General features: G+C 32.9%; 2 protein-coding genes across 2 annotated transcripts; both read left to right on the top strand.

Moving 5' to 3' along the window:
- Positions 1–10,993: 10,993 nt before the first annotated feature.
- On the top strand, positions 10,994–17,618 carry LOC148282533 (uncharacterized). Its single transcript, XM_088224954.1, has 2 exons — positions 10,994–11,094; positions 16,103–17,618. Exons 1-2 carry the CDS (start codon positions 11,083–11,085, stop codon positions 17,054–17,056), a joined length of 966 nt encoding a protein of 321 aa, XP_088081080.1. The 5' UTR covers positions 10,994–11,082; the 3' UTR covers positions 17,057–17,618.
- Positions 17,619–28,090: 10,472 nt separating this feature from the next.
- On the top strand, positions 28,091–54,437 carry LOC148282532 (pickpocket protein 28-like). The gene is made up of 12 exons (XM_088224951.1): positions 28,091–28,167; positions 32,700–32,906; positions 36,828–36,948; positions 38,208–38,356; positions 40,807–40,919; positions 41,301–41,389; positions 41,462–41,646; positions 43,816–43,901; positions 43,983–44,042; positions 47,248–47,428; positions 51,932–52,023; positions 54,276–54,437. Exons 1-12 carry the CDS (start codon positions 28,127–28,129, stop codon positions 54,422–54,424), a joined length of 1,473 nt encoding a protein of 490 aa, XP_088081077.1. The 5' UTR covers positions 28,091–28,126; the 3' UTR covers positions 54,425–54,437.
- The last annotated feature ends 17,652 nt before the right edge of the window (positions 54,438–72,089 follow it).

Below are 72,089 nucleotides of genomic sequence, written 5' to 3'. Positions count from 1 at the left end.
CAGACAAAAGAATAATGCAAAAGAATAAAGTCAAAAGGGTGCCTACCAACTTTTACACTAAAAACCTATAAAAGCGCATTTAATCACCTATCTAAGAGTTGTGTATCAAGTTCTATATTGTAAAGCATTTATTCCACTCAGAAAATACTGTGATACAATTCTCAAAATTAAGCACAAAACATTGATAACTAGCAATTATGCACTGTCAAAAGGATGTCTACATAATCTTACATGAAAAAAACTAAAACAGTAATTCAAGCATTTTAAGAGTTTTGTGCATAGAGTGGAAACCTTGTATTGACAAAATACTGACAGAATAACTTTATTATAATATGAAATACATATAATATGTTAAAATCGGGTGGGATGTTTCGGCTGTGGCCTGTTTAAGGAGCTTCTCCGTATTTGCTCTAGTGACGAGAAAACCACAGGAAACTCGTCAGGAGAAGACGGACTGTTGTCATTCGTCGACAGATCTTCCGATCCACTTGAAGAGTGTTCGGCATTTGGTGTCCTGCTATCATTGATACCTTTTATTGCCTTTACTATATCTTTCATGTATTTATTTATTTATTCATATTTTTTGCTTACAAACTATAATTAATAATAAGAATAATGTGACCTCACTGGGGTTTCCCATGCCGAGGACAATTAACAATATACTTTTTTTCAATTACATTTGAGAATAAACAAAGAAGACTAACTTAACAACAAATCAACAAATATTCAGACAGTTTTAAAAACAAGGTATTTATGTACATCTATATTATTTATATTACAAAACACACAATGAAAATAACAAAAACCTAACATAAGCTATACACTTGTGGAGCAGTTGATTCAATATTGGTATGGGCAAATGAGACAATCTATTTTACTTCTACCTAGCTCCATTATCCATTTTTTAATAGCCTTTTTAAACATTTTCTCGTTACTAATTATTTTAATAGATAGTGGAAGTAGGTTATAGATTTTAATTGAATAATACTCAAAATCCCTTTGTCTGAAAGTGGTTTTAGTTTGTATTTGTTTAAGTTGTCTATGTGTTGAGGATCTAGTGATTATATTATTTGTATGTGATGTATTGTCTTTCATTTGAGTAATAGTAATTTTTGAATCTATTAGCGGGTATTGTTTTAGCGTATAATTGTTTTGGTGTCATAAGTTGTGGTTTATGGAACATTTCTTCGGTAGATGTCTGTATCGGGACTCTTGAGTATGATTTTAATTATGGATTTTTGTGCAACAAATACACTATTTAAAACTGTGTCACTCGCACCACCCCAACCGATTATACCGTACTCCAAAATTGATTGGCACAATGCAAAATAAATTTTAAAAAGTTCCTGTACATTAATTATACTTCGAATTGTTTTGAATATATACGTTAGTCTCTTAAGTTTACCTTAATGTTACCTCTCTCCTTATGACTAATTAAAACATGAACATCGTGTAAATACTCATTCAGACTTCTGCATCGCGCCTCCAGTTGCATTCTCTGCAGACTAAAAAAGGGGCAATGCATCAACAGATGGGAGACATCTTGGAGAGAAACACCATCGCATGGGCAAGTGTTGATCTCAGATATTTTGAATCTGTGCAAATAGCTCAGGAATCCGCCATGTCCTGTCAGGATTTGTGTAAGTTTGTATCCTGCACGCTGCAGTTTCCTGAAATCAAAAGCATTGTAAATAGATGGAAGCGCGAGTGTTACGATGATGAGGAATTGAAGTGACTGCAATTAAACTACATGCTGGAACTGATTTGCTCGACGACTGGGTTGACTTGCTTGGGCTGACTGTGACTGACTGACTGACTGGCACGCCCTGTGGTCTCTTTATAGGCCACGTTCCTTTGTTCTTCATATTTCCATGGCAGGAACGATGTTTATGTACTGCAGGCCATTGCTCTCATCGTTATATGCAATACTGTTAGACTTGCAGAATATGTTGTATTATATCCAATATAAAATGCATTGGTCGTCACTCTATATTTCAGATGAAAAGATTTACCACGTGTGTGTTATCGATCGTGGACTATGATCCCCACAGTACCAACCAAACGTCGAAACATGGTAGGCGCCGAAAAAAATTGCTACTTGGGAAACCGGAAATCTATCACAACAACATAAGAAGGCTATAATAGATTGTCAACAATGTTTTGAGTTTGTCCAAATTTTTGTAGACGAGGGCTGGATTTAACTCCCCAGGGGGCTGTTGATATTAACATAAAACAAAAGAGATGAAGAACCTTTTAGAGAAGGGAATACAAAATTCTAGGCATCCACGGGGCTGTCATTAGCTGGTTCAAGTGGCCACTTTACTGTGTAACATTTACAATTCTGCCTATATTCAAACATCTATATTCCTTCAATTCTTTCAGTTATTTCGGAGTTATTTCACCTACATACTTAGCAACGCCTAAAAATATTTTTTTTAAATATACAAAGTGACCACTTAAACTAGCCAACGACAGGTCATAAGCCTTGTGGATGCCTAGATTTTTATATTCCCTTCTCTAAAATGTTCTTCGTCTCTGTTGTATGGATGTATCTATTTATTTTACAGAAACAAACAGTCGACAATGATATAATAACATAAAAAAGATTCGCTTTAAAGACGGACCAGAGAAGTTTCTTAACATACTTTTTTTATTTGTTTAGTTTTCCATACATATATTACTTACAAAGAAATATAATTACAAAAATACACTTTAGAAAAACACATCTTAAAATTAAGCTATAACATGAATTGGAAAAAATGCCCACAAAGACTACAGCGTCTGAGCGTGGGCCATTCATTTTTTAATTATTCAAAAGTTTATAGCACATATACTCAAATATGGTATGACATGATCATGAAAAGAAAAGAAAAGAAAAGAAAAGAAAAGAAAAGAAAAGAAAAGAAAAGAAAAGAAAAGAAAAGAAAAGAAAAGAAAAGAAAAGAAAAAAAAGAAAAGAAAAGAAAAGAAAAGAAAAGAAAAGAAAAGAAAAGAAAAGAAAAATAAAAGAAAAACCGAATTAACATATGCTGATATTACAAAAATATGATTTATTTGCAGTATACATTTTTTAGTATGTGTCTCAGCTCTTTCCATGCCAATCCAAGACCTCAAACCTTCTTTAAAGTGTTCAAGTGATAATGTTTTGTAGTTCCTTGGTTAGAAGATTGAAAGATCTTGGACCAACATGTAAGGAGTGCCTCTGTGCGAACTTAGTTCTGCATCCTGAAACTGACAGTACACCATCGGATCTATTACTAATACGATTTAAATTATTACTAAACAATTCTCTATTCAAGTGTACATATTTCAGGAACTGAAATAAATATAATTTTCTAAAACTAAGGAGTCTACTCTCTACGTATAATTTATAACTAAGAAATAGTCTATGTTTTTTGTAAATTATTTTAATTATATTTTTCTGTGCAATTTCTATTGAGCGACTATGCGCGTCCAAGACTCCTCCCCACGCCATTATACCATATGTTATCGAAGACTGGATTAAAGCGTAATATACAATTTTTTATCTTTCTTTGGTTAAGATATTTCTCAGTCTTTGGAAAACATAATAAATTGTGGGTACAGCAAAAAGGTGTGTTTATGTGTATTTGTATGAAAATAGTGTAGAGGTGTGTTTGTGTGTATTTATATTAATTATAATGGATTGTTTATTTAAAACACGTGTTCACATGAACCTGTTACGTTTCAAATATATTCAAACCGTTTTTTATTTTTTCATACGTTTTCGAGAAACTTTGCCATACGATTTATTGCTCCAATTTTTACCGCGTGCAAGAAAACATTTATGTTACTACATTCTACTTCCGTTATCCATAAGGGCAATTAGTAAGTTCTCACAATACAAAATTGCCATTAATAAATGGATAGTGGAGGTGGGTTGCACACGGATCGATGAGTGGATCAAGCCAAATAGGTAAAATGTGTGTACAGTTTATGAAATTTGTTGTATTGGTCTGTATAAATTAATTATGTTTTTTATGATTATTTTAGTTTTTTATTGTTTATTATATTAATGGTAATTAGGTTTATTCGATTAATTACGTTTTTTTATTGTTATTATTATGTTAACTTTGTTAAATAGCTAATCTAAGGCATGTTTTACATTCTGTTAAATGTTTCCCTCGGCACGGGACACCCCAGTGAGGGAACATTATTATGTATAAAAAAAAGAATACAAACAATGTAAATGTATAAATAAATAAATATCCAATTTCCCGTGGTACCATAATTCCTCATTGGCCAGTCACATTAAGTCATACTTACATTTCTTTCAAAAATCATCAAATTAGATTTATCGACATTCATCAACAAACGCTTTCTTTACATACATCGTATATTTTTATGTAGTTCGATTATTATCAATTGCATATTACATTTGCCAAATTTTGCGTAAGTAAGCTACATACATGTATGTCTATAAATATAATAAAAAATGTAGGACCAGCATAGTAAAAAAAAATGAGAAAAAGGAGATTTGCATAAATAAAATTACTACCAAACCAGATCTTAAGGTAACGTACATTTTAATATTTAATCATGAAATTAATATTATGACAGTAGTTTTTTCATTTAAGTAAAAGTAAAATAAATTAGATTAAAAATGCCGAAAAGTTTTTTTCAAATGAAGTTAAGTACTTTCCATTGTTAAATACGAGGGTCGTTCGAAAAAACAAAATTTAATTTACTATTTAAAAATATGTTTATTTGCAACATTGCGATTTTGATATCAGTTCAAAAGTGGATGGCTTAGGCGAAACTCTACTTGTTGGGCAGATCCACCACCTAACTTTTTGAAAGAGAGCGCTTTGGGCGAGACGTCTTCTTGCTGGGCAGCTCCACCATCCACCCGTTTGGAAGTGTATACCGCGGGAGAGGCATTTACGCCGTTGGATGCCGCTTCCTGGATGCTGTCAACCACTACTAAAGTAGAATCGCAAAAGATGCAATAAAGTGGTGAACTTGGAAGACATGTCAATTTATAGGCGATATACCTAAGGCTTTGAATCCGTTAACTGTGTTTTCAACAGTAGCAGCGCGGTCATAAGTTTCGTTAAATAATTGTGATGTATTAATGATTTATTAGATAAGGAATATTTTTAAAATCAATAATTAAAAAATAGCGTATTACTCAATTGTACAATCTTTATTACAATATGGTATTGTAGGATGGGGTGGTTCATACGCCAATATATTAAACACTCTTGAAATAGTACAAAGATTAATTATTAAAGTAATTCTAAAGAAACCCTGAACATTCAGTACGGAAAGTCTATTTAAAATATTCAAGGTTTATAAGTAGACACTCTTTATAAAATAAATTCTATTATACAAATACATAAAAAATAAAAAATAAAAGAACTTGAGATGAATAAGTCACTCAGATACCAACATAATATTAAAATTCCTAAATTCCACACAAGTCATGGTCAAAATAACTTTGTCTTCAAAAGTGTAAAAAATTATAGTAATCTTACCAATGAACTAAAAACTGTTTTTAAAATAATATATCAATAAATAAATTTAAAGTAAATCTAAAGAAATTTTTTGAACGCGTGTAAACACTAAATTAAATTTTAATTAGTATGAATGTATCATTGTTTAATGTTTTTTCTTTATATATCTTATGTTTTTATTTTTTCCGCATGTACTCGTATTTAAAATTATATAAACTCTTATAATAAACAACTACAACAGTGTAAGTTACTCTCCAAGCACAAGAATTAATCTCATTTTTGGAGAGTTACAGTGATAACATTTACTAGATGTGTAAAAGTAGACATGTATAGAATTTTAAAAAAACATGTACCTTGTATGAAATTTATTTATAAAAAAAAATTAAAAATAAATGTTTCGGATTGCGTCACCTTTTGTCCGGGGTTTGTTTAAAGTTGGACATGAAATGTCCAAAGGCTTGAAAAGTGAGATATCTAGTGGTTGAAGCCTGTTTGTAGTGTGGCCAGGAAATTACAGAAGAATAACGCCAGCGTAAGCACTTTTTGATTTTTAGTATGCGTGCGAAGTACGAGTTTTTTTTGTGTTGGGCCAACAGTTAGTTGCAATGAAATGCTTTAGCCATTATATATATATATATAGTTGGATAATTTATATAGCGCCATTTTTGTGAAAATCACCTCAAGGGCGCTGTACAATTAATAAATATCCCAGTACGTCTTGCAGGTACAGAGCGCATGGACGGTTGGGATTCTAGTTCCTCGTTTTCAATTAAGATCAATAAAAAATTATAACAGATAGGAGCTAGATTACAGGACGTCTTGCAGCTACAGAGCGCATAGACAGTTAGAAATTTAGCCCCCATTTACACATTTTAAAAATTGACAAATAAATTTAGTGTATTAATGATACTAAAAAAAATAAAAAATAATATGAATAGTAAAAAGGAGTAAGATTACAACACGTCTTGCAGCTACTAAGCGCATAGAAGATTGGAATTCTAGACCCCATGTATAAAATTTAGGTATTTTTAAGTTGGTATATGAAAGCTAGATAACCAATCATCGTGCAGCTACAAAGCGCATGGACGAGTGGAATTCTAGCAAAGTTAGAATGATATCAATAAATTTATAAAAAATAGAGCATAGTAGTAAGTTTGTCAAGTGTTCATGCCAAGAACTAAGCAATAAAAAACTAAATAAATAAAGCACTGTATCAACTCTATGGTTAACAAAGGAAGATAGATGTCCGAAGAGAATCTTTTGTAGACAGTAGGTAGATATCGTCACCATGTGGTCCGTCAGCCATTGGACAAATAAATCAATTTTGATGTTACCAGATTCAAACACTGTCGCAATCTACTGAGAAATGGAATCATGCTCATTATTTTTAATATAATCATGGTGAAATTTACTGTACAGAACTTTGAGTATATACATACATCTATATACTCTAAGGTCCAGAAGCACTAACAACACACACTGCTGTAGTATTAACTCCACGTTCTCTATTTGAAATAGCTCCAATGCGTTTTTTATCTTTTATTGTGACGATCTTCTGGGGCTTCTTTTGAACTTTAGATATTCTCGATTCATCTGCGTTGAAAATTAATCAATGGGTAATCTTCTCAAGCAAATCAAAGGATTGCGTAATAGAGTAGGCCGATGATGTATGAAGTTTTTTTTTTTAGATATCAAAGTGAAAAGGGTCTAAAAAGTTGTCTTTTGGATCGCATTGAAAGTAAAAATTATTTAAAAAAATACTCCATACTACTTTTGGCCCTCAACAGAAGTTGAAGTTTATAACTTTCTAAACATTTTTTAATTATCTATATCGATAAAATTATTTTTTTGTTCGTAAAGATATAACTTAATCACATTACAAATTCGAACACGTTTTAAAACTACCGAAACGCAAAAAAATTACACTCCGCGGAACTGATTCCGTTGAGCGCCTGACTAAAATTGACGAAAACAATGGCACATTAAAACAATGTTACCCATTTATTACAAAACAAAGTGCAACTCACGCCCTTGGATGCTTATATAATAAGATTTAATGCAGATTATACAATTTCATTAGACTGATTTTCTTACTTATATACAAGATGACAGCCGGTTTAGGGCAAAAAATTGACTTTTTCAATTGACAAAACTTCAAGCTCTGGTTGAGGGCCAAAAGAAGTATCAAATATTTTTTTTGCATCCCGAGTAATCTAAAGGGCAACTTTTTAGACCCCTTTTATTTCAAAATTCGGAAAAAATAATTCGCCCCACCCTATTACGTAATGTTTTCTGACAGCATCGATTGTTTTACCTACCGCGATGCAGAACCAACCTGCCAATGGTTATGCCGGTTGGTAGAGCAATCTTGCTACTTAATCGCATCGCCTCGGATGTCGACATATTTCACGACAGTGGGCCTTCCCTTAGGAAAGCACTTTCTAACTTTTAATTTATCTTTTTACATTTTGTTATATTATTTTAATAACATAACTATCTACTGTAATTTGTGATCTCTTATTGTATTTAGAATGAATTGGGTCTTTTTTCTGTAATGTTCTAAATATCTGAATAAATAAATGAAAAATGAAATTCTTTTAGTTCTATCTATTTATGTGACTTCTGGCTGTCTGATGCTCACTTTCGGGTTACGTTTCAATCCATCGTTTACCTGCCATCTTTTTTGTTTGGCTAAAATTATGTTGAATACCATTTCTTTCAACAATATTTTGTGTTTGTCCAAAATTTGTAGAACGTGTCTCACTGTTTAAATTGTCCATTAACTGAAACACAAATAACCATCGACGTGCTTAGTAAGCGACGTGATAACAATTTCTCACAAAAAAAAAACACTCCAATATCTATCAACCATCATTCCAGATTCCACTTGAAATAAGTACGAAAAAAAATAGCTTGGCAACTTTCAGACTGCCCCTCAACTTTTTCCATTGATTCTCATATAAAACTTAATTCAACCTTGTATACGATTTGTAACAAGTAAAACGAGATTATCGTTCCTTGAATTAAATCGTTCGTACTCATAATACATTACATAAAACAATAATTCAGTACAAAACTCTTGACCCAACTATAATTTAATTAACAGTATGTACATACGAGCTATCGATTATAATAATTTACGAGATTCGGTGTATTTATGTATATTCTAATCAAACATACCAGCAGCCGTGAAATTAAAATATGTAAATAGAAAAAGTGCCCAACCCACGTACAATAATTGTAATTTATTAAATAATAATTCACTTTTGCCCAAAAGGCACGGAGAAATTAGAGTTTTATTGAATAAAGTAACACTCATTTTGATTTACTCCAAATTAGAGGTGGTACAAAAATAATTCTTTCGTAACAATTAGAACAGTTTAACAAAAAAAAACAGGTGTTTCTGTATATAAAAACTAGTCAGGATGTTATTAATTCACAAATTAAACCTGCTTCTTAAAACTGCTAAAAAAAAAAACAGATTGGAGCATAGGCGAACAGCCATTCTTTGTACCTTTTTTATGTCCACTCTGCACGCTGCTATCAACTGTTATTTATCCACTTCATAAAACAGTTTGTTTTGTAATACAGTATTTGTTACTGCTACTTTTTATTGAATCAAATAACCGAAACGCCCACCTCAAGTCCAAATGTTTCTAGACAAATTACAACAGAGAATGGAAGAAGATAAGAAAAAGAAGACATTTACTGGGCTTGTAACCTGTCTTTGGCTGGTTTAAGTGGCCACTTTACACACTGTGTAACATTCATCATTTGGTCTATGTTTTAACATTCCTATGTTTTTTTTATTCTTACAATCATAATAAAGAAGCATAAACAATTTTTTTTTAATTCAGGGGTTGCCTAATTGGTGAAATAATTCAGTCGGACGAATCTCAGCTCTTTAATTAAAAAAAACAATATACGGATAAATTGAAGAAATATGAATGTTTTAACATAGGCAAATTGGTGAATGATACACAGTAAAGTGGTAACTCAATGACAGGTCATAAGCCCTGTAAATGCCTAGACTTCCATATTCCATTCTCAAAAATGACATACCTCTCTGTTGCAACAAATTTGTGAGGATATCCAGCCTGTCTACAAACATTTGGACATACTCAAAACGTTGTTTAATAAATTTAGACGCTAGTGCATTATTATTTTATTTATTTATTTTATTTTATTTTATTTTTATTTTATTAGGGAAATCAACAGTTCTACATACATATTTTTAGTAAACAAACAGATATAGTGTATAAACTCAGAACTAATAACAGATTTCCACATAGTATACAAAGTTAGTAAAGAAAATATATATTACATATCAAATAAATACATACAATTTATACATAAAAAAATGTTATTTTCATGTACTCAATAATCAAAGATTTTTTTAATATTAATTTTAAGAACATTAAGTTACTGTAAATTGGGCGGGATAAGGACAAAAATGCTTGAAGAGAGGATAAGGAGGGGGGGGGGAGATATACATATTTATTATTGTAATGTCTACTAAGTTACATAATACATTTTTAGTGTAAATTTTATCATCATACATCTTCCCTTTTCCGCACCCAGCTATGCTTAAGGCACTGCATCAATAAGCAATACACAGCGTAATTCGATCATCTGTAACATGAAGGTAAGATAATCAGTTCTAAACTTCATGAGCTAGTTCAGGAACAGTAAAATATTGCAGTTTACACTACCCATAAAATCTATTCTTCACGTTCACTCAGCCAGAAATCGAACCCACGACCTCAAGAATGATAGGCGAACGCGTTAATCAATACGAACCGAAGCGGACTTATATTCACTCTATTTGCTTATCCAGGATTTTTCCTGAGAGCAGCCATCGAGTCGAAAACACTCGTCCTGGGTCCCGGTTCTGTTTTGCACATAGAACTGTATTATTCATCTGCCTGACGACAAAAACGCTAGTGAATTATAAAATCCATAAATCAGAGTTTCTTTATGATTGAATCCAGTAATTGTTAAAAAAAGATTTGGAAATGTGTAAAGAAAATGTTGTTGATGCAAAATAGTAGCTAAAAAAATATTAAACATTTAAAAGTGTTTACATTGTATGTAAATTAAAGGGGTTTCAGTTCTTTTGCAAAAAAACGTATAATTTTTAGAATTTTCTCAATGATATATTTTTATTACAGGTTACTATTAAAGATTATGCAAATTTTTAAATATATTTTTTTTATATGTTCATTGCATTATGCTTAAGCAATTTATGACGTTTAAGTTTAATAAATATATTTATATTAGCAAATAAAATAAAGTATCTAGCTATTTTTTTTGTTAATTTTCTAGCGGTAGTTTTCGTTCAATTTTTCTTTGGTGATTTCAACGCGTGGAAAGGTATCAAATTTCTAACTTTTTTATTTTCATTCGCTAATCTTTCGTCCTCGGCTCCTGGCCCCGCCCACCGATCCTAGAAGACGGAGGGGGGGTGTCCCGAAGGGTATATAAGCCGACCGTCCTTAAGACAAAGCACATACCACATAGAGCGGTGGCGAGTTCTGTTCGTTCAGCAGCGCTACGGGCTAGTGAAAAGGGATATTTTATTTCAAGAGAGAAGAAACACATAGGAAAAATGAAATTCGCGGTGAGTTACCATTGAAAATTGTGAAAAATCGCGGGTGTCAAGTGCAACGCCATTCATTCATAAAACAAGTGACGTCATACTCGAATACACGGGATTATCAACCTTAAAGCGTTACTACTAAAGGGCTATTGTAACAACTCTGTGTTTTTTTAAATATATTAAATACCGTTCATAAAAAAGTGACGTCATACTTGCACACAAAGGATTTTCCTCTCTAAGACAGACGACGGAAGGGCTTTTTTCGTGTCTTTGTGATTTTTCGATTTTTGACTATTACATTTTTAAATCATGTTACGTCATATTCAAAATTACGCATTTTTTTTTTAATAACGTCATACACAAATGATTTTCTTTCTTGAGGTGTAAAACTAGAAGATGTTTTTATGCCTCGGTGATTTTTTGTTTTTTATTTCATGTCTCTTTAAACTGTTGTTTTTATTATAGTTAATAGTGAAAGCGCTTTGATTTTATTTGTTTTATTCGGTTCATATTCAGCTTAATTTTAATGACGCTACATTTAATGTTTTTATCATGCATTTTCAATTAAATCAAATACTTCATTTGAAGGGCCGCATTTCTTACATAAATTAAAAAAAAAAAAAATATTTTATTTTTATTCGTCTGTTTATTCTAGATTAAAATATATATATTAGGTTGAGTGCATTTCAGCTCTTGTCAGAAGATTTTTAAATAGGATTTTGGTTTTGTTCATCATTGACATAAAAGTTATACCATAGTTAATAAAAACATTTTTGGAGTGAAGTCAGTATGTAACAATGAACGAAACATTTCTTTGTATGAATAATAATTTAACATTAAAAAAATATACAATGAAAATTAATTAAATTAAACTTGAGATACACCTATTAAAATAAATCCTAAAGTATGTTTAATTAAACAGGTTAAAAAAAACATTTAAAAATGCGATTTTAAAGTTGACAGTTCATTTTTTGTAATTTGCAGGTTCTAGTTATAATTTGTTGAATCTCAGTACTACTCAAAATGTATTGAAAAGCATCATAAATAACATTTTAGTCTCTAACATTTTAATTTATTTCCGATTTCCTTTCTTAGGATTTTTACTTGAATGTATCTTTCGAGTGGAAAGCACTCGTCCAGGATTATGTGTATATTTTATACAAACATCGGTATTTTTTTGCCACTTATGCTTACTTACAGAACATCTTGGTACTTGCCCAAAGAAAATATTTGTGGTGTTTTCTCAAAGATATCTGTGGTATTTTTGTCAAAGAAAATATTGGTGGTGTTTTCCTAATGATATCTGTGGTATTTTTTCCAAAGTACATATTTGTAGTATTTTACCAAAAAAGGTACTTAAGGTATTTTCTCAAAGTAGACATTTCTGATATTTTTCTAAAGTAGGCATATGTAATATTTTTCCCAAAGTAGATTTTCTTAATACTATACTTTAGTAAATTATCAATTATCCCAGAGTTCATATGTAATTTTCCCCAAGTGAATATTTGCGGTATTTTCTTGGTTTTTCCAAAAGCAGATTTTCATGATTTTATCAAGTTTAAAAAAAAATTAATGTGTTTTTCCGTAATTCGTAATACGTATTTCCCCAAATTTTCCCAAAGCCGATTTTCGTTGTACTTTCGTAAAGTAAATTATTACAATATTTTCTCTAGTATGTTATATTTGTGGTGTTTTCCCAAAGTAGATCTTTCCAGTGTTTTCCTGTAAAATAAAGAAACAAAGTAATGAATAAAATACAGCCCTAAATTGAATTAAAAAAATGTTTGAAAGACAAACTTTAATTTTAATTGTTTAAATGCACGTTTATCAATTTTCATGATTTGTAAGATTCCCACTAATTAGTTGGATCATAATCGCCGTTAAAACGGCATCATAACTTGACATTTAAAATTAATTACATGCGTCAAATTTGATTATCACCCGTACAATAAAATGAAAATCTGTTCACTTAGTTATTTTATAAGGTTCCAAAAATACTAAACGCATCACTTGCAAAGATATTATGACGACACAAGAACTTAAATTCAGCTATTTTATAAAAATGCAAAATACCCAAGCTTAAAAAATCATCATAACCTCACAGGGATTCGAGTCAGGAACCCCTGTACGCATGTGGCATGCATCTAAATCGATACACCACGTGGACCACCATATTATGGTCTTCAAATTTTACTTAAACTAAACGGTACAATATGTTGTGCCTCAGGGATGATAATCTTGCAGAGAATCGAGCCCGGAACCTGTGGCGTGGCAGGCAAACGCACTAATATTTCATATTTGTTTTTCATAGTGGCAGCATTTCTTCCGAAGTGTTGCCATTGCACCTTACGGCTCATGTGCATTATGTCATCTGAAACCTCAAATGATCCGACGCATGCGCTGTAACACCCTCGAGATTTCAAATTTTGACCGCTAGATGGTGCTAAGTCAATGCCGTCCTAACTGTCAAATTTTACAACGCGCTCAGTGTCAAATTAAAAATAATTTATTTCTCTCTCGTATTTTAAATCGGGTTTTGGTCCCGTGCCTTGTGTTGCGGATCACGGATTAGAGGTCCGAGCTTCCAACCTCACTCTACCCGAATTTGATTTTTATTATAAAATGGCCAAAATTAAAATGTTTGGGTAAATTATAAGAGCGCTTATATTTCTTTGAAAAAAAATTTTTTTTGATAAAAGTAGCCACCTAAAAAGATTCCAAATTTAAATAAATCGCAATTAAGGCCAAAAGTTTTTTAAGCAATTAAGAAAATATTTTTTTATCACTTCCAGTGCGTAGATATGTGTACCGTAGGGTGCTGTCGATAGCTTATACATAGTCGATAATGTATCTTGGTAATTGCTCGCTATGAATTTGAAGTAACAAAAAACCTCTGGGCGTATGTAGATAATAAATAAATAAATAATTATGGGATGATCGAGATACGCCGCATTTAGAGTATCAGTTCAGTGTCCATTGCACCATAAGGGTATGATGGTGATGGTGATGGCATTGATTATTAGTAGTACAATAATATATTTGCATATGAAGCTGAAGTGTATATAATTATCATGTTTAATTTTGCGGAAATCGAACTACCATACATATTCAAGAACGGCTAGTTGTGATTAAATTCACTTATTTAGTAACTAAAAATCTTAAGCTATTACTAATTACATAGAGCTATTTTAAGATTATAACATTATTCAGCATCGAAGCATTAAACTATAATATATCATGCGTAATTGGTGTTCTAAAGCAAGTTCTATTGACATTTTGACATTTGGGAATGTGTCACATAACCTTGCTTTCATTTCCCGCCAATGCAATTGGACCACGCCTGCGCACAGCGGCCAGTACGGTGTTACCAACAAAATCATAATAATTCGAGTACTTACTCGACTGGAAATATCTCATGGCCAACCGGACAATTTTCCGTGTTAGACGCCATAATTTTTTAAACAATGCGGCCTAAAAATCGAGAATCGTGCGCGTCGACTCATGTTATTAAATTCCTTCCGACTGAAAAATTATTACACTTTGCTTTGAGGCCTAATTAACCTTGTAGCAATTAAAGAAACCACTGTTAGTTTACGTCATTTACACTGATTTTATGTATGCACATAATAATTTTAATGAATTTGTTTTGTTGGAAAAGTACTACAATTTTTTCTGGCGTGGTTTTTTTTTTTGAATAAAAACCTTTATTAGCATAAAAAAAACATACATACCTACAATAAAAAAAATGGAACACTTAAGGTTAAACTTGCCTAAAAAGAGTCTGGCTCTTGTGTTTGGCACGTTTACAAAATAACATAAAAATGAAACAAAAAATTCAAAAAAAAAAAAAGAAAATTGAACTTATTATTTCATTTTTATAAATTGATATACACAGGCACATATCATACACACATCTTTATTTTCAAAATATGGTTGATTTTTATTATGTCAAGAAGCTTTTCTTTAATGTATCCTTAAATTTTCCGTAATTTATTTCTTGACGTAGATTTTGAGGTAAATTATTAAAAAGCTTCCATCCTATATAAGTATAATGATGTTTGGCCGTGGTAGTTTTAATTCTCTGTAGAGCGAGGCATCCTGTTCTCAACCTTCCCGCAATACGGTCCGATGTGAAGCTCTCCTTATGCACCTGGAGCATACAACACTTTCCGTAGATATCCTCCACTCTTAAAACATTAAATTCTTTGAAGAGTTCGGTAGTTGAGAACAAGGATGATTTTTTTTATTTTTTTTTTCTGTAGAACATTTAAGGGTCTAAGATGAGCGATAAAAGCCCCTCTCCATCCAACTATTGCATATTGAATGATTGACTGTACTAGAGCATAATAAACTGTCTTCAATTGATCCGTCGTTAAGATACCTCTAAGCTTTAAAAATATCGCTTAAGTTTCTCTTATTAGATATACAAAAAAAAATTTGCTCAAGAGGCATATCTTATATTTCTCTTGTCATTTTATTCTTGAGTTTTGACTCTTAGAGAGGGATATACCTTCATTTTTTTGCATCACAACAGGCTAGATGGCCCAATACCAGTGCTGAACAGCTAGGCTTGAAAAACTCACATTCATTTTTGTGCCCTCACCGGGAATCAAACCTGGAATCTTCCGTGCGTGAGTCCAGCATCTAAACCACTACACCACAAGCCGGCAAACTCTTAACAAATGTTTTCGACTCAATAGTCAATTTTAAAATCGACTTGAAATAGTACGGTTTAATAAAACCTGGTTTCAATTTTTCACTGTCCACGGACTGGCACCGGAACCGTAAGACCGATTACCTTACTTTCCGCATAGTAAAAATTATGCAGATACCACGATTCCTGGCGGGGTAGACATGAAATATTTGTTTTAAATGTGGTTACATGCCGTATATTATACTGTTCCTGGCTGGCTGGCTGTTGTGGCTGGCAACTGAAGCTTTAATAATAAAGTTACACGTTTTAGTAATTAAATTAACACATTAAATTTTCCGTGCGATTTCTAAATATTTATTTCTTTATTTTTTCCAGATCGTCTTCTTAGTTGCGGCCTTCGCCGCCCCCGCCCTGAGCGCGGCCTCCTACAACAACTGGGCCGCCGCTCCCGCCAACATTGTCCTGAGCAATGACGGCAGGAACGTTCTGGAAACTCCCGAAGTAGCCAACGCCCGCGCCGCCCACCTCGCCGCCCTGTCCCAAGCCCAAGCCGTATCCGGCCGCGACAACGGACCCCAGGACGACGGCTCGTACGACAGCATCTGGGAGAAGGACTCTTACGATGCCCCCGCTCCTCAGTGGAACGCCGCCCCCGCTCAGCAGTGGAACGCCGCCCCTGCCCAGCAGTGGAACGCCGCCCCGGCTCAGCAGTGGAACGCCGCCCCGGCTCAGCAGTGGAGCGCACCCGCCCAGCAGCAATGGAGCGGCCCCGCCCAGCAGCAGCAGTGGAACCCCAAGGCCCCCCAGGCTAACATCGCCCTCTCCGCCGACGGACAGCACGTCCTCGACACCGCCGAGGTTGCCCAAGCTAGAGCCGCTCACCTCGCCGCTTTCGCCGCCGCTCAGAAGATCGCCGCCACCGCCGCTCCCGAACAGCAGCAATGGAACTCCGCCCCCGCTCAACAGCAGTGGAGCGCCGCCCCCGCCCAGCAGCAGTGGAGCGCCGCCCCCGCCCAGCAGCAGTGGAGTGCCGCCCCCGCCCAGCAACAGTGGAACGCCGCCCCCGCCCAGCAGCAGTGGAACGCCGCCCCCGCTCAACAGCAGTGGAACGCCCCCGCCGTCGCTCAGCCCGCCCAGTGGAACGGAGCTCCCTCCTGGCAGTCCGCCCCCGCGCAGAAGTCTTGGGCCAACGCCCCGGCTCCCATCCAGCTGTCCCAGGACGGCTCCAACGTGCTGGACACCCCCGAGGTGGCCGCCGCCCGGGCCGCGCACATCGCCGCGCACGCCGCCGCCGCCGCGCCCGCCGCCGCTCCCGCCCGCCACTGGTAACGCTCCCGCCCGCCGCTCCTACCCCTACCGCCACATTGTGATATCTAGTTAATACGGCACCGGTGGCCCAGCCGGTGAGAACTAATACCAACCTAAGACTACTCTCCAATCTCCGATGTCTCGATCCTAGACGAACCCGAAGGACGTAACTTATCTCCGGTAGACATTGATTTAAGCTTAGTTAAGATAAGGGGCCTTTCTTTGAAGTTTTCAAAAAATGAAGTTATCTCTAAAGATCTACCGAAACTGAAGAAATGACGGGGACTCGCGCGCTAGTCCGCTCGGAGCATTTTTCATATTGTATTTTATTTACAAATTCTAAAGAAATTCTACTCACCGCGAATTATTTTATTATTTAATAATTATTTTATTTTATTCGATGTGATGTCTCTCGATGTGTATATAGTATAAAGTAATTTACCTATGTATTTTTTTAATATTTTGTTTGTACTAGTACATTTATTTTAATTTATGTTTATTTTATGTTTTGGCGCTTTTATACTATTGTAAAATATTCCTATGTGTTGAAAAAAAAAGTAAAGCATTTTATATTTAAAAATTACTGATGTGTTTTATTTTTATCTTAAATAAGGGACAATGAAACCAGGTCTGGGATATACTAATCCATCAGAAAAGAGCTCTCAGAAACATATTTGGTCTGAAATGGGATAGCCGTGTTAAAGATATTTATCGACAGATGAAAATACTTATTTTCAAAGCAATATTATTGAACGACATCACCAAGACGATTTTGAGTATTATAAATTTATTAACTCACACAAATTAAAATAAACATTTTACTTTATATCCACAACCGCAGTACAGGCAACTCAAAAAATGTGTCTGAATTTCACTCAACAAAATTAGGCAAAAAGTATCTAGATAACGTCCTATATTTGTGGTGATATTAATGTATTTATTCATTCAAAATTACACTCGTTTTAATATTAATGAACTTATTAAGGCTTTTTAGGCTATGCCCGTGTCAAGCCATAGTAATTAACAATGAATATACATAGTAAAATTAATTAGATTAAGTTATAATGACATGTGATGCAATCTTAGAGTAAAAAAGGTATAAGTAACAAATAATAAAATTCCAAAGAATACAATGCAAAAAAGATAATCAGAAATAATTTTTAAAATATGGTTATACAAATTTAGATTCACATTCAAAAATACAAAATAATGGTATCATTAAAATCTATAGAAAAATAATATATGGTTACGCCACATGTGCATTTAAATTATATCTCTTGCACATTTGCTAGGATGGGGCGTTCGGATTTGTTTAGTACCTACGGGACCCTGGTTAAGATGTTATATTTTTCCTACCGCGGGTACCTATATTGTTCCGGCGCCAGAACAACGACTGAACCGACCGTGTGCACATGTGACAACACAAAAAAATTCAAATTAAAATTATAACATAAACATATATTTCAATGAATATCTGGACAACACGCTTAATAGTACACAAATATATTCAATATTTTGCAGCAGTCTCCTGAAATGGTCTCTTCCCTTAGACAAAATTCAAACTTGTACACATCTTCTGGAAATGGCTTTCGTTTTGGAGAACAAAACCAAAAAAAAATTAAATCATTACATAAACATATATTTTAATAAATATCTGGACAACACGCTTAATAGTGTATAAATCTATGCAATATCTCGCAGCAGTCTTCTGCAATGCTCTCTTTCCTTTGACAGCAACAACACTAGGAAGAAAAATAATTCCGAAGAATTCAATATATGTATTGGAGATACACAATAATAATCTCATACACATTCTGGATATTGTCACTTTCAGTAGATTGTACTTTGCTCGGTTTAGATTAAAATTAAAATATTTATTGGTAATCATAAGAAGGGTCAATTTTAGGGTCTGTATTCTGATGGGAAGATAAAATTTATCTTCCATTTTATCTACAAAAAAAATTAAGTTTACTGTACGAAAAACAGAATATGTTGACAATGTTTTTTCTAAACATGTTCAATTGAACATAGACACAGTACAAATTACTAGTACATAAACATAATTATTATTTCCTACAAAACTAGAAATGTGCCTACTGCTGACTGTGACACGGTACAAATTACTAGTACTTAAACACATACATTTCTCTATAAAACACACAGTTTTCCCTGAAGATGGCTCCTGCAATGGTAGCCGAAACGTCGGATCAAATCCAACATACACGGTATCACCCAAAAAAGATACATAATATTATTAGGAATTATAATATTAGTAAGAATTAATAAGCAAAAAATAAGTTTAAAAACATTTTCTTTGTGGATTTTCCGGAGCACAGATATTTTAGAATTTTCCGTAATAAAACTGACCATGATCTAGCCAACTTAATAATATAATAAATATAGCAGTAACCGGCAATTGACATGTGCTGTTTGAATTAACGTCAAAGTTTGGCAGGTTTTATTATGATAATGTTAATTTAATTAGCTTAGTAATTTATGGTTTAAGATTACGATTCAATTTACGGTTTCAAACCGAATTACGTCATTATTATTTGAATCGCTATCAAGTAGAATAAAAATCAATACAGGTTTATCAGTTTTTTATTTTAAATCTTGAAATAGTGCACACAGGAGCATATTCATATGTTTATAAATTGCGCATATATCACACTTCACCCCCTCATTTAATGGTGATTTAACACCGCAATATTTTACTGTCCCTGGACTGGTACCATCACCTTCCTGACTGATGACATCACCTTCCACGTAACAAAAACGATCTAGATACGCTGCGATGTAATGCCCTAAGCACCGTTGGGCATGGATAGGGAAATAATGATGTATATTATTTCATTAAAAAGATACGATAGATCAATATCAGTCAACCGATGGAATCCAGTGATAACTGGCACACGTAGTTTATTTGTGACCCTACGTCACTTGTCGTGCAATGTTGGATGGCACAAAACGCCCCTTATAAATTAAAATTTTAATTAAGGGTTGTGGGTTTTCGAAGGGATGTTTCTTATTTCTTTATTATTTTTTCGCTTTATATATTAGTTGCAACAATTCACGTACCGTATACTCGTAAAATGTTATTCTGAATCGTCTCCATGTTCTGGGCAATAACTATTCCGACGTTGCTGATATTTTTCACTTAAAGTATAGCTTATATAAATTGACAATATTTTGAGTTTGTCCAAATTTTCGTAGACAAGAACTGGATTCAACTCCTTGGGGAGCTGTTTATATTAATATATTACAACAGAGATGAAGAACATTTAAGAGAAGGTAATATGGAAGTCTAGGCATCTACATGGCTTATGACCTGTCAATGGCTGGTTTAAGTGGCAACTTTACACACTGTGTAACCTGGTCCATGAAGAAGTATAGAAATTGAAAAAATAATATTTTCAGGCGTTGCCTAGTATGTAGGTGAAATAATTAAATTAGATGAATCTCACCCACATAAATAAAGGTTTCAGCTCTTTAACTTCACAAACATCAACAGATGAAAGAATTGAAGGAATATAGATATTCAAATATAGGCAGAATGGTGAATGTTACACAGTGTGTGTAAAGTGGCCACTTAAACTAGCCATTGACAGGTCATAAGCCCTGTAGATGCCTAGACTTCCATATTACCTTCTCTTAAATGTTCTTCATCTCTGTTGTAATATATTTATATAAATTGACTCTAATGAATCATTTCAAAGATGATGAACGGTATTTACATTTTTTAGATTATAGTGCTTTCTATGATTACTTTTGTATGGGTACCATATTTACGTGTATACTTATTTTTTAAATTACTTTAATTGTCATTATTACTTCTATTTTTTATTTTTTTTAAACAAAAGAATTTTACTGTATTTAATATACTTATATTTTGTACCTTTTAAAGAAAAATATATATAAATTATTTTCTTATTAAAATTTTATTTGCACACATTGTTTAATTATTTTTTTATATCTGAATATGTTTTTTATACAAAACTGCTTTGTTGTACATAAATAGTATTTATGTAAAATAATACTTTAAATTTAATTTTTAAGTTTTTCACATTATATTGATATGTTTATATTATTTTTAATATGTATCTTTTTAAGGAAAAAGGCACTGCGTGCCGTGTATGTTAATAAATAAATATGTACATACAGAGTCAAGTTTAAAAACAACGTGTACTGACTGGGGTAACCTGTCCCGGTGACATTTTTTTTTCTCATTTCTTTATACTAATATATATATTATAAAAAATAATAATATCGAACCCTAAACTCTATGAGGCCAAGAGCCCTGTGTTGAGTTGGGTTACAACATAATGAAAAGTGGAACCATGTACATTATTAAATAAAAATAAAATATTACATAAACATATATTTCAATAAACATCCTGACGACAACACGCTTATATAAATCTATGTAACATCTCGCAGCAGTCTCCTGCAATGGCCTCTTCCCTTAGACAAAATCCAAACTTGTTCATTCTTTCTGAAAATGGGTTACGTTTTGGAGAACTCAATTTGTTCATCCAGGACATTTAACACTCTTGGATAAACAGTATACTTTGTTTTATGTTCAAGAATACGTATACAAAGTATTATACAGTAACTTGGGGAAATATTTATTTTATTTATTTGACACTTTATATACATATACAATATATATACATATAAGGGCGGGCATATTGCCTTAAGGCAATTTCTTCCTACCTACCCAAACCGTTCAGTTTGAGAACATTGGAAATACATGGACATATTGAATCTTACAATTTTATACACAAATTAAAAACAAAGATTTACAAAATTAAAATATATTTTTTAAAATTAACGAATACAAATATTCTGCAATCGTTCTAACTTATCAAGTAATTCAGAGTTAGCATCTGGATAACATACATCCGCATAGTCAAGGAGTGGAAAAAATAAGCTCTGGATTAATGTTTGCTTAACATTCATTGGCAAGAAATACGCCCCGTTTGACAATATGCCACACAACTATAAATCCCGCAAAACATCCTTAGTTTATGCACTAATGGCGTTGCAATAGCGCCCATTCATTCACTATTGTCAATACTTATGGAGAATGGACCCCATGGCGATCGCAGCGAAACAGTTATTGAATTGCAGCTGAAAACCCAAGGTTAGCCTGAAAATGCATTCACTATCAGTTTTTAAAACTATATTTGTGATAGTTACTGTATCAAAAATAGCCGCTGTAGACGAATTTTTCAGAATTAATTTGGAAAATGAGGTCCACGACTCGCAACTCTAAGTTTGTTTGTGATACCATTTTGCATGCGTTTTGTTCTGACGTTTAAAATGTCAAGCAGTGGATATTTGGGGTTATACGTCACAGTAAGTTGGGGTTTTATGCTGACGTGCTTTTGTTTATTTTAAAATTCCTCGACAGTACAAAACGAAACATTTTCGAACACGATGGACGGTGGAACCGCTGCAAAAAGGTGTAGAAGATATTATGCAGAAAACACGATGACGAAGTGAAGAAAATCCATGTAGACAGCGGAACTATGGAACTATGGAGCAATTTTTTGGACTGCCTAGGTTCTGCAGTGCCTAAACTTAATTTTAATATTTTAATAGGCCCTTACAAAGTGGAAGAATACGGATGAAAATATTATTCTTATTTTAGTGGTAGAATAAGTCACTTTGTAACAGGTTTACAAGTAAGGCCTTAAGTTGGTTTACGTACAATTTATAGTAACAAACGAAAGCTGATAGATTAAAACAATTACATAAGAATTGCAAATTATAACAAGATAAATCGTTCCTTAATTCAGTGCCGTACTTTAATATTGACGTGGATTTAATTAATTAATCAATCATCCATATTAAAAAATCTCCTGAATGGACAGAGTCCAAAGCGATAACGTTCTCCGAAGAATGAAAAAAATCAAGAGGTACTGAAGAACATAATAAAAAGAAAAGTTGAGTACTTTGGACACGTGGTTAGAGGCGGAAAATATAACATTTTACAAGTCATTCTACAGGGAAGGATTGAAGAAAGACGCAGTGCAGGTAGAAGGCGCATCTCTTAGCTAAAGAACTTGCGTGACGGTTCCATTACAGCACTAAGTCCTTGTTCATGGCAGCTGCCAACAAAGTGAGAATTGCTAAGATGATTTTTAACCTTTATCGGGGAAGGATAATCTAATTTGAATATTTTACCAGACAGTTTTAGAGTCAATAAGAAAATATCTTTATAAAAGGTATACAAATTTATATAGTTTATTTATTTATTTACACTCTTTATCAAAATACAATTTTACGTTCACTTTGCCCAGCTAACGAGGGTACATACCCCGTTCCAAGCTAGGCAATTACATTTTCATATATTATAATAGTTAACAAATTAATAGAGAACACAGACAAATAAAATATAAACTTATTTGTATACACATTTTGATACATATACATACACACATACACATATATACACATTTATACACACATATATACACACACACATACATACACCCATGCGCATACGCATACATATATTCATAAAAACATAGACAATTTATTTATACGAAACTTCATGGTCCATCTATAAATATATTTTTTTAAATTATTCCTTATTTTTATAATTTATTTTCGACATCCAATAAGAATTTCCAATCCGTGGCATGCATCAACTTTTCTGACTCCCTACGACCAATGTCACGAAAGAGCGAGGTCAACACCTTCCGCAACTTGACAACACTCCCGTCTTTCCAAGATTCTGACAAAAGGTTATGCACCTTTTTGCCTACGTAATAGTGTTGTCTCGATGCCAGAACAGTGTTGACCCCTTCACTTAGCAGCAGGTATTACCGGCGCAACGACGGTATATTTATTTTTAAAAATAGACTAAATAATCACACTGTACTATGAACTGTGTTTCAATGATTATTAAAGTAAAGAAGCAGAATTAGCATCTGGATATACGGACGCAGCAGTCTCCTATAATGACAGAACAATTATTTCAGCTTAATCAATTCTGTACCTTAGAGGATATAACACGGGAGTCCACTTTTCGCCATTTTAAAGGTATAAATGCAGAAATTATCGCAATAATCTTTTTTGTTTATAAAGTTATTTTTATCTTAAGGATCAAAATATATATTTTTTAAAAATTTACTTTCATATAATTTTGAATTATCTATCCTTACCTTTGTGTTGTAAAAATACATTGAACTCCTTAATAAAGATACCAGTCTCGAAAATGTCGCGAAAGCGATGAAACCGGTCACTGGATATTCCAAATTTGTGGATGTATCGCTCGTCGTTAATTTATATAATAAATTACAATGAACTTCCATCAAGAATTTTCACTTAGAAACTTAAATTATTTTTATGCCCTTATAAAATACCAAAGTCCAAATTCGTCATAAAAATGCTTTATTAAGTTGAAATAAAAATCTGAAGTTTACTTTGTTTAAATGCAAAAAAACATCAGACGTCCCACATACGCTATATAAATATGTACTATTAATATCGAAATAACATTTTTTATTGAAAAATTTTAATTATCTCATTTAGTTCAAATGTTATGATGTTTTGGAAATCTTTCAAGCACAAAATATTGTTTTCTAAACATTTCGTTCAATGTGACTCACGTACTACGAAAACCGTTTAAAAAAAAATTCATACATAATTTTTAAAAAGGAAATAAAAAAAGCATGTCACTAGAAAAACGCGACATGTTTGGTATTGATAGTTGTGACGTCAAGATTCGTGACGATGTTCTAAAAAAAAATTCATTGTTTGGAACAAAGTTCATAATGAACATGAATCGTGACGTATTAGGGGCGCGGTCAATGCAATGACCGTTTTTACGGGAATTCAAAATTACAACGTGATATTTCCCTGTAAAATGTTTTGCCAACCCTGCCTCTGTCCTCCAATTTAGCCAGCGGCGCTAAATTTGATTACATATCTAGATCAAATAATTGCAGGGTTACCAACTACACGATTGCAGTAAACGCGACAGTTCCTGGCAACACTTAACACAAACTCAAATGCAAATATAAATGTTACAATTATTATACTATCAATAATTATTGCCACTGACAATAAAAGTGAGTTATAATGACGTAAACTTTGCTGTTTCAATAGCTACTTTGTGTTTGATAAATATAAACTCCATTACGGTAATTCGTATTTTAAATGTCTGGGTAAATTATGAGTTCTGAAAATTATTTAAACATTGGGACAAGTTTTTCAAGCTATCTCTAGTATGTGGGTAAAATAATTTACTTAAAAGAATCTTACCCATCTTACCCATTAATAAAGGTTTCAGATCTTTAACTACACAAAAATCAACAATGAGAGCACTCCCTCCACATACATGAAAACTGTTTTAAAGGCCGTGGGACTTCTTATCGGTTTTCTCCCATACTATAATAAAATCCTTTTTTTAGGATAAAAGAATTGAAAAAATATGTATGTTCTAACATGATGAATGTTACACATTATGTAAAATAGCCACTTAAACCAGTCAATGACAGGTATTGCCTGGACTTCCATATCCCTTCTCTAAAATTAATGTTCTCCATCTCTGTTGCGTTACGTTAAATCTTAATAGCTTTTTACGGGGTAAAATCCAAATCTTGTATACAAACATTTGGATAAATACGAAATATTATCGATCGATTTTTTTGTGAATTGATTATTAATTAAAATGGTGAATGTTACACAGTATGTAAAGTGGCCACTAAAACAAGCCATTGACAGGTCATAAGCCCTGTAAATGCCTGGACTTCCATACTCTATTTTTAAAGGTATTCTCCATCCCTGTTGTAATTTGTTAATCCTAACGACACCCGAGGGGGTGAAATCCAGTCTTTTGTCTACAAACATTTGGACAAACTCAAATATTGTAATAAAACCAACTGGTCCAAGAAGAAGTTTAAAAATTGGAAAATTGTTTTCAGGCGTTGCCTAGTATGTGAAATAATTCAGTCAAATGGATCTCTTCATAACAATAAAGGTCTCAGCTCTTTTACTTCACTAAAATCAATAAATGGAAGAATTGAAGAAATATGGATGTTCAAACATAGGCAAAATGGTGAATGTTACACAGTGTGTAAAGTGGCCACTTAAACCAGCCATTGACAGGTCATAAGCCCTGTATATGCCTAGACTTCCATTTTCCCTTCTTTAAGGTATTCTCCATCCCTGTTGTAATTTGTTAATCTTAACGACTCCCGAGGGGGTGAAATCTAGTTTTTTGTCTACAAACATTTCGACAAACTCAAATATTGTAATTAATTATAAGTAGTTTAAAATTGATCCAAGACAATTAGTTATAGATTTTAATAACATAAATTCACTTGATACCTTTTTAGCCTTACGTTCTTGAAAGTTTTTACCTAATTAGTTACAAGTTACGATTCGGATAAATACAGGGTTAAAGTAAGAATTAACCCTACGATATAATCTATCACTCACTCTAATCAAATTAATCAAACTGCACACGATCGATCGCGTAAGCATTAATCAAAAAGGTGGTTGAATAATCACACATTCATTTGATACTTTGACGTGGGTAAGTAAAGAGCCCTTTGATTTATTTATATTTTTACTAATAAGACTATCACACCCTCTTCCTTCTGTTCGCTGTACTCCATAGTCCTAACGCTCCACTATACCTCCGTGAAAAATGTAAACGCTTATCAGAGGGTTTTGGATGCATTTCACACACATAACTATATTTTTCATCACGCCCCGTATGGAAAATAATAATAAGCAATGATTTTTTAAATAATTCAAATGAAACGCATTCACATTTTTTTTAAATCCCTCTGTCATTTATATATTCAACTAGCGGACCCGACAGACGTTGTCCTGTCCGAACGTTGGCTTGCCTGTTATTATCTTGGAAAAAAAATTTTCATCTTGGTGCTTGTTTGTGATTAAATTCCAAAACTAAAAATTGTTGAAAAATATTGAATTTAAGTAGGTACTTGTTTATGGTTGAATTCCAAAACATAACATTTTTTTTTTCAAATATGGCATTCTTTTTGCAAACATCAAACTCCGGTCGTCTCACCAACAAAGCGGTGTACTTATGTAGGAATACGATTTTTTAAAATGTATTGAATTTAATATTGTTTTAGTGTTACCAAAAATCTAATAAAAAGAAATAAATGGGTAGAAATTATGATGAATTTAAGGAAATAATCTGATTGAGATCCATAAAAATTAATGCTGTTTGTAAACATTCAAAAACAAACTTTTTTTTATACACAAAAAAAACAACATTTTTAAATTTTTTTGCAAATGCATTCTCCTCGAGTGCAACCCTGGTAGATCGATGAATAAAACATTTATGCTCCTAACTTTTTTTTTTACATATTCGATTGAAGATTTTAATATCTACGAACACGCACAGCGCAAAGATCTATATTTCTCTAAAAACCGCACGTAAATCGGTTAAGCCGTTTAGGAGGAGTACGGTGACATCACACGTACAGAGGAATTATATATATATATAAAGATTAATCTGTAAAAAGTTGCATCAAAATGTCATTTGTCCTAAATGTATGATATGAACCTCTTAAAAAATTTCACAAAAATTAATTTGTCCTAAATGTATGATACAAATCTCTTTAAAAAATTATATCTTAATATTATGCTTCTTTTTCTTTTTAGAAAATGGTTCAGAATATATAAATGGCGTATAACAACAAGTCGGTTAGATTCAAAACATCAAGAATCGGATTTGATAGATTTTTAAAAAGGAATCAAGTTATCTCCGAATCAAGCCAACTTAAAAGCAAATCAATCCTCGTTTTTCAAAACGCGGTCAAAGCTGTTACAAATTTGAAACGGGGGCTCAATGAGATGAATCAAATTCGCCCGAGGAAACAGTCTGTTAAAACAGTCTTTACGTCTTGGGGTAATACAGATTACGAAAAATATCCCATCGGGAGTTTCAGCAATGGAAAGATATTGAAAAGGTCTTCTTCAAAAGACCTGCTGAACAGAAAATTTAACAGCCCAAAAGATGAATGGAAGCCCAAGTCAGACGAAAAAGAGTGCACATCGAACGTAACTGATTACTTACAACGAAGTACTCTCCATGGGATGAGGTATATTGGAGATGGTCGTCTTTCTTTATTTGAAAGGTGAGATTAATGAAAATACCATCCTTATCCTTCAGTGATTATTTTTCTATTGACTTCAGTAAAGGTATTATCATGCATAAGCTTTTAATCTACACACTCATGTCAGAGACGCCGCTGTTTATTCACTTTAAATCACGATTAAAATGTCACTCTCTGAATATTTCCATTTCCATTTCTCCTCCTTCTGTCCTTCTGTCCTTCTGTCCTTCTGTCCTTCTCACTTTTTCGCCTTCCTCTCATCATAGTATTTTATTTTATTTTATTTTATTTTATTTTATTTTATTTTATTTTATTTTATTTTATTTTATTTTATTTTATTTTATTTTATTTTATTTTATTTTATTTTATTTTATTTTATTTTATTTTATTTTATTTTATTTTATTTTATTTTATTTTATTTTATTTTATTTTATTTTATTTTATTTTATTTTATTTTATTTTATTTTATTTTATTTTATTTTATTTTATTTTATTTTATTTTATTTTATTTTATTTTATTTTATTTTATTAACATTAACGGCAAATCTGCCTTTTACAAACATTTATAATACTAACATATTTGGCCTTATATTTTATACTTATACCCAAGATTTCTAAAAAAAAAAAATCCAACATTTATATTTAAAAAATTAACCTTAAAATTATACAGCATATTCAGTAGAAAGTTTAAATAATAAAACATTCTACAGTAATACAACAAGAAAATCATAAGCACTGTTTCATACAGTTGGGCAAAGTGAACAAAAAACTGTATATATTATGAAATAAATGAATAAATAAATATAATTACCATTCACCATCTTTGAAAAAGTTCGAAAGGTGTATTGTGTAGATATTTAGTTAATTTTTGTTCCTAAAAAAAAACATGTTTTTTTTTATAATCCTAATTTACCTCCAATGTGTTCTTATCCGACTGATTTTTTTTAATTAAACGGTTTGGGTAGGTAGGAATAAATTGCCTTAAGGCAATATGGCAATGAAATATTTAAATAAATTAATAAATAGTTTTTGAAAATGTCTAGAAATATTTTTTGACTAACTTAAAAATAATATTGTTCGTAATTAAAGCCGGAAAAGTGCGGAAATCGTACGGTTTTGTAATTTTAAAACGCGAATTTTTAAAATCGCTCAATAAAATAGTAAATAAAAATTATTTTTTAAGTTATTTCTGTTTTTTTTTTTGCTTAAACGTTTTTGTTACAAAATACAACTACTTTTTAACCGGAAGATGACGCATCTTAAAATTTATTCTGAACTTTTGTATATACTCTGATGAGCCTTTGATAAGGCAAACTATTTAGGTAAAATTTGTTCTAACTAAATAAAAAAATATTTAGGGTTTAAAAAATAAATTACTGTGTTTTAATTATTTTATTATTTTAGGTCGCGTGACCGAAAAATTTGTATTTGAAATAGATACTATATCGTGCTCCATGAAAGGGATTAAATTACCTTAACACAACACAACGTATCACGTGAAACGAAAATGTCTAAAAATTGACTGCAATTAAAGAAAATTATACTATTACAAGCATTTTTTTATTTAAACAAATAAGATCTCAAGATAGCACTTTACACAAACATTTAAATGTAAGCTGCCGTAAATTTATGTTTTTAGGTAAAAAAAATAAAGGTTGAGACCCAAAACTAATGCCCATTTATTTATTCGATTTTTACGTATGTTCGGGCGAGTTTTTCTGGATTTTAACTATCTTCGAATTGTCGCATTGTCTCTCTGTCCTTCCTGCGCGATCAAAACTGTTCAAGGAATATTTTCTCTATGATGTTTGATAATATTAGCTTTCATATTATGTAAATAAAATTTACTATGAAATTATTTCTAACTTAATCCAGTTTTATCGGCTGTCCTCAGACGCACGGTATACAAATATGATTATTATAAACTTTTTTGAAAAACGCAATAAGTGCAGACGCTGAAAATTTTATTCTAATCTCTTTCTTTAAATAAACATCAAAAACGGATCAGTTTTGGGGTGCGGGAAACGGGACAACGAAACGTCGATTTCCATCATCATCATAATCACTTCCTTACCGCACCTAATGGTGCATAGGGCACTGCATTGGTGCACCAATCGTAGAAAATCTTGATCATTTTTGTTACATGAAGGTAAGATGATCAGTCTTACGCTTCAGGTGCCAGTCCAGGGACATACAAGAGTATGGTAAGAAAACGCGCTGACCATTACACCACGAGGTCGACAGTTTGTCGATTTTAGTTTGGTGTAATCGGTCTGACGTGGAATTATCTTTTTCGCACAGTTTCGGGGAGGCATTTGCGAGAGAGTGACAGAAAAACAGGGTTCAAATACCTATTCATCAAAAACCTCGCGACGCGGCGCATTAAAATTGAAAAGGGTCTAGATTTTGAAATGTCCATGTGCTCCGTAGCTGCAAAATATGTTGTAATCTAGATTCTCTATCTACTAGTCATCTAGCGGAGGCGATATGGTTGGCTTGGCCATGTGCTGCGGATGCCTCCTGAGAGCCTTAACCACGTTTGCCTACTTTACAAGGCATCAGGTTCTCGACGTCCTGGACGTCCACTGCTGACTGTTCGTCGACAGTTCGTGTCAGAACTACGGGACGCGAACCTGACTTGGGAGGATGCACAGGAGCTGGCTGGTGGACGACATTTGCTCCAACTAGAGAGCGGACATGGAATGATGAGGTTCGTAAGTTCGTGTGAACGTGATAGATTTCCGGGCCAGCTATATTTTTTACTTTTTGGTGGATTTTGACATTTGGCGGACACAGGATTCTACTTTTAAATTTAAGAAAAATTCACTTAATTAAACTCATGACGTCACGGGAGGTGTAATATAGGCGTTTCGGTAGGAATTTAAAAATTACAAAACTTTGAAAAATCTACTTATACCATAGTTCCACAGTTCGATAGCCTCAATTTTTTTCATCTTTGAGACTTTGAGAGTCCAACCCTTTGCTCCAAACAGAAACACCGGCAATACGTAGTCTTTACTCTCCATTTTCTGCTTTTCTTTTAATTCTGTAAGGTTGCGCAAAAGTCATCACCCTATTAAAGATGTCATAAATTTTGCAAATGGCGGCAAATGTTAGTTCTGCTTTGACGTTTGTAAATTAAACAGATACAAAATACACGTCAACAAGACATGAATCGCCATACTCCTCTAAGAAGGCGGAAAAATTGTTTCGATTTTTTGCGGAATAATTCGTCGGTGGTGTTGGCGCAGGGTGAATTTAGGCGAAGATTTCCCTGTCGTCTGACACCAACTGGATAAGCACTACGGCGTTTAGCCGCTCGCCTAGAAGCGTCTGGGACAACGTGAGATGCCGCCAGGTCTGGCCGGCCCCGGAGCAGCCGTTCTGCTCAGAATATCCCGACTGTGGCTGAAGATGTCGCAAAAGGTTCCCGGAGTATCGACCAGACGACGTGCCACGTAATTGAACATCAATCGGCGGTCTTTACAGAGAATTTAGGGATTGGAGAACATGTGGTTTTAACGGGATGGATCAACGGCGCAGACTGTACGAGCCACAAGCAATATTCTGAGGACTGTATTTCCGGGTCGCTTATCTCTCGTTTTAGTGATTTGCACTGGCCGGCAAGATCACCCGATTTAACCGTTCCTGACAAGTCTTAGACTCTTAAAGCCCTCAAAGAGAATATCCGTCAAGAATGCGAGAACCTAGCGCCGGAAATTCTGGAAAGAGTGAAGGAAAATGCCATTAATCGGGCCCGTATGGTCAATTCTGGCGGCGGCCCCTTGGCCATATCATTTTCTCGACTTAATGAAAAAAAACAGTTTAGGTACTTAGGCAGTATCATCACAGAAAATCTAGACCCCGACATTGAGATAAAATGCAGAATAGAAGCAGCCCGAACAGGATTTCACAAAATGAAAAATCTTCTTTGTGACGATAATATAAACCTAAAGCTGACACAACGAATAGTCAAATGTTATAGATGGTATGTCTTACTATACGGTGTAGAGGCGTGGACTCTTAAAGTTAATATTATAAACCGCCTTGAAGCATTTTAAATGTGGATCCACTGTAGAATGTTAAGAATATCTTGGACCGATATGATATCCAACAATGAAGTATTACGTAGAGCCAATACTAATAGAGAACTATTCACCACTGTTAAGCTCCGTAAGATTTCATATTTTGGCCATGTGTTGAGAGGTGATAAATATGCCATACTTCAGCTCGTCATGAAAGGGAAGATCGAGGGACGTAGAGGGGTCGGAAGAAAACAGCTTTCCTGGCTTCGAAACATCCGAGCATGGACCAGGATTAGAACTGTGGAGGAGCTGTTTCGCACTGCTCAGGATAGGGAAGCTTTCTCCCAAGTGATCGTCAACGTCGGGGGGACCTGACACGTGAAGAAGAAGAATAAAAAAAAAGTTAAGATACCAAATAAAGACAATCCAAAAGCAGAATCAAAATTTTTCATTCATAAAAAAAATACAGTCAAAGAACATCGGGTGACAACTTTTGCGCCACTTGTATAATTATGTGTTTAATTCCAGGATCTTTTGGTCAATTGCTGTGTTCGGAGCCGTCCTATTCGCCGCCTACTACATCGGAAACTTGTACAGCAGGTGGGACACGTCTCCCATGATCATCTCTCTGAACCCTGACCAAGCCCAGCTCACTTCCATCCCGTTTCCTGCCATCACCGTCTGTAACGTGAATCAGGCCCGCAAATCCGTGGCAGAGAGGATACATAAAGACGGGTGGGTAGGCGTTGATAAAGTAGGCCTAAAGTAAAGTGGTACTGGAAGATGAGTCAAAAAGAAGATTCTTATACAGGTAAACGTCGTTTTGCGCCGATTCGATTGAGGCCGATTTGCAATTACGCTGGTTGGTGCTGGCGTGGGATTCCCCGGTTCGGCCGACACCAGACGACAGTGTAGGCGCCGCGATTCTAATAGCAGACACACTTTTACTCGTTGTTTTATTCTATTACCGTGTACGCACGCAGCCTTTTGTGTGTGAAATTGTTTCCGAGTTATTTATCGTTTTGTTTTTAAGGAAAATAAAAAGGTATGATTATATTTTTTATTTTATCATTATTAAAACTAAAAGAGTATTAAAATATTTATAGTTTATGCTATGATTCTGCGAGAAAGAAAGCAACAATCAAAGCAAATGAAATTGGAAGCTTTTTTTCAAAAAAGTGTGAGAATTTAATTTAGTACAGACGACCTGGTGAGTTAGTATTTACTGTAAAAAATTAATCATGTATATCGAGAGATTATTATTTATTTTGTAAATGAATTTTAACTGTATTTATTAAATACACTTATATATTTTTTAATATATCATAAATAGGATATTTATTAAATAAATGTTAGATTGCTCTTAGAATTTTGATATTTGCGTTCATTTTACAACGATTTTTTTTACGCCGGTCTCTCGGAACGGCACCCCGGCGTAAAACGACGTTAAGCTAAGGTTTCCTAGGACAGCGGTGCCCGTATCTTAACAGCCGTAGTGAACGATAATGCGGTAGACAGCCGTCGTAACGATGATTAGAGAGTGGTTTCCTAGAAAAACGTTGTTGATAACACTGTCGTAACGATGATTAGAGAGCGGTTTCCTAAGAAAACAGTGTAATCAACAACGTTTTTCTAGGAAACCACTCTCTAATCACCGTTACGACGGCTGTCCAGCGCATCACCGTTCACTACGGCCGATAAGATACGGGCACCGCTGTCCTAGGAAACCCTAGCTTTACCCGTATTTTCATTTTATTAATTTATATACATACGCCCAGTGGGCATTTTGGACGATATACATTATACATATCAACACCCGCTACCCTACATCACGGAGACTGGACCGCTGTGCACGTGCAAACTCAAGCCCACTGTGTGGTATCGCACGATTGGCTCATTTCACACCACGGCAAAATCTACACAGCATAATAAAACACAATACGGTGGATCGATATTTATGGTTTTACAATTATTTATTTATGTATTGCCTGGCAAACGCAATTGACCAGTTCACCATAAGACCGACTAATCTCCAACCGATTTCCTGTTGCAAGATTTTTATTTAACCTTCTGGGGGCGACGGTCTTGTAATTTCTTATCAAACCATTCCGGCGGCTGCTTTTGATTGAATGTTTATTTTTATGATTGTATAATGAATAAGACACTTACAAATTAATAATCAAACTTGAGAAGACCTAAACTGTTCAAAGAACATTTTGGGGCACTAAAATAAACATTACAGTCCCTTGATTTATGAAGATAACGCGAACAAAGACGATTCATAGTAAATCACTTATCACTTGAAACCGTACCGCCATCTTGAATGTCATATGATACCTCAGATCAGTAATATTGGAATACTGCGCCAATTAGCAAAATATATTTTTTATCTGTACTAGGACACTTTAAAAGCTTTTATTAAGAGTATTTGCTAAATTTAAATAGTGATTATTTATTTATTTATTTTATTTATTAATTTTATTTTATTTGGGATTTTTACAGCTATTACATAAACAAAATAAGTAGAAAAATCTTAACAATGCTAAAGCCAATTTAAAAAATCCACTGTAAATATAATGACACATAATATTTAAGAAAATAAGTTTTGTAATTGTATTTGTGTGACGTTTGTATTCATGTGTATGTGAATGTCTGTATGCGTGAATGAATGAGGGAGATAATACATGTGCGTGTGGGAATGAATGAGGGAGAGGGTGCGTGTGTGTGGGTGCGTAAGTATAAAAAAATAATTGTATAAAACTTGTAAATTGTATTAAAAATGGTACAATAAAGAGCTTAGTAAAAAGTTAGAAATCTTTTTGTTAAAATTCAAATGACGAAATGATATAAATTGTTTTTTTTTTTTTAAAGTATGTTAAATTTCAAAACCGTATTCTGAAAAAAAAAGGCACTTTATTTTAAAATTTAACTGATACACATCGAATGAATAATGTGCGACGAGTCCTATGCAATACGATAGGTAACCACAAAATGCAGTAAATACGAAATGAATCGTGTTGTGGTCTCGTGGCTAGTGTTGCGGACTCACCGATCAGAGGTTCGAGGTTCGAATCCCACTCTACCCCAACTTGATTTCCATTTTCTAATAGTAAGTTATTAACAACTCAATTTGGTAATGTATCCAAAATAAAACCAGTTTATTGTATAATAATTCTATTTAATTTTTTAGAAAATATATTAAGTAAAAAATAAAAAATATATAAATTATTTTGGACCAAATTAAATATGGAATTCTACCAATTGTCTGCATACACAATAAATATTCACAACTCGTTGAAAATGCTCACCAAAATTAAAATATATAGTTAAATTATAAGAACGCTTATATTTTTTGAAACATATTAACCAAGGCGTTTTTATTGATATTTTTATTAAAATCATTAACTATGGAATTTTATATGATAAAAAGACATTAAAAAATATTTTTTAATTTAAATAGCTACAAACGAATCTTTTATCGAATCGAAATATCAACCCACTATAAGTTTACGGTGCCGTTTAGATTAAAATGATATGTGTGAAATATTCTCAGTCGGATATCACGCGGCTGGTTTGTTTATTTGGAAATTCTTGTAATAATGAACAGACTTTACGTATAATATCTTAACCCAGAAAATGCGATTTTACAGTGATTAAAAAAAAACAAGTGTGTATAGTTCCGAAATATTAAAGATCAATACATAGTTTAATTAACATATTACAACCGAGATGAAGAACATTTAAGAGAAGGTAATATAGAAGTCTAGCCATCTACAGGGCTTATGACCTGTCAATGGGTGGTTCAAGAGACCACTTTACACACTGTGTAACATTCACCATTCTGCCTATATTTGAACCTCTATATTCCTTCAATTCTTTCATCTGTTGATGTTTGTGAAGTTAAAGAGCTGAAACCTTTATTTATGCGGGTTAGATTCATCTAATTGAATTATTTCACCTACATACTAGGCAACGCCTGAAAATGTTATTTTTTCAATTTCTATACTTTTTCATGGACCGGGTGAATTTATCAACAATATTTTGAGTTTTTCCGAATTTTGGTAGACAAGGACTGGATTCAACTCAAATATTACAATAGAGATGAAGAACATTTAAGAGAAGGTAATATAGAAGTCTAGGCATCTACAGGGCTTATGAACTGTCAATGGCTGGTTTAAGTGGCCATTTTACACACTGTGTAACATTCACCATTCTGCCTATATTTGAACATCTATATTCCTTCAATTCTTATATATTGTTCTTATATGTACATAGTTTAATGATAAATAGATTAAAATTAATATAAGAAAATTCATAATATATAATAATGTTTGTTCTATTTTAAGACCAAATATTATAATAAATAAGTCCGCCTCGAAGTAAGGTGGTTAGCACGTTCCAGGTTCGATTCCTGGGAAGGCCATCATACGATATTGATTGAAAATGAGGTTCTACACTGTAATATTTCCCGGTCTGTCACTGGAAACGTAAAACATCTTATCTTTATGACAGGGATACGTTTTCGTATACATTTGAAAACAGTTTACAGCGTATCTACCCTCTCGTTATATTATATTTCATTAATTAGGATTATCTGGTTTATTAATAATTCTTGATGACTACAAAACTATTTACTTATCATACATATTTTTGCAGAAAACCAGTTGACAAAAAGGTTCTGGAAGCACTTTGTAACACAATGAATGATACTCCAGTAGATATAGACTCGTCAAGCAAGGCAGGGGAGTGGTCATACTTTAAACAGTTCTTGATAAATGTAAGTCAACTCTTCATCTTACTTTTTATATGTCAAATGTAACTAATTAAGTTTGGAGATCTTTCTTATTTTTCATGTGTTAACCCTTACCTAATTGTGCCAAAAACATCCGCGCGTTACGGTGATGTGTAGTCAATATACCTACATGCAAAAAATGAGAGATTTTAAATTAAAAAAATGGAACGTTCGTAAGCAATTGCTTCAATCTTATATTCGTAGTATGTGATATTTACCCATAATGTAAACTCTTTTCTTATGTATTTTTTATTTTATTTTATTTTATTTTTATTATTTTTACACCACAACAGGCCAGGAGGCCCAATTACAGTGGTGAATTACATCACAGAACATTATTTTTGTAAATTATTATTTTTTTGTAAAAGTTTCTTTGAACCGTTGATGTATAAATAAATAACTAAATATTTAAATTGAAATAAAACAAAGTGTGTGTGAGATGTCATCGAAATTTTTTATTCTTTTGAAAGGTCTATCGATGCCATTATGTATGGAATATAACATCGTTCAAATATTCTCCGCGGCTTCTCTAGGTGGCGCGCATCCGAAATGTCTAATTTTCCATGACTCTGGCGCATAAATCAGGCTGAATTTGACTAACGGCTTGGGTTATGTTAGCTTTGAGGGCCGCTGTGGTTTTTGTGGTCTATGGTCGTTTACCTTCAGCTCCTGGGTCAGTTGAATTTTGTACGGGTGCAAGTTCAAGTCACGACGCAAAATTCGCCAAGTTGTGGTCTGCGAAAGGCCGAGTTCTTGTGATTGATGCGAAATTGACTGCCTCGGATTCTCCAGCACACTCTTACGGACAGCGGTGATTTTTTTGGCAGATATTGCGTTTCGTTGACGTACGTATGTACGGGTGTTGGTTGATTGATTACTGAAATATCTGAACCAGTGGACTCAAATTTATCCACCAAACTACGAATAGTCATCTCGGTAGGACGCTTATGGTGACCGTAAAATGGGGAAAGCGCGCGGAACATTGCCCGAACAGAACACCCATTTTGATAAAACAATTTTATCATTTGCACGTGCTGTTGAACGGTATATCCGTCCTTGGTAATTTGGCAAAACAGGCTGAATGACAGCCAATTTGATAGATGTCGCGTCAACAATATGGCCGCTATCAACTGTCAAAGTTCGGAAGTCCCTATTAGAAGACCCTATAAGTTAATATATTTTGACTTATTTTTATGTAATAGCTGTAAAAACACCGATTAAAACAAAATTAAAAATGTTTGCAGGTAACACAGCCATGTTCGCATCTGATTGCTTTCTGCCGCTGGAAGGCCGTTCCCAGGCCGTGTGACTCCCTCTTCAACACCGCTCTCACTGACGAGGGACTCTGCTGTACATTTAACAGCGTCCACAGAGATATGATGTTCTGGAATCCGTTAGTAAAAGCTATTTTACTTCATCACACGGAAATAGTTAACAATAATATTATTTTGATGTGAATGTGAATGAACACTAATGAATTAAGCCGCAAAATATTTTTCAGTCTACACTCACTTAGAAGGTTGCAAAAATTCTTACCCATTAGTACTAAATGCACCCTTGTACAAGCATTACTACTACCCATTCTAGATTACGCTGATGTTTCCATGACTGATTTAAGCTGTGAGCAACTCGATAAACTTGAACGACTTCAGAATACATGCATAAGGTACATTTTTGGTCTTAGGAAATATGACCACATTTCTGATTATCGTAGGCAACTGAAATGGCTCAAAATTAGACAGCGGAGAGACTATCACTCCCTCTCACTTCTGTTCAATGTACTTCATAGTCCTAACGCTCCTATATACCTGCGTGAAAAATTTCAACGCTGATCAGTTCATGGTTTACCTCTTCGTTCTCATTCTCAAGGCACTCTCTTAATACCCATACACAATTCCTCTTTCTTCTCTAACTCATATAGTGTCCATGCGGCTCGACTGTGGAATCATCTCCCATCCACCATCAAAGATGTTACTACATTATCTCTGTTTAAATCACGTCTGAAGAAACATCTCCTTTCTCTTCCTTAATCTCTCCTCCTTTCCTTTTTCCTCTTTCCGCTTTTTTCCTTTTTTCCATTGAGTAATAGTTTTTATTTAAGGTAATTTATAAACAAATACGTTTATTTCTATTTTTATATATTTTTCACTTTTTAATCTTTTTTTTTTTTTTTTTTCTATTGAATATGTTCTGTAACTTGAATTATAAAAATAAAACTTTTATTTTATTGGTTGGTTGGAAGAAATTGCCATTTGGCAATAAGCCCGCCAATGTACAAATAACATTATGTACAAAAAGTTAAATAAATAAAAAAATAAAAATAAACATCTGATAGTTCGTTCTCGGTGTCGACTTTCAAGGGCTTCGTGAGGAGCAAAAACTATAAGAATTACAGAATATCTATACCGATGACTGGATAGCCCGTGTTGTCGACTACCGGAAATAGTTTGTCGCGGGCGGAGGAGAGGTTGCGAGGTGACATCGCAGCGCTGCGGTGGGGGTCTAAATTTGGGCTAGTGTGGGCACGGCGCTCGCTCAACCAATTCATAGGTTAGCATGAATAAATGTTATGTATAGCGTAATTTTGTTTCTTTCATTTCAACTTTCTTTCTGACAAATAAAGCAAAAGAATCTTTTAATAACGAGAAAAACAAATGTAATTTCACCGTCACTAAATAAAGATCCGACGGGAGTATCACGAGTACTCCCTATATATTTTTTAAATACAAAAGAGGCCGCATCTTCGGGGTACCACTAGTTTAATAGAAGGATTTTTAAGTGCTCGCCTCTTATCTAATAGCTAGATACTTTAAGGACCAGGAGTTGAAGGAGGAGATTTATGAGAACACTCACCCTTTACTCAGAAACTCGGCTCTTTAAAGACCTAGGCTTGAAAGCCAATAATTAATTTACGAGGACACGTCACAATAGATCTACAGGTCGCAGTGACGTCAAGAGATTATTAAGCACTGACCCCATTATTCAGAATATGAATGAACTGTTTTTTTTTATTATTACGATTACAAAAATGTATTTTAAATAGAAAACTTAAGAAAAATCATTCAAACAATTTTATCACCCTGTTATCAGCAATGATAATAATACTAATAATGATGATAAATGAAGAACGACTGTTTATGTAAAAACTATATCCTCTCCATTGACTGATGCCCAGTCATGCCCAACGCGTGTTTAGTCGTTCTTCGACCGCCAGCTAGATGTGACGTTTAGAATCAAAACCGAAATGCCTGCTTGTGTCATGAAAGCATGTAAAAACCTTTGGGATAAACATTGTAAAAGGGATTGTGTAACTTTTCGTTGGTAAATATTTGTTCGCGAATGATTAACAATGCTTAAAACAATTAATATTCTAAAATAAATATTATTTTTTGTAAACGTCAAACTACCTCTGGCGGCGCAATTGCGAAGCTCTTCTTTCTTACAGGACTGCACTGGTAAGAATACGTTTTTAAAATATAACAAATGTGAGTAAATATTATTTTTGCACTCCCAAGATCTGGTGAAAAGAAATAAATGGGTCCAAATTATAAGGAATTTATGTAAAGTATCTGATTGGGATCCACCAAAAACTAATGTTGATTGTTAACATTAAAATATTTTTTTTTTTGCATACCAAAAATGAGTATCCACCAAATTTTTGGTAGCACATGCATAATTGTTGAATGTAGCCCTGGTGCAAAAACTAATTCAGTAACTATGGGTAAGTTTTCGTGTCACTACTTTTGAAAAGATTTTTCTCTGTGGGGCGTGATCATGTATTAATATCTCAATGCCTCTTTCGAGTTGAAGACATTTTTGTTAGTGCGTAATATTTCATTTCAGGAGAGACCTTTCTGATTTCAATGTGACCTTTCCGTTTCCTGCTGTTGACTGGACACCTGAGGCTGGTTATCCTGCATCAGCCCCTTTGGAAGGTTTTCCTTGGAGACCAGCAGGTGTGACAAATAGACAATAGCAATGATCCATAATAAATAGATGGATTTCATATTTAAAAAAATTCGCTCTGCCCTCGACCATTCAAAACAAGCTCTAGAATGCTATTAAGGAAAACTATATTGAACTTAATTTTCTTGGTATCTACTCTGTACTTTTATGTAACCAAAGATTATTTACATGCAAGTACTACAAAACCCTAAAAAATAAAGAATTTGAAAAATTAGGAAGTACGAAATTACCTGACACTTGCGTGTAATTTCGTACGTCTTTCACCTAATTTTGTACATACTTCCAAGGCCTAAAAAGCACGATTAACGGTATTTTTACTAATGATAAAATGATTGGTAATTACTATTTTCATATTCTAATATTTATTGCAGGAACCGGTGCAAATCTTGGACTAACATTACTTTTAGACGCAGACGTTGACGAATATTATTGTTCTTCTACTAGTAGTGTGGGTTTCAAGGTAAAACATTCGTTTTAGTGATATCTTCATTTTCTTTAGAATCTCTCTTATAATCAAAATATATTTTCTTAGATTCTTCTTCATAATCCTTCTGAGACCCCAAAGATCACAGATTACGGAGACTTGATGGCTCCTGGTACGGAGATGAGAATTGCCATAAAGCCGAGAATATATGATTCAGAGTCCAAACTCAGGAACATTGCAGTAGAAAAGCGAAAATGCTACTTCTCCGATGAAAGCAGATTATTTTTCTATAGGTAATATTGAATAAATAAATCTTGTCAACGCTGCTCAAACACAAGTGTAATTGAAATCTGATAACCACAGATCAGTAAAGCTTTCAGTCAGTTTGGTTGGTTCAGCGACGTATTTTCACAAAAAAAATCAATCAAAAGAAAACCATCACGTTTCATTAAAGCATTTAAATCACTAAATTATATTTTTAAAACGTCTTTGATTCGAATGGGTTGTATTTATATGAATCGTGGATACTATTTGCAAACGGACCATACCTTTACAAAACTATAAGAGGACGAAGAGGAGCAAAGGTCCGATAAAAATAAGATTGTTCATTTAAATAAATCTCGGCTAAGCAAATAAAAGATAATAATATATCATTAAAGTCAAAAATTTCAATAAAGCTATTTTGGTTCTTAATCCTCTAACGTTTTGATAGTACGAGTAAGGTGTAAGAGGTATTAAACTAAATCAATATTATAAAAAAGTATGTTGTGGAAAAAGAGGTTAATGAATTGAACGTATTTATGCAGAAAGCAGCCAGCCATAGAAAAGTGAAACTGAGATAATAGCGTTTTTGCGAAAAGAGTGAATAATCAAATCTACACAACAGTTAGAATGTTTTTTACTTTGGTAAATGATAAATAATGCACGCATTCGTTTTTTTATAATTCAAAAAAGAATTTAATCATGCATATGGTCATATTACGATTTTAATGACAGCCAGATTTAATATTGAATGAAACCTCATATAAACTCTGAATGTGTGAGGTGACATTATTTTTTTTTACGACATTTTGATATCACAAATTTCCAGAATTACAGTTTTTTGTACGAAAGTGGCCTGGTTGTTTTAAGCAGAACATAGAATTGACCTTCCTGAATTCGATTACACCAATATCTATTTTTTTTTATTGTGGACTGGCTGCATTCTGCATAACTACGTTTAATTGACGAATATCTTAAATGATTTTACAATGATTAACACGGATTAAATTTAAAATGTTTTTTTTTATATATATAAAATAAATATTAACGCTCTTATAATTTGCACACATGTTTTAATTTTAGTGGCCATTTTCAACGAGTTGTGAATTAGAAAATGAAAATCAAGTTGAGGTAGAGTGGGGCTCGAACCTCGGACCTCTGATCCGTGAGTCTGCAACGCTAGCCACGGGACCACAACCCGACATTTATTACCAGAAGTTACAGACTTGACCACCATAAAATTTTTCAAAAAGAATTCACGATATAGTTAAAACTGGCCAAGGGCCCTGCGTGTGAAGGAGGCAAAAGATCGAGAAGAAATGCAGCGAGCGATTCCTTTCAAGTGTCATATAGCGTGAAGTTAGGTTCGTATCAGGTTTGCCAACTGAGAAAGCGTTCCAGTGTTGGTAATCTGATAATGTTTATTCAAAACTTTGCTCCGTTCTGCAATCTACCCTTCCATAAAACTACTTTAACTGTTATAGTGCCGACGAGCGCCATCGCGCTCGTGTGAATACAAGTTTAAGTGCCACTACCGCGATAGCGCTCGCGAAATCAGTTGCTGTTTAGCGCGCGGTGAGGAAATTTGCTTGCACGCATCGCTATTTTTTTACTTTCTACGTATTACATATGGCTCAAATAATTATACCTATTAAAACTAAATAAAAAAATCCACAAAATTAAAATTTAACCCAAAATGTCGGAATACGAAAATAGTTGTGAAGAAAGTGATAGTGGGAGTGACATTGTGGTGCGCTCACACCGCGTAATGCAACTTTTAAGTGACAGTAAGGATAACAATTATTTTGCTGACACGGAGCAAAGACCGGACTGCGAAAATGACGATGTAACCATGACCTAATTCACATACTTACCACCGGATACGCAATACAATAAACAAACTTCACAATATTCACAATTTATATTTCCATATTTTTATATTCATGTACAAGTTTTTTTTAAGAAAACACCGAAAGAATTTTAAAAATTAAGTAATTTTTGGAAAAATAGCTTTTTTTCGAGATAAGGGTAAATGACATAAAAAACAAGGCATTTTTAATTACATATGGGTAAAAAATAATGGCTCTAAAAGGGTTAAGTGGAGAAATAGAACCAGTCAAAAAATCACACCACTCATTAAATTGTACGTGTTTTTTTTGTTCAAATAATCATATATTCTTGCTGGGTCTTATTTGTTTTAGAACTTATACGAAGAAAAACTGCGTAATGGAATGCGAGACTAAGTTAACAATACAACAATGCAACTGCTCCCAATATTTTATGCCAAGTTAGTATGCCATAATTTCTTCACACTAATTACATTATTAGCAATGAAAAACAGTTTAATAAGTAACGAATGTGTTTCTAGAGAACAGCTCAGTCAGAATTTGTGGAATGGCGGACGCTAAATGTTTCACGGAATTAAAAAGTAAGTCGCAAACTCAAACATTTTATACTTACTGCAAAACGTGTTTGGTATCTACCCCTTTGTAAAATCGACGTGTAGGTAAATGTATACGTATACGTTTATTTATCCAAACACTTTTTTATACATAAAATAAATAAACCAACTTTACCACTTATTTTTTATTTTTTCTACCCACGGGTTTCAAAGCTACACAAGCTCCTTTTTTAAGGTTTAATTAACTAATGAATTCTATCCTATTTTATTATATCAGTTACTGTGTATGGAAGTATTAAATCAAGTATTTTTGTCGTGTAATATGAGATGGATTCGCTCAAAACTAGACAGGAGTGGACTAGAGTAAATATTGTTTATTCGGTTATTAATGATTCTTTTCTAATTTTGAATCACTTTTTTAATTTCTAAGATTTCCAAGTTGTCTAATTTTAATATTTTATTTTCAACATGAATAACTTTTGATCCAGTGTCTTTATCAAAATCATGATTATTTTCTATCAGATGGTTTACGAATACAGAAAAAATATTATTACTATAGGCACTTTAAGTGTTCTTTTACTCTAATATTAAAGTTTCTTTTAGTTTAAAATTAACAAACTATATATTTTTTTTTAATTTACAAAAATGATTTTTTTACTATTTTATTTTTAAATAAAGCATTATTGAAACGTTTCTAACAGATTGAACTGTAGATTGAATAAGTAATAATAATATTTCTTAATTTCCAAACCATCTGATAGAAAATAATCAGTCTACTCCCAACTGAAGGAATGTCTCAACTGGATTTTTTTTAAATGTCTTTTAATGCTCTTCTTGATGCTTGACAATCGCGATGGGAATCTTCCCCTTCAGGGAGGGTTACCTTTCTTTTTTTTCCTTCAATCCGTCAGCGCTTAAAACCTTCTTGGGTTACCCCCGATCACTGGACTATGCAGTTTTTATCAGGTCATAGTAAATTTATTGACAAATTATTTGTTTTCAATATTGTTGACTTCCCTTCGTGCTGCTGCGGATATCCTAACCAATCTTCTGAAAACATTATGTGGTCTTCTTCTTCTTCGCCTTTCTATGATTACCGAATGGAGCTTCTCGCTACTATCAGTGGCCCTGTTATAGATCCTGTCGGATATACAAATTTGGTGGCTTCCAAAAAGAATTTCGAGGCTTTCAAAAAGTTTTGTAATCACTTCGGCGAATTGATCATGTCCAATCAATTTAATCCCGGTCAATGAAGAATTCACTTCCCTATTTTATCAATCCAGTGAAGTGTACTTATGTACTTCTGGATTTCCTTCTTTCAGCACAAAGACAAGAAGGCTACCAGAATACAGAGAGCTCCTTCGGGCATCTTTTCTTGTTCGGCAACGAGCAACTGTTCAGTGTATGTGGGCACCGCCAAGGAGACTTATGTCCTCAGGTGCGGTGTGCGGTATGTGGTGGCAAGCTGTATAGAGTTTATAATTTTTCAAAACTAAATTCCATATGTTAATTTCCATATGTCAATTGAAGCTAAACTGGCAGTGCACTACGGAGTTTTAGTCCCAACACTAATGTGTGGAAGTGAAACATGGAACTAGCAGAGGAAGGATGAAAGCCGAGTGAACGCGGTTGAAATGCGATCTCTTAGACGAATATGTGAGAAATCAATGTATAACAGGGTTACAAATGATGAAATCAGACAAGAGTATAAATCTGAGTCAAGTATAATTGATAAGATTAAGAAAGGGTCTTTGAAATGGTTTGGTCGCGTAGAACAAATGGACGACGAAAGAATGGTCAAAAAAGTATATTTGGCGAAAATAAACGGTAACGTGAGACGAGGACGACCAAGGAAGACGTGGCATGATCAGATAAACCAAAATATCAAGTCTGTGCCTCGATTATCAACGCTATCTTCATCTGTATATATCGAGACGATATACTTAACTTCTGTACTATCTGTATCTTACCTCGGTATGTTCTACCGACTTGCCATATCCACATCATGTGATCGAAACAAGCCAATGGAATGACCGCAAACAATTAGTCCGCGTTCCTTACGTCATTAACATTAAAAATAGTTCTCATTTTTATTCTAAATAAGCTTCTGTAATAAAAAGTGCTCACATCAAAGCGATTATAAACTCCAATAAATCCCAATTCTATCAAAAAATGCCCGCTTGAACATGAATTTTGCATGACTTTTGGAAATCACCTAGACGGTACACTTAACGATCGTCTGTATGTATCTACCGATCTGTACCAATAGACTACAAAGCCGGCTCCTATAACGTCTCGATACATACACTCGGAAAGATAGTAAAACAGATGGAAAAAATATGACTAAATTATTTTTTTAGAGTGGTAACTTTCTGACGCATTATAATCTGTGTCTGACGCCTAGATACTCTTATTTGTTAATAGGAGAGAACCTAGCGACATTATTTTCACATCTAGGCGTTCGTTTTATTAAAGTGACAGTTATGTTGGAATTTAATTCGACTTCAAAACTTACTTATTTCTCTCTCATATTTTTAATAGGCTTTTAAGAAAAAAAGTGCCAACCTAAAAACAATTAAAAACTTTAATAAATCGTAATTAAAGGAAAAATTGCTCGGTGGAACAACATTTTTGACACTTTTAATGCGTAGATAAACGTATCGAGGGGCTCTAGACCCGTCGGTATAAAATGATGTACTTACATCAAAACTTGATGGTGGGGGATCGATTATACCTTTGTAGTCGGTCTAAAGACTTTTATCTTCAACTATGACGTCATACTAAAGCTATGTCATTTTAGAGCGGAGATATGTGTACCGTGACGTACGCTTCCCCTTGATTCATATCGATGTACCTACCCAAAACTTGAAGGTGGGGGGTCGGTAGCATATCTTTATAATCGCTAGAGGGAATTTATCTTCAACTATACCGTCCGGGTGACGGTATGACGTCTTTATCTTCCCATCATAATCGAGGCCCTGGTCGTGTCAAAAGCAGATAGAACCGAAGGGCATGAATGACAAGATGAATGAATGTGGAAGAAGCTAGGAATGTACGCCAGGATAGACGTGTGTGGTGGTCCATTCTCTCTACCTACCCCTACGGGGAAATGGCGTGATGGTAGTAGTAATTCCAAATTGGTCAATTCTATCCTAAAAACCTCTCTTACTCTCTACTTGCAAAAGGCTACAACTCATTTCTGAATAATTATAAATATTTTTGCTGGTTTTAGTTGCGATAGAAGACAAACTGGGAGTGAATGAAAGCGCATTGCTATTAAATTCTAACTGTGATATGTGCTACCCCGCTTGCTACGAACTGTCCTACGATAAGGACACGAGCTCCACGACGCTGACAGATACATTCCAACTTAACGAAGAATCGCTGGCGGGAAGATCACCAGAATATTTTAAGTAAGTCAACAATATTTTTAGATTGTCCAAATTTATGTAGGCAAGATCTGGATTCAACTCCCTGGGGAGCTGTTTATATTAACATATTACAACAGAGATGAAGAGCATTTAAGAGAAGGTAATGTGGAAGTCTAGGCATCTACAGGGCTTATGACCTGTCAATGGGTGGTTTAAGTGGCATATGCATAAATAAAGGTTTCAGCTCTTTAACTTCACAAACATCAACAGATGAAAGAATTGAAGGAACATAGATTTTCAAATATGGGCAGAATGGTGAATGTTACACAGTGTCTAATGTGGCCACTTAAACCAGCCATTGACAGGTCATAAGCCCTGTAGATGCCTATACTTCTATATTACCTTCTCTTAAATGTTCTTCATCTCTGTTGTAATATGTTTTTAAGTAAGTGTTTGTTGTTCCTCCCCTCCCATTATTTTCCGCTACCCCACAAGATTATGCATGTTTTTATTATAATCAGTGCGAGTTGGTGTCAGCTTCAAATATAATGCTCATAATAAAATAAACATAATTAAAGGAACATAAACTTATAACACACTGACAAATGTTTTATTTTACAATGTTTCAAAAAGTTTTTTTTTGAAGTCACAAAATTTTGTATTAAAAATATCTAAATGGGGACAAAGTAAATTAAATTTGGAGCAGCTATAAATAAACAAGTTTTGAACATAACTTTTTTTGGGCAATAAATTATTTTTAAAAAAGAACTTGTGTTAACTTTACGAGACAATTGATTGAAATACGCTCCAAAAGATATGGACTATCGATAAAATTGTTTAAAATTTTGAAGAGGAAAGACAGATCAGAAATGCTTCTACGTTTAGTAAGGGAAGTTAAACTATGAAAGGAAGAAGAGTCTTCATACGAGTCAAAATATGTAAGAGATTTACGATCCAGAAGTTTAAGGAATCTATTCTGTATTCTATCTAGTTTTGATATATAAATTGTATATCGAGGATTCCAAACAACAGATGCAAACTCAAGATGGCTGCGAACGTATGTATTATATAAGATTTTGAGGGATGCGGTTGTTTTGAATGGTTGAGCGGTGCGTATAATAAAGCCCAGATTTCTGTAAGCTCTATTTATAGACGTCTGAATATGGGAATCAAATAAGATTTTTTCATCCATAATCACACCTAAATCTCTCAGCTCGTGTTTCGTGACAAGACAATTACCGTTAATTTCATAATTGAAAATAATTTTATTTATGTTTCTAGTGAACGACATAACGGAACATTTATCAGTGTGTAAGAATAGCTGGTTATGGTAACAGTAATCTGCTAGTTTATTTAGGTCGTTTTGTAATTCCCAACAATTATTTTCTGACTTAACTTTAAAAATAATTTAGTATCGTCAGCAGACATAAGAAAATTAGAATGTTTAATAAATTTAGATAAATTAAATAATTTTAGAATAACTATACAAATACATGTTTACTGAAGCAGTTAACATTAATATCTATTAGTAATAGAGGGGAAATTTCAGATGTAGTGCTGCTTTTCAAGTTATTAAATAATGTTCTTGACAGTCCCGAATTTTTAAATTATGTGCATTTTTATGTGAGACAGCGTGGGACAAGACAAAATACTTCTTTTGCTGTTGATTTGCATAGTTCAAACTATGCTAAATACTCACCTATGCCACGGCTCCACATGTTAGCAAACAAACAAGGAAACATAGATTTATTTAATTTATCTTTATACCAATTAAAACCATTACTTTTTGATCACTTCTTTTCTAAATTATAAAAATGTACTAAGTGTTATACTTGTTTTACCGTTTATGCTATGAAACATCGCTTCTGTTACTTCAATACTTTTTATATTTAAACCCTTTATTTATTGTTAATTTGCTGCATACCTATGTTATAATTTGTTATTTAATTTTTCTTTATTATTTCCATATTTTCTGCTGATTTTATTTCATGTATCTATATGTTCTTTACTGTGTTCAGGTGTTTTGTTTCATTATAATTGTTTTTCAATATTATTTTATACTTTGTCAAAAGCGTAAGACGTCGAAATAAATAAATATACAAAATTAGACTTAATTCTAATGGACCAGTGTAGTTTCCATATTATTCAGGGGTGCTATTCTGAACCACTCCCGTGGCACGAGAAAACAGGTTTTCTCGCGTATTTTGTATGTAAATACACGAGATAATACGGCCACGGGAGCGTTTGGAATACCAGCCCAGGTGGCCGTAGAAGTGACGTCCAAAGGTGAAATGTAGGTGATCATATTGAGAGATATCCTAATCACCCCCCATATATATTCCACAATGTTGCGTAGTTTTCGAGTTATGATGTTTAATGGGTTTTTGAAAAAATTCGACCAGGGTACGTATTGTGATGGGAAGCTAAAATTTATCTTCAAAGTAAAATTAAGTTTCCTGTATGAAAATTAGAATATGCTTACATTTTTTTTTCTTAACATGTTCAACTACCGGTTACCGACGAAGAATTATTTATTTATTTACTCATTTTATCAAAAATACAGTTTTACGTTCACTTTGCCCAACTAACAAGGGTACATACCCCGTTCTAAGCTAGGCGATTACATTCTTATAAATGATAATAGTTAACAAATTAATAGAGAGCACAGAATAATAAAATATAAACTTACTTGTATACACATTTTGATACATGTACATTCACACATACACATATATACACATATATATAAACACATATATACACATGTACATACACACACACGTACATACACACACACGTACATACACCCATGCGCATACACATACATCCATTCATAAAACATAAACAATTTATTTATAATGCGAAATTTCATGGTTGCCATCTGTTTTTATGTATTTTTAAATTATTCTTCATTTTCATATTTTATTTGTATATTTTACTTTCATATTTTATTTTTAATTATATATTGATATTTCGAATTTTCATACAAATATACACACTTTCGTACATGAATATCGATATTAAATTATACCGTCTCAGTATATACCGATGAAAATAGCCGTTCATAATCGCGGCCCTGATCAACTTTTAATATATTTTTTTAAATATTTGGATGGTTTTTTCAGGATTTTTTTTAAAACTCGTTTTTTTTTAAATAATCAATTTTATAACATGAATAGAAGCTCAAAAAGTTTTGATCTAAAATCCAGAATAAAAGTTCGAGCGAGTCAGACTTGAACTTTCAGCATAAAATTAAAAATCTAAAAAGGCCATTTATTAGTTTCTGAGTGACTTTGAAAACTGCGCTAGACTCTAAGCTTTCGTAATAATACAAAAAAGTAGTAACGATTGTCTGTATTTATCTACTGAGCGATTACAAGGCTTTTTAAAAGGATCCTTTAACGTTATGATACGTACACTCACAAAGATAGTAAAACAGATTGAAAAAATATAATACTAATTATTTTTTTACAGTGGCAACATTTTAGGGCTAGATGATCTTGTATAGGGCAGCATCTAGCCAGTCTAGCCACTACATCTAGCTGCTCGTTTTCAAAACTGACAGTTATTTCGGAATTTAATTCGGCCTCAAAATTTCCTTATTTCTCTCTCATAAAGTCCCAACCTCAGAACAATTAAACATTTAAATAAATCGTAATTAAAGGGGAAATTGCTCGGTGGAACAAAAAATAATGTCACTTTTAATGTGTAAATATGTGTAAACGTATCGAGGGGTTCTAGACCCGTCGGTACAAACCGATGTACTTACATCAAAACTTGATGGTGGGGGAATCGGTAGTGTATCTTAGTAATCGGTCGGGTGAATTTTATCTTTAACTATGACGTCATACTGAAGCTATGCCATTTTAGTGCATAGATATGTGCACCGTGACTTACGCTTCCCCTTGTTTCATATCGATGTCTTCCCAATACTTGAAGGTAGGAGGTCGGTAGGTCAACCTTGTAATCACTCGAGAGGATTTATTTTTAACTATACTGTCATGGTGAAGGTATGACGACTCGAGACTCTGGGCCGCGATTATGAACGGCTATCTTCATCGTTATATACTGAGACGGTAAAAACTAATATCGATATTTATGTACGAAAGTGAGTATATTTGTATAAAAATTCAAAGTATTTTCGTCGGTAACCGGTAATTGAACACATTTAAAAATAAAAATTGTAAACATATTTTATTTTTCATACAGAAAACTTAATTTTACTTTGTAGATAAAATTGAAGACACATTTTTACTTCCCATCATAATCGAGGCCCTGGGCCGCGATTACAAACGCTATCTTCGTCGGTACATATCGAGACGGTATAAAGTAAAATCGATGTGTAGGTACAAAAATGTGTATATTTGTATGAAAATTCAAAGTATATTCGTCGGAAACCTGTAATTGAACATGTTTAGAAAAATACATCATCAACATATAGGTACTATTTTTCACAAAGAAAACTTAATTTTACTTTGTCACCTTCTCATTTCCTCCAAAGTCTAGACTAATTATTACTAAAAAGCTATTTAACAATTTTTTCAGAAAAAACATGGCCTTAGTCCATATTTACTTCATGGAAACATCTTTCATCCGATATACCAAGGGGGAACTGTATGGATTCACCGATTTTTTGTGTAAGTTCAAATATTTCAAAAATAATAATAGTGGTTTATTAACATAACAATTGCCTTAATCTGCTACATTTTAGTGGCAATAGATTTCTCTGGTTTGTGTCTAGTCTGCCTAACTAGGTATAACCAGTTTTAAGGCAGACCTTTTTTTATGCAGTGCATTATCTGCGTTCGCCAGAAGCGCGCGGTGAGGTTTTTAATTAGAGAAGCAGTCACAGAAATTCGAATTAAGTGCTTTGAAATAAACTCAAAAGCAATTATATGCCATAATTTCAACATAAAAGAGTTATATTTCACGGTTTAATGTTACAATACCATCTTGTCAACAAATTTAAGTGCTAAATAATTGTTATAAAACCGTCGCAATATATGGAAAATTCACGCGGATTGGTTTGTTAGAATTGGTTCCACAGAAAAACAAAAAGTCTCAATTTGCGCATGCGCTTACTTCTGAAATTCAGTACTGGGGGACTGCCTTAAAGAAACCAAAAAACTTACGCAGTTCCATATTCCAGAATAAGACTGAGCGCAGTGAATTTTACATCAGTCCGCGTGCGCAGTCGGAAAGTTGGGTTGCCGCAATTTTTTAGAAGTTATTAATTAATAAACATCGAGCCCATCTCAGATCGCTACGATTAGAAGTTATTGAAAATATTAATCAGTTCCATCCAATTTATGGACGGACCGCGCATGGTATTCACGTATTACATGTATTTATGTGCATAGAAAAAAATGTTTGTGTATAGTTATCTTTACGTCTTTTTCTTACCATACGTATTTTTAAAGTACATACTTTACTATATACCAGTAGTTATGACTAGAGATGAAACGGATATCCTGTAACTATCCGGTATCCGGACTAATTTTACTTTCCGGCCGGATACAATATAGTATCTTAATGTCTGGCCGGATACCGAATAGTATTTCAATATCTAGCCGGATACCAGATAGTCGCTTAATATCCGGCGGATACCTAATATTCATTTAACTGCGAAAATTTCATGAAATCAACGCCACTAAATTGATTCATTGAAATCGACCGTATTTGAGAAAAAGGAATTGACCCTCATTATCTTAAAAACTGACTTTTTCATAAAGACGTTTATCAGTATTCAGTTTCTATACACCATAGAAAAAGAATTCAACCCCCAAAAAAAATGTTTGTTAAATAGATAAGGAATAAATTAGACATTAAAACCTCTCTGCTGATATTTAAAAGTATTATCGTTCCCCACATTGATTATTGCTCCAGTATTTTATATTTAAGTAATGAAGGAGATCTAAAAAGACTCCAAATAATACAAAACAAAGCGATGAGGATAATATTAAGATGTGGGAGACGAACAAATGTTAAGAAAATGATTCAACTTCTAGATATCATGACAATTGATTAAAGAAACAAATTCAATGTTGCCAATGAAATAAACAAAATTATTAAAGGAATAGTTCCGAGATATTTTCAAAATAAACTAAAAAATGATGAGTTTTTTCATAACTATGCAACAAGAGGATCTAAAAATATAAGACTGGAAAAGAAACCAAAAGCAATGTCCCAGAACTGCCTTATGTACAAGGGAATAAAACTATTTGAAGAAATGCCAGAAAGCATAAAAAATGAAATTAATGTAAATATATCTAAAATTAAATGTAAAAAGTATATATGTGAAAAATATTAGGTAGTAAATAGTGTAAATAGTGAATATAATTAATGAAAATGTACATATGAAACAGTTAATATTATAAATTAGGATACTAAGTGTATAATAGTGATAAATAATGTTAGAATAAGTATAGATGTAAATATTGTGTTGTAAATATATATTAGACTATGTAATACATAGAACTAAATAAATAAATAATAATAAAAAAATAAAAAACATATTTTTTAATATAAAATATATTTGGGTGAAAAAAATAAAGCGCATGTGGTGAAACTACGCAAAACCCTTATAATTATTTAATCAACTAAACTATAAACCATATTTGTATCCAGCTCATTGATTGATAAGCGATCATTCAAAATATCATGAAAATATTTTATTACATTTTTTGTTTTTAACCTTGAGAGAAATTTGAGTACTGCGGTGTTTTTATTGTTTTATTAGGTAATTAGCTTAGGGGCTTGCCGGATACCCGGTATCCGGCCAAACTGCTATTTGTTTCATCTCTAATTATGACCTTGTTTGCCTATTTCGCGCTCTAAACTTAAGCTCACACGTAAATATATTATTATTGTTGTTTCTTTTTATTTCTAGCGAACACTGGAGGCCTCCTCGGATTATTTCTAGGATTTAGTTTTCTCAGTTTTGTAGAAATGTTATACTTTATATCGCTACGTTTGGTGTGCACTATGCGTAGGAAGAAACACAAAAATAAGGGGATCATTTTTCCATTTTCCCAATAAAAGGTGACCAATATAATTAATTCGTTTATTTATTTTACTAGATTTTAAGGATAAACCACGGGAGCCACATTGAACGGAATGCTCGGGAAACAAGATTTTGTAATAGAGAAATATTACAAAATTTATACATACTACGAATACCGATAAAAATACATATGTGAAATGGATTTAGAATAATTAATTGTATTTTCAAGATCAATATGGATATTGTGGAGAAATGTTTTCATGGATAAATATTTTTTAAAAATTCAATAAAAATACGTTCGTAGAAAAACGCGACGTGTTTGGCCTTGGTTGTTGTGACGTCAAGATTCATGATATTGTTCTTCACAAATTTCAATGGCAGGAACAAATAAACATGAGTCGTGACGTATTAGGGGCGTGGCCAATGGAATGACGGTTTTTGTGGGAATTCAAAATTACAAATATTAAAGTATTTTTTATGCTGCTAATAATTGACAATTTTTTTTTATAGACGATTGCGATATCCAAAACATGATAACTTTTGAACCAACAGGCGCCGTGGCATAGTTGGTTAGACGGCCAACTGTGAAACTGGCGTCGCGGGTTCGATTCCCGCCAGTTGCAAGAAAAAAATCCACGAAAGATTTTTTCTTCAATTGGTCTGGGTGTTGTGGTGTATTTTTCATTACCTCTTTCCATATCCCCTCTGTCCCACCTGCTGACAAGCCTCGAAATAGAGGCTTAGCGGGTTATTCCTTCAAAAAAAATTTTTTTTTAATGAGGCAATGTTAATCTAAAAAGAACTTTCAATGTAAAATGATGATTATTTTTACTATAATACTACGTATTAAAATATCGTATCTGGGATTACTGATGTTTTTTGCACTAAAAAAAGATGGACTTCAGATTTTTATTTGGACTTCACGTATAAATATAAATAATTAAAACCAAAAACGAAAATAATAAATAAGTATCCACCCACTATAATTTTACCGCACTATGACGGACACGATCAATCATTTCTAGAATAATAATAAATAAGATTATTAAATTATAAAGTAGACTCCTAAACCTTCTCTCCAAAATTAACTTTAATATCCCCTTTCGCATGACACGAAATAGAACGGCCTGTAACACTAACTATGCACAACACTCTTTCCTCTATTGTTCTTGTTCAAATAATTTATTTTTTTTCAGTTTATTGATATATTAAACAAGCCCCTTAACTCATTTAAAAATAAATTACGACTCATTCCATCTGGCTGCGATACACTCCCACTTGCTTTTAATGATGCACACGCTTACGCACATCTGAACGCACCCACACATTTAATGATGTACCATAATTTAATATGAACGATTATTATTTAGGAACTTCGCTGGTCTGTTTTTCAACCTCATCTTTATTATGAGTGTTCAATATTTTGGCAGAGTGTATTAAGCTTTCAAGGACAAAAACCATTTTCAAGAGAGGAGTTAAGGACTGGATTTTCTTTAGTGGGAGGGATTTGAGTAGGAAACTCCTTGATGATTTTCCGAATGTTTTGAGTTTACTGTTTGCCATATTGATGTGCCGTATATTTTGTTTTATTTTAATTTTAATGTATATATATTTGGACCCCTGTATTTAGTAGCATTACGTGTCATGTACAAGGCTAAGATACTCGGAAAAAATCGTTTTTGTTTGTCTTGGAAATGGGATGTTCGATCACTGATTTTGGTTTATTACCTTTATGAGTCCAATCACCATTGTTGCAAAGTTCAAGAACAATGGCGCGTGATAACTACTTTTAACTACAGTGTGGATATCTGTTGAGGATATTCCATCTTTCCTGCATTCTGCTTCAAGATTATGGCGTTGCAAACTGAAAAATGGGCACTGAAATAAAAGATGTTCGATACTCTGTGAAGAAATATCATCGCATGGACAATAGTCATCATTCCTTAATTTAAACCTATATAGATAACTTCTCATAGCTCCGTGTCCGGAAAAAATTCGGTCGTTTCGAAAGTACTTTGGTGATGATGACGGAAGTTTGGTGCATCAGCCAGCGTTCGGAAAAACATTTAAGTGATTTCACCTGTAGAAGAAGCGCGGTAATGATTTTCCCAACGCTTTGTTTTTTAAATATTATTATGTTTCTGATCCTATATAATATTTCTGATGATATGCACATATGTCTGTGTCAACTAATTTGCACTCCCGGTTCTAACGGGCTTGTTTCCTTTAGATCTGGAGGTTCAGCGACGATCTGCAAATTTCCACCTAAAAAGAAGGCGTTCCTCTGTTATTGGTAGCGTCCGTCTATTCCCAAATGAACGAGTGTCTCAATCAAATATTAAAAAAATGACTTTAAATGCTCTTCTTAATGCTTGGCAATTGCGATGGGAATCTTCTTCTTCAGGGAGGGTTACCTTTCTTTTTTTTCCTTCAATCCGTCAGCGCTTAGAATCTTCTTGGGTTATTCCCGATCACTGGACTACGCAGTTTTTATCAGGTCATGGTAAATTTAATCAAAAATTATTTGTTTTTAATATTATTGACTCCCCTTCGTGCTGCTGCGGATATCCTAACCAATCTTCTGAACACATCCTGTGGTCTTGTCCCTTTCCCCTTCTCTATGATTACCGAATGGAGCTTCTCGCTACTATCCGTGGCCCTGTTATAGGTCCTGTCGGATATACAGATCTGGTGGCTTCTAAAAAGAATTTCAAGGCTTTTAAAAAGTTTTGTAATCATTTCGGCGAATTGATCATGTCCAATCAATTTAATCCCAGTCAGTGAAGAATCCACTTCCCTCTCTTCTCAATCCAATGAAGTACATATTATGCACTTCTGGATTACTTTCTTTTAACACAAATATATATAGGCTACCAGATTTCAGAGAGCTCCTTCGGGCAGCTTTTTTCGTGTGACAACGAGCAAATTTTCCGTGTATGTGGGCACCGCCAAGGAGACTTATGTCCTCATATGCGGTGTGCGGTATGTGGTGGGTAAGCTGTGTCAACTAATTGCTCGTCGCAACTCAACACAGGACTTTTAGTCCCATGGAGTTGGGACTTATGACTCAAATAATGTGTTATAAACAAACTATGTATGAGTAAACAAATAAATATGTAATTTAATCATTGTTGACTGTATGTTTCTATAAAATAAATACTAACTTGTGTTATTGTAGAAATATTCTAATAATTAACTAACTTTTTTCGTCTTCTTTAATGTACCTAAAATAATTATAGCGATTTTTAAGTAGCGAAAGCGCACGACCAATTTTCATCTCGTCAATTTTACTGAAAACAATATAACGAAAATATGAAAATTACAAAAACATCATAGTACATGATTATTTTTATAACTGTGATTATCATTTAGAAACTGAAAGTTATTTGAAGTGTAATACAATATCAGTTTATTCTTTATTTATTTAACACTTTATATACATACTAGCTGACCCGACAGACGTTGTCCTGCCCGAACGTTGGCTTGCCTCGGAAAAAGACTTTTTATTGATAAGTAGGTACCTAGGTACTTGTTTGTGATTAAATTCCAAAACTAAAAATTGTTAATATTCAAATATTAAACTTAAGTAGGTACTTGTTTATGATTGAACTCCAAAACATAAAATAAATATTTTTTCAAATATGGCATTCATTTTGCAAACGTCAAACTCCGGTCTTCTCACCAACAGAGGGGTGTACTTATGTGGGAATACGATTTTTAAAAATGTGTTGAATTTAATATTATTTTAGTATTACCAAAAATTCAATAAAAATAAACAAATATAAAAAAAATATAAGGAATTTAAGGAAAGAATATGATTGAGGTCCATAAAAAACAAATGCTGTCTGTAAACATTTAAAAACAAACTTTTTTTACACACAAAAAAACAAAATCTTTCCATTTTTTTACCAATGCATTCTCCTCGAATTCAACCCTGGTAGATCGATGGATAAAACATTTATGCTCTTTACTTCTTTTTTACACATTAGATTAAAATCTTTAATATCTACGAACACGCACAGTGCAAAGATCTACATTTCTCTGAAAACCGCACGTAAATCGGTTAAGCCGTTAAGGAGTTCAGTGACATCACACGTACAGCGGAATTACATATATATATATATAAAGTTACAATTTACATACATATAAGGGCGGGAATATTGCCTTAAGGCAATTTCTTCCTACCTACTCAAACCGTTCAGTTTGAGAAAATTACAAATACATGGACATATTAAATCTTACAATTTTATTCAAAATTAAAAACATAGATTAACAAAATAAAAATAACACTATACCTACTATGAATATAAAAAAAGAACACTATACTATGAAGAGAGGTGAGGGGATGGGAAGGAAAGAAGAAGGATAAAGGAACAACTAAAATATTTAAATGGTGACATTTAAATCTTGACTTAAATGTAAATAAAGAAGGGGCGTCTCTAACATTAGTGGGGAGATTATTCCACAATCGAGCAGATACTACTGTAACAGAGAAGGCAAGAAAATTAAAGCGATGAAAGGGTATTAAAAGGGTTATCTCGTTACTAGAACGAAGAGATAGTCCGTGTTGTAATAGAGGTTGGAAGAGCTCTCTCAGATAAACAGGCGAAGTGGAATTATTTCAAATATTGTGAAGAAGTGATAGAATGTGAATGTTTCTTCTATGCCTGATACTGAGCCAGTGTAGTTGCGTGCGATATTCGGTTATGTGGTCGAATTTGCGAAAATCAAAGATATAACATATACAAACATTCTACAAATCGTTCTAACTTATCAAGTAATTCAGAGTTAGCATCTGGATAACATACATCCGCATAGTCAAGGAGTGGAAGAAGTAAGCTCTGGACTAATGTTTGCTTAACATTAATTGGCAAGAAATTCTGTCATCTTTTAAGTGAGTCAAACTGCTATAATGTTTACGTCTAACTTCGTTAACCTGATCGTGCCACCCTAAATGCTTATGAATAATAATACCTAAGTTTGTGACTAAAGTCATTAATTGAATTTCTGTACCATCTATTTTGAATTGAGGAAGTAAGGAAAAATTCACTTATGAATGCATTTTTTACTACCAACAAGTACAATTTGTGTTTTTATTGGATTTATGAGAAGTCCATGTTTTTTTGTCCATGAAGAGATATGCTCGAGTGCAAGTGACATTACTTTATGTGTTTTAACAATGTCAACGGGTTTGATGTGAATATACAATTGGAAATCATCGGCATATAAATGATACGAACATTTTCGTAACACACGAAATTCTTTCTGTATGGGTCGTAAAGTACAATTCTACCTACTCCAGTTCAAGCAGGTACAATACTATAATTATTATGACTCGCGCGAATTAAAAAAATATATTCATTTCAATAATCGTATTATATAGCACTGAGTGGGGAAGTAAATCAATTAAAGGATTTAATAGTTGAACAACGCAAAATGATTCAGCTTTTATTAACTGCTAATTTTTTAGAACAAGGGGCTGATACGAGTATAATATGCTGTCAGGAAAGTAAACAACATACCGAGGCATACTATCATTGTAACTTCGAATGATTATAAAATAATGTATAAAGTCAAATACAAATGTGTGCAAACTTAGGTATTGGTGTTAAGGAATTTCGAAAAGCAGCAAACCGAAAAGTAATAATTAGTTGTGAAAACAATGAAGAAAAATCTTACCGAAAAATGGCGCATACAAATCATCCTGCGGCGGGCTTGAAGCCATTATCAGGAAGCCACTAGTTATTTTCAACGTTTTCAATGAAATTAAAGAAGAACTTTTAAAGTCACTTAAAAGACAAAACAAACGATTCAAGAATATTTATGAAAAAGACATTCAAACTAAATCCAGATCACTTTTGTCATGCTGTGACGGAAACTACGCCTACAATTTGGAAAGAACTGATTTCCGCCGAAAGAGTAAATATCGGACACCAAAAATTAATGTATCTGATGAGTCGCCACTGATCCGTTGTACAAACTGCCTATTTTACGGACACGGGGACACACTAAACGTTTCTGTGACAGGAAAGTGACATACGTACAGCGCACCGAGGAACATAAAATGCAGGACTGCAAAGAAAAAGCAAAATACGAAAACCTCGCTAAAATGTTTTACGCCGGGGTTTCGTTCCGAAAGACACCGGCGTAAAAAAAATGGGCGTAAAATGAACACAAATATAATGGAAGATATAAGTAAAAAAAATGGGCGTGAAATGAACACAAATATAATGGAAGATATAAAATTAGGTTCCGAGTCAAAATTCTAAGAATAATCTAAAATATTTATTTAATACATATCCTATGTATGATATATTCAAAATAAATAGTGTATTTAATAAATACAGCTTAAATTCGTTTACAAAATAAATAATAATCTCTTAACGTAAATAATGATTTTTTTATAATAAATACTATCTCACCAGTTTGGTGTTAAATTAAATTCTAACACTTATTTGAAAATACATCTAATTTCATTTGCTTTGATTGTTGATTCCTTTCTTGCAGATTCGTAGCATAAAACTACAAATATTTGAATATTCTTTTAATTTTAATAATAATAAAATAAAAAATGTAATCATACCTTTTTATTTTTCTTAAAAACGAAACGGAAACTGCCTTCAAACTTACGAATCATCGACAGTCCCAGTCAGTTCAGATCCCAACTAAAATCCCACTTCTTCAGACTATCATCCCCTTAATTTTAAATATGGAGATATAATATATCAGTTTAGTTTAGTTAAAATGTAAGTTTAGGCATACAATTGTAAAGCGCCCTTGAGGTGTTTTTTTACGAAAATGGCGCTATATAAATCAGCCAAATATTATTATTATTATTATTATGAATAAATTATTGCACCATTTTCTGTTTTTTAATTTGAATACAGTATTTTTTATTAATAATATATATATTTATATTTATTTTTAAACTAATTTTAATTTCCTGTCTTCTTCTTTTTTTATTCATTATAGCAGTTATTTCATGTTATTTTTTTATTTGACTTTTCATATTCCGTTTCTTAACTGTTATTTTTACATTTTACTTTTTTAAACTGTTTACCTTTAAATTTCACTTTCACTATCGCTTTTCTAAACTTTTATTTTCAAAGTTGACTTTTGACATAGCTTTTTGACTGTTTTTTTTATTATTAACTTTTGATATTGCATTTTTTAATTGCTGTTATATAAATATTCCTTTTAACAGTTATTAAAAAAAACTATTGATATTGCATTTTTTAATTGTTGTTTTAATAATATTCCTTTATACTGTTCTTTTTTAAAAATACTTTTAATAATGAAATTTTGAAACTGTTATTTTCTCAATTACTTTTAATACTGCTTTATCAAAATTTCTTTGAAAATGTTTTTTTAAAATCATTTTTAGTACCTATTACGTTTCACAATGCCTTTTTTTGCACCACAACAGGCCAGGAGGCCCAATTACAGTAGTGAATTACAACACAGAACGCCTAGGCCTGAGAAAATCGCATTGAACTTTATGTTCTCACCGGGATTCGAACCCACAACCTTCCGGGCGTAAGCCAAGCGTCTTGACCACTACTTAACTATTAGTTTTCCCTGCAATTATGATTAATGTACATGCTATAGTTCATAAGATTATTTTTATTTGCTACTTAAGTACCTTGAATTATAGATAACTATATAAGGACATTCAATCCATCTAATCTTCACATTCGTTTGAATTGATTTTTTTTTTATATTTGTAAAAATAAAATAAAGTGTTCAGTAGACTCAAATCAGTGTTTGATTTTTTGTATAATAAGTATTTTTTTATTATTATATTAAATTGCTTTTTTAAAATATTCTTATTATATTTTTTTTACATAATATGTAGTTAATTCATTAATGCGTACTCAAGCACTAATTAATCCCCGTGAAATATGGACCCATCACTAGTCCATTAGAAATACGTTTAATTTTGTATTCCTCCAATGTATTTGACTGTACTAAATAAAGTAAAAAATAGATATATATTTTTATATTAAATGTATTTTGTGGAAAAGGTTAAGACATTTTCAATAAAATATTTACAATTTAACAAAACACCTTAACTTAAGCAACATATTTTTAAAACAGCTCCACAATAATATTTTTTAATTGTATATTTATAAAACATTAAAAAACTACAAAAATGAAAATGATTTTTGCAATCTTTTTTACAAAACAAATGAGGCGTAGAAACACAGATGGAAGTATTTTAGAGTACCTATGTAAAGCAACAAATAAAATATAATGTTTCATAATATTACAACAGAGATCAAGACCATTTTTAGGAAAGGAATTTCCAATATATTGCTTTTAGCAATAAGTCCGCCAAAGTACTTATTCTTTGAACCTGAAGTTTTAAATAATAATAATATCTTCGTCTCAATTTAAATACAATGTAAGTAAATTTTTCCGTATTTGAGATAGTGATTTAATATTTTTTACCGTACAAAATAGCATGTAACTCGTCATTTTAATGAATTGTTGACAGAAGAGATACAACATATTTTTTTAATGTGTGTCGTCAGTAATATAGTAATTTACATTTGCAACAATACAATATATAGATTTATAAGCAAAACCTCAGTGTAGATATGACAAATAAAGGTTTTATACTTTAGAAACAATTGACATACTTTGTTTTTACTTATGATTAATTACAGTTTATTTCAATTTGTTTTTCATGTTTGAAGCACTCACTTTGTGGAATATTATTATTTAATATATTAAAATAAAATCACTTTGTTTTTATGTACCACTTATATTTATATAATTTGACAACCAGCTAGTTTCGGCAACACTATGCCTTCTTCGGGGTTAAATTCAAACTAACATAACATACATATAACTCCATCAGTTATGGAATATGGAAGATTTGTATGGGGATGTGCAAATGACACACTGATCAAACAAATAATTATTGCACAGAAAGCTTTAATAAAAATTATCTTTAGAGTCCCAATCAGAACTAGCTCCCTCGGTATATTCGAAAATGTCAATGTAAAATCTATAAAACAACTTTATGTAAAAGCTCTGTTACTATACGCACGTAAACATTATCTCTACCTTCCGTTACAAATACAAGAGTAACTAGATACTCCACCCTGATGCTGCAAAAAAAAAATATATATTACAACCTTCGGTCAAAGAGGATTGGCCTACTACTCGGTTAAAGTGTACAATCTACTTCCATTATCCATAAGGTCATAGTAAGTACTCAAAATATACAATTGCTATTAAGAAATGGATAGTGGAGGTGGGTTGCAGACGGATCGATGAGTGGATCAAGCCAAATAGATAAAATGTGTGTACTGTTTATGAAATTTGGTCTATTGGTCTATATAAATTGGTTATGATTTTTATGAATATTTTAGTTTATTATGTTAATGATAATTAGGTTTATTGGATTAATTACATTTTTTTTATTATTATGTTAACTTTGTTAAATAACTAATTTAAGGCATGTTTCACATTTCGTAAAATGTTTTCCTCGGCACGGAACACCCCAGTGAAGGAACATTATTCTGGATAAAAAAAAGAATAAAAACAATGCAAAAGTATAAATAAATAAATATATTTAAAATTTCACGGTGAGGGTAAAGTGGGCGTGGCTACGGGAGTAGAGACAAGAAGGGGTTTGTGGGTGGATTTAGGGAGAGGAAACATATTTAAAATAGGGCAATTACAAAGATTTATTTGATTATTAATTATATTTAAATTTTTATTTTCGCCTACTCTACCCTCACTGTGAATTTTTTTATGTTAGTTTGTAATTAACCCTTAAGAAGGCATAGTATTGCCGAAACTAGTTGGTTGTCAAATTATAAAAATATAAGTGGTACATAAAAACAAAGTGATTTTATTTTAATATATTATTTGAATTTGCATTAGGTTGATAATGACTAAAAAGCGTCATATCTCAAAATATGACTTTCAAATAACTGCCGTTTTGGTTATGATGGCAAAACTCGTGTTCCATTTTCCTATCACAAATTATTCAAGACATTTAGAAAATGGGCACAAAATAAAAATATTTTTTAAAATAATATCATGATCATCGTTCCCTTTCCACACCTAATGGGGTGTAGGGCACTAAATCGGTACACCAAACGCAGCGTATCTTAATCATGTTTATTACATGAAAGTAAGACGATCTGTATTACGCTTCAGGTACCAGTCCAGGAACAATGAAATAAATAAAACAGTATAGAACCGCCTTAAACCTTTCCCTTACTGTCCTAAATACACCCGCGCGTCACGGTGCTGTGTAGTCACTACACATAAAAAATATGAGATTTAAAAAGGGAAAAATGGAATTATTATAGGGAATGGCTTTAATTAACCATGAGATGATAATATTTCAAATATAACTGCTGAAAACAAAAAAAACCATTGGGTATCGCTAACGACTCGGGCGAAACGTGCACCCGCACCAACTTCCCGAGACCTACTGAGTAGCTATATAGTACTGGACTACGTGACTGACTGAGAGTATACTTTTGATGATATTTGTAATTTATCCCTGATTTCTGATAAAATTATTTTTTGTGCCTAATAAGTACTCATTATTTAATAACAAATTATTTCAGTCGATATTTAAATTTGTTATGGAGGAATACTGAAAATCTAAACCCAATATTTATAAAGATATTATAGTTATTAGACGCAATGTGCACTAGCTACACATCACCGGGGAGGGAGGATTAAAACAAATATTTTGCATCACCTCAAGCAAAGAATATTTTAGTGTAAAAACAAGTTTAAAAATAAATATTTAATGTTAGGAATCGAACTCGAGACCTCTTGCAAGATAGACGAAGAGAAGGATATTCTTATAAACAATAAGAACTCAAATATTTATAAAAAAATACATATAGTCTAGTCTATACCTAGGTATTCACGGGGCTTATGACCCATCATTCGCTAGCTGCGACCACTTTACAGAATGTGTTTATGTTTGAAAATCCATTCTACTTATTTGCATAATTCACCATCCGGCTTATGTTTGAACAATACTTTAGTAAAAGTTTCAACTCTTACTTCGCATGAATAACTAGAAAATAATCCATCAAAGAGATATGGATGATAAAACATAGGCAGAATGTTGAATAATACAGTGGGTAAAGTGATCACTTAAATGAGCCAGTGACAGGTTTTAGGCTTCCATGTTCTCTTCTCAAAGAGGTTCTTCATCTCTGTTGAAATATCCGTAGAACTTTTTTGTTGCTTACAAAAAACAGCACAATATACATACGTAGACGCTTTCATTTTTGTTCTTATACACCTTACATAATTATTAAAATACCAATTACATAACAGAATGGAAAAGAATTTTTATTTTCCATATACAAACGAATCAGTCGAACGACTTAAAAATATTTTTGACTACAGACAAGACCTTAAAGAAAAAAAATATATAGCGATGGTTAGCAGCCAAACTATCTCAACCCTTAAATTCTTGTGGACTAAACGAATTATTCGATTTTTGTTGTATATTTTATGTTTTTTTTTTATTTCTCTTTACTTTAGAAATTATTTCGCGTTCATTCTTTATGAACAATGGGTCTCAAACTGATAATCAGCCAAAAGAATTTAATTTAAAAAATATTTAAAATGTTTGATTATGTCCAAATGCTTGCAGACTGGCTGGATTTCCTCCCTAGGGAGTTGTTCATATTTAAATTTATTTCAACAGAGAGGGAAAATTTTTGAGAAGGGGATATGGAAGTCTAGGCATTTACAGGGCTTATGACCTGTCATTGGCTGGTTTAAGTGGCCACTTTACACACTGTGACGACATAGCCGCTGTAGGGGGTAAAAATTGGCTGCAAGCAGCAACCGACCGAAAGAAATGGAAGGATAATGGAAGAGGCCTATATCCAGCAGTGGAGGACAGAAGGTAGAAGAAGAAGTGTTATTTTATTGTTTTACAAGAACACTACTACAGTTTCGGGAGAGCACTCCTCTTTGTTTGCTTGCTCTCCCGAAACTGTAGTAGTGTTCTTGTAAAATAATAAAATTGTGTAACACTAATCCAAATCTTATCCAGTCCTAATTTACAAACATTTGGACAATATTGTTGAAATGCAATTTTCTTTTTTTACAAAAAAAAAAAATTTTGATTTTTAATAATAATAATGTTTGGATAATTTATATAGCGCCATTTTTGTGAAAATCACCTCAAGGGCGATTAACTCTTTTGCAGAATTCGCTTTATGACGCATCAGTCTTTCAGCCTTTTTACCGCCAATGTACTCAAAATTATTCAAAAGAGGAGACATAATATTTGATTTTTTTTACTTCAACATCATATATTTATCCTTCCTTCACATTATTGGATTGAAACGTGGTATAAAAAAAATGTATAATAAATATTATTAAATTAATATATAGAATTCTTAACATGGGTAAATATCGTCATGCAAAAAATTATTTGGTATTTTTGCAAAAAGAGTTTTTTTACAAAGAATCTAGGTACATTTAAAAATATTATTCACATTGCTGTTAGTTCATGAAAAAAATACAAAAATAATTTGACCTAGAGACATTGACGTTTTGCTCGGCGTTCATTCATTTGTAATGTTTAATGATGTCTATAAGGTTCAAAGTTATTTAAGATAGAAATATATTCTATGGAAAACCAGTGAACGGTTTCATCGCTTTAGCGACATCTTCAAGACTAACAAAAATTACATTACAATTACAAAAACAGTAAGGATAGAGGATTCAAAATATATAATAGTCATTGAATATAATATAATTATTCTTGTATTAAAGACCTTTTTACAAAGCAAAACGGGGTAAAAACGAGAGTTTATTATTTTGATTTACAGAGTTGAAACATATTATATTCTTACATAATACATGAATTTAAATTTGACAAAAAAAACACAATATATTTTAATTTCAAATTTAAATACGTACCGTAGTAGCTCGAATATAACACGGCTTCAAATAGAATGCAACCTATATATTTGGAGCAGGAATGAAAAGAAAAATTCACTAATTTTTATCCTTGAATTTAACACAAACGTTTTTTTTTTGGAAAAATATTTTGAGTAAAAAACATCAAGTTATATTCAGGCTAATACGGTTATTGTAAGAGTCTTTTTATTTTCCTAGATTGGTACACATGTTTTTAATGAATCTATCAATTTTCGGTCATTTTGGATGCATAGTTAGTTTTTCACAGACAATCTATGTAGTAAATACGTTTTGGTGTGATCGGCAAATTTGTGTCAAAATTTTTGAACCTGCCACCGTATTCACCGAACGTGCCCCCTGCGACATTTTCCTGTTCCCTAAGATTAAGAGGACTATGATAAGACGAGGTTTCGCAACCATAGAGGAGATGAAGACCGAATTGATGACGGAACTGAAGACCATACAAAGTGCTTTCCAGAAATGTTTCGAGGATTGGAAAAAACACTTGCATAAGCGTATTATATTCGATGGTGATTACTTTCAAGGATACGATATTGATATTAAATAATAAATAAAGATTTTTATTTAAATGTACACAAATTCTGTGTATCGTTATTCCTGTTTTAAAAAAAGACCCTATTGAACATAATTTTTTGTTTTTAGCTATAGGCTATAGATAATCATAGCTAGTATAATTTTGTTCCAAAAAATGTGAATTGGCGGTAAGTTTTAGAGAGGAAGATGTCAGAACCACAAAAATTCAAGAGGATAGATAAATATCTAATATCCTTAACATAACTTTTATCTAATTCAAACAATTAAAAAAAACTAAATAAAAACAAGCATAACTTTTGGCGTTCAGAATTGAAATTTAATCTCATTACATTCTGCATGTATATATTCTGCGAAAGCCACATACAATAAACAGATATCCTTATAATTGTAAAAAAAACCTTTCTTTAAGATTGTAAAAATAGAACATTGACTAGTCTAAACTGTATTTTTATGATCAATATTTTTGACCATTTTAAACATGTGATTTTAAAAAAAAATCGTATTGTTTTTTTGCTGAGAATTTTAAGGTAATGTGCAGTGTTACTTCAACAAAACCCACCAAAATTCACAATTATATTAAAAATAGACTGGGATTAAAGGGTTTCATATACAAAAGAAGTCCGTTTATCCGAACTAAAATCATCCAGATCGCCAAATATCCAGAGGTATGTTGGATAAAAAGCGTACGCGGGATCTCACTGCTCGTAAACAAGTTTCTTCATTTTCTTTAACTTTGTTGGACATTTTTAAGTAAGTATTTAACGTGATTCAAATTTGCTGCATTATCTCAAAAGCAATAAAAAAGTGATCTTAGAGTGAATTTTGCATTTTCTTTCAAAACATCAACTTTAATTAATTATCTGGATTTCTGCATATCTGGATAACGGTCTGGCAATCATTAATCCAGATAATTGTAGTTTCAATGTATTTCAGATATTTTTATACACACGGGCACCAATCACACAATGAGTGTGATATGAAAAAAAAAATGTCTCATGTAACTGAAATTGTATAAAAGGACAAAAAAAATGCTTATTTTATTTTAGACTCTTATTGTTAATCATTGACTTGAGGGCATTGGAAGCAAAGATAGCAACCTCCAAAAAGATTTTTTTTTTGTAATGATGTGATTCTGTAGTTTATCACCTTTATTCTTATAAAAATCATGAGTTGAGTTGCAAATGAAGTTTAAAATCATACTTCTTAAACTTCATTAGAGAAAAATTTAGATAATATTTTTAAAATGAACATGCTTATTTGATAAAATAGAAACTATTTTACATGCTTTTTTTTAATATGTGTATTTTTAATCCATTAGAATTTTAATTGAAAAAATACATCATTACTTTTGTGGGGATAAGAGCTAAACCACAATTTAATAAACAATGTTTTGAGTAAGTTCAAATTTTTGCAGACTGGCTGGATTTCATCCCTAGGGAGTTATTTAGATCTAAATTTGTTGCAACAGAGAGGGAAAACATATTTGAGAAGGGATACGGAAGTCTGGGCATTCACAGGGCTTACGACCTAGAAAATTGCGATACAAAAAAAAAAAAATTCTAAAAGAGTAACTATTATTATTGACAAAAGAACATTGGTTTTCTGTACGAGTGAAACCGATAAGGAGACCCACGGTCTTTAAAACTGTTTCGGGTATGCAAACTAAGTACTTTCACTATATTAAAAAACGAGTGGAAATAAATTGGACAATGTTTTTCAGCGGTTACACTGACAGTAAAATACTAATTTTGTGACTCAAATGGCATACTCAGTTCATTGATTATAAAAACAGGACAAGATGAATTTGCGACAGGCAAACTCAAATGCTATATATATCAGCACATATTACATCATTTTTACCCTAGAGCCCAGGTGTAAAGTTATGTGTCATACACTAAACATCCCGTTGTTGTACTGACATTTATTCAGCTAGCCAAATGACACTCAAGGAAATATTCATAACTGGATATCCACAAATTTCAGAATGAAACGCGGAAAAGTTTGTAACAAAGAGGTTATTATATATTTTCACTTGGGTCTTTTTGTCACAGACTGCAAATACATAAAACAGGATTACAGCATAGATTCATAATTTTAAACATTTTGATGTGACAGGCATAGAATTAAGAACAGTCCAGAAACCGCATACGCACATCAAACAGAAGGCGACTAAATTACTCATAAATGAGTAGGTTTACGTTTTGACCCGTTAGTTTCTTTGTAGACGTCGCTCAGTACGCAACTCCTGATTTGAATTCAACTATGCCGTGTTGTGTCCTTTTAAAGGGTAGAAATACTGCTAGGAACTTAAAGAAACAGGATGGTTTCACATTTCATGTGTAATTAGCAAACAAATGTTTAAGTAGCAAATGCATTACTTAAAAATTGAATTATTTTTCCATCTGTCAGATTGTCAAAGAAACAAAATGGAAATTTCGTTAGTGTTGCCAGGGTAGTAATTTTTTTTGCCCTACCTTTGCTCATCTAATGAGAGAACTAATGAAAATTTGACCTCGGATTAAACAACTCCGTGGTGGACATTGACCGACATTATCTTCAAAACATCAAATATTATTTAACATTATATAAAAATATCCGTTTTATGTAAAATAAAATTTGTTTTATATTTTAAGTTTAAAGTTCATTCTTTATTTAATAAGTTCGTTCATATTTAATTAATCTTATTAAATGACCCTTTACTTATCTACTCTCTTGTGTCAATCAATATTTCCACGTGCACAATAAAATTTTAGAGAAATCAACAGATTGCTTTTTTTTTTACCTTACATTTGTGTTATGATTTTTTTTTCCCACCGTGCAACATTAAGCGGCAACATCACGAATGCGCGCGGCGAAAGTGGGGCATAGTGGGGGGATTTTTGACACAGTCCGATGTATTCAAATATGATTCTACGCTCCTTCTGGACTATTCTTAATTCTATGGTGGCAGAGGTCAAAAACTAGAAATCTATGGAAAAGATAAGAATGTCTATGGAAGTTGTGTCACAGTTGCTCAGCTTATAAGAGATGCTACGAGTTTTTATTACGCTTATTGTGCTATGACAAAGAAATTCGAATACACTAGAACCTCGTTTTGTACGGATTTGAAATAGCATGATATAAAAATTTAAATATATATATTTTTAACATTAATTTAACAATGCGTAATAGTAATATAATTATAATATTTGTTATTGGAATGCCCTACATCGCTCTTTTACTTACTTGGGGTATAATATATCTTGGGTGATACTGCAGTACCGCGTAACTATCAATTGATTTTTTGTCAGAGGAACCAAAAAAATATAATAGTTATATATGAGGTGTGTTCAGAAATTAACGGGAATTTTTAAATTTTGCGGGTTTGGAGAGTCCGATTGTTAAAATTTTTGTTATGTTGGTATACATGCCCCTGAAGAATGCTAAATTTTTCAGCTGTATTCATTGTTTACTTTCTCCGTGGCAGCCGCTAAGGTTTTATGGGCTCGGCGATTTTAGTTTGTTAAAAAAAATGGATCAAAGAATTTGTATAAAATTTTGTGTAAAATATGAAATAAAGTCTGTGAAATGTTAACAAATGCCTATGGTGAGTCTGCTATATTAAACTGCTATTGTTTCCAAGATGGCCGTGAAGATGACGAACGGCCTGGACGCCACAGCACATCAACAACCGATGAAAATGTGGAAAAAATTAATGAAACGGTTATGAACAATCGCCGAATCACAATCAGAGAAGTTGCTGATGATGTTGGCATATCGATTGGCTCATGTCATGAAATTTTAAAAAATATTTTGGATAAGAAATGCGCGGCAGCAAAATTTATTCTAAAATTGTTGAATTTTGAACAAAAACAGCGGCCAACGGAAGTTGCTCAGGTGTCACCAAATGAAGTCAACGACGATGCAGAATTACTGAAACGTGTTATAACAGGTGACGAAACATGGGTTTACGGATATGACGTCGAAACTAAGGCTCAATCGTCCCAGTGGAGGTATTCTGGATCACCAAGACGAAAATCGCCGAGCATGCCGAACACATCTAACCTTAGGGGCTGGCAGACAAAGTGAACAATGAATACATCTGAAAATTTTAGCATATTTCAGGGGTACGTATACCAACATAATAAAATAAAAAAATTGACAATCGGACTCTCCAAACCCGCGAAATTAAAAAAGCTCCGTTATTTTCTGAACACACCTCGTATTACTTAAGAT

Source organism: Micrasema longulum, unplaced genomic scaffold (genome assembly GCF_059751315.1).
Source record: "Micrasema longulum isolate JH-2025_06_02 unplaced genomic scaffold, ASM5975131v1 h1tg000321l, whole genome shotgun sequence".
NCBI classification, from domain to species: Eukaryota; Metazoa; Arthropoda; class Insecta; order Trichoptera; family Brachycentridae; genus Micrasema; species Micrasema longulum.
This window is presented reverse-complemented; position numbering and strand designations above follow the sequence as displayed.

Coding starts and splice junctions, on each gene's coding strand:
- LOC148282532 (XM_088224951.1), top strand. CDS start 28,127: ATGAGGTATATTGGAGATGGTCGTCTTTCTTTATTTGAAAG. Junction 28,168..32,699: donor CGTCTTTCTTTATTTGAAAG/GTGAGATTAATG, acceptor GTTTAATTCCAG/GATCTTTTGGTCAATTGCTG. Junction 44,043..47,247: donor ATGTTTCACGGAATTAAAAA/GTAAGTCGCAAA, acceptor TGCTGGTTTTAG/TTGCGATAGAAGACAAACTG.